This window comes from Oncorhynchus tshawytscha, linkage group LG03 (assembly GCF_018296145.1).
Source record: "Oncorhynchus tshawytscha isolate Ot180627B linkage group LG03, Otsh_v2.0, whole genome shotgun sequence".
In the NCBI taxonomy this organism is placed as follows: domain Eukaryota; kingdom Metazoa; phylum Chordata; class Actinopteri; order Salmoniformes; family Salmonidae; genus Oncorhynchus; species Oncorhynchus tshawytscha.
The window spans coordinates 42510206-42582294 of record NC_056431.1 but is presented as its reverse complement, the minus strand read 5'-3'; the positions used below and the strand labels follow the sequence as shown (position 1 = coordinate 42582294).

Sequence of the window (72089 nt, the reverse complement as noted above, 5' to 3'; positions counted from 1 at the left end):
ATTCAATTGATGAAGTTGTTTTGTTTTAGAGCTCCTGGTTCTTCGTGACAACAAAGATCTTGAAGAAATGCTAAAAGAATTCCAAATGCCAACCATGCAGCGCGGGACCCTGAGGGTAGCAGGATTTGGTGAGTGATAGTTTTAGAGACTGGTGGATCCAATCAAATCATGCCATGTAAAATCAAATGTACAGATGTAGGATCTTAATTTAAGCCAGTTTGCTACAGTACATCTGAAAAATAATCCTGTAGCAACAGGAAATTTGAAATATTATGTGGATTATAATTAATGGACATTTGTGTAGGCGTTGATACATTTTTTGTAAGGGAATATCAAGTCTGAAATTTCAAAGTGTAAATTGCAAACTTCAGAAGCCTTTTTAAACCTCAAATACACTACACGTTTGAAATGTATTACAGTGGAGGAATGTTCTCCTGCAACAAATTAAGATCCTACATCTATATTTCTAATGGCCTCATGTTTCACTACCTTTTGCAAACAGATCTATGGTATCAGATGATGTTACCCCCCAATTTCCAAAAGAACAAAAAGTACCCTCTTCTAATTGATGTGTAAGTATACAGGCCTAAGTATCTTTAAAGAGGATTTGCAGAGAATTAATTAGCCCAGCTGTGATGGTGTCAAGTTAAATACTTATTTCCCTTACAGATATGGAGGCCCCTGTAGTCAGAAGGCAGATTATCGCTACAGACTAAACTGGGGTTCGTACCTCTCCAGTACAGAGGGGATCATAGTGGCCAGTTTCGATGGAAGGGGAAGTGGTTACCAAGGTGACGAAATAATGCACTCTATCTACCAACGTCTTGGAACGTTTGAAGTGGAAGATCAAATAACAGCCACAAGGTAAATTGCCATTGAAGTACAGAGACCTCAGTGTGTAAAGTCTAACATCTGTTTTAACAATATGTGAAATAAATAAATAATAATAATAAATACAAGAGGTAATGTATTCATATCTAATCATTAATGTGAATTGGGAGTATGCTATCTGTTGCTCTTGAAAAATGTCTCATCAATTAAATCTGCTCAACACTTTTAATGACATATAGCTAGAGCAGATCAAATAAAGATCTATATTTTTTTGTCACTAGAAAATTTATTGACATGGGCTTTATAGACAAAGAACGAATAGCCATATGGGGTTGGGTAAGTTGGACATTCTCTTTGATTTTGACAATATTTCTTATAAATCTGTTGTTGTAAATACACAGTATTTGTTGAATTAAACTTGAATTGATTTGGTTTGAAATAATCTTTTTTTCAGTCATATGGTGGCTATGTCACGTCGATGGCTTTGGGTGCTGGAAGTGGAGTTTTCAAGTGTGGAATTGCAGTTGCCCCAGTAGCTAAGTGGGAATATTATGGTATGTATCAGTGCATATAAATCGTAGAAAGGGTCAAATAGTGAGAACACAGATTTAGTCATGCATAAACTTCAAAAGCCAGTGTTTCTTTCATCCTATATGAGTTCAGTCTCTATCTGGATATTCCTTTTCCAGACTCGGTGTATACTGAACGCTATATGAGTAAACCTGAGGAGAATGCTGACTCTTACAAGGTAAAGACCATAGAAATAGAATGAATAGAACATCCATCCCCATTCAAGTCAGTGATGACATAATGGGTGGACTGGCAGCCATTTTGAGTGTACCCATGCCTAGGTCAAAAATATACAGGTTAAGACAATGTTGTTACAAATTTGGGACCATCTTTGTTGCTAACTACCAACGCCGTTACTGATTAGCATAGCAACCCATTGTTGCAAAGAGTTATGAGACATTAGGATCCCGTTGTCTTAACCTTTGTCATCTTAAACCTTGACGAATGCTAAGTTAAACACATACAGTTTAAGACAAGAGATTTCGAATATCCCATAACTCTTTGTGCCACTAGTCAACAAGGGACCAGCTTCCACATTCAGAATGACTGGGAGTGAATGGTAGCAGCACAGAAAGTTCACCATCAAAAAAAAGAAAAATTAACACAATCGTAGTGAATTTCAGCTAACTACTCAGCGAACACAAGCATAACTGCCTTTCTGTCATTCTAGTAGTTTAGACATAAAAAAATTATCTACAGCCACTTTATTACTAGATTTTCCAACCACTGGTCAGATGTTCGATGCTAATCCTGTAGAATCCAGCAATGGCACTGGTCCTATTAATTTGTTTATTTTCAAACGCTTCCGCCTGAAATTATTATGCTGTTTTAACCTTCCCGTCTTCAACCTAGACCCATGCAGGAAGTGTAACCTTCAATTTGTGCTGTGATTTGTTGAGTCACAACAATTAGCATCATTTGAATGAACATTGTGCTTTACCATGGCAATCCAGCATAGTCCCAGTCCATATTAAATAGAACGTCGCGGCCCCGCCCGCCTGTGGGGAAAATAACCTGTGGTTACCTAGATTACCACATTGACTCACAGCAAAAACGTTGACTTTTTCCAAGTGCAATTTTCTTGTCTGTTTGTTTTAGTCAAATTACAAAACTACATTTAAGAAAAGTAAAACATGTCTAAAGCTGACTTTTCAACATTGCCAATGCTCCCTAACGTTCTCACGACTTATATAAACGTAATATTTTAGGGCTTCCCTCATGCCCCTTTTCATGAGGATGCTAGCAGCCACTTGAGTGAGTGCTAGCTAGCTACCGACCAGAACATTAAGCTAGCCAAGACCAACAACACAAACGGACAATACAGATACAAGTATTGAGTGGCGTTACAAACAAACTATACTAAACAAGTTAAAAGTCTCACCTGTGATTAAATGTTTTCCACACATAGCTATGTGTAGCCTACTTGGACACCTGGTCCCCACTCTCCCATGCCGAATAGCCTGAAGGCACAGTGCTCTTCTCGCAGTCTCTATTTCCCTACGTGGGAGCATTGCGAACTGTAGGTCAGTATTATTTTACACTTGGGGTCAATGGGAAAGAATGTTTGTTTTCCCCAATTTGTGGGCGTCGTCGAGGGGAATTCCTTTTTTAACTATGTGAATATCAGTTGATAGAACATTCCAAATTACCATGGAGATGATTAGCTCACAATAATAGGCAGCCATTGCAAGTGTACCCATGAGTTTACCAGTCAAATTGCCAGGTTAGAGCTTCCAAGCCCGTTCTATTCATTCTATATCTATGGTAAAGACATCAGACACATCAAAAAGCATGGTCCCTCTTTCATTGGAAAGTCGTCACATAATCTGTTGTACTGTATGTCAGCCGTAACTGTGTCCACACACAAACAACTTTCTATTCCACAGAATTCCACAGTAACAAGTCGAGCAAAGAATTTCAAATCAGCGGACTATCTCCTGGTTCATGGGACAGCTGATGGTATGTGTTTCTGTTTCAGTGAAATACTGTGTTCTACATTCTAAACAACCACACACTCATACGCGATGTTGTATTCCCAATGTGTAATGTATAGAATACAGTATTCAGTATAGCCATTAAGAGAGGCTCCTGATCTTGTGCAAAATCATTGATCGTATTTTCACAGATGCATATGCTTCCTTGTTCAATCAGGTATTACAAACAGTTTGTTTTTCCTGTAGACAATGTTCACTTCCAGCAATCTGCACAGATCTCCAAAGCCCTGGTTGTCCAGCAAGTTGACTTTGAGGCGATGGTAAATGTTGGTTTTGGGGAGGACGACCTGAGAGGGGTAGTGGGGGTAATGTGTTGCAATTGGAGTCTGACAGAGGAGTGTCTTATACTCTTCATCGGTTCTGATCTACTGTATGCCTATTTTTGATAAAGCCCTTATTTGATAGTCCCAGGGGTAAGTACAGTACGTGCAATAATATTTTGGAGAGTAAGTACTGTTACAACTTTAATTACACAAATTGTACAGTCTATAAGACATTTTAGATGTCCTTCACTAGTTTATTGGCATCTATAATATAATTATATGATATATGACCTCTATGTGACCTGTTTATAATCTATATCTAGCCTCTGCTACAGACTTTCACCTGTGAGCGAGGCCTGGAGTCTAACCTATGTCGATCACCTTATCTAGAATAATAGTAAATGTGTGTTTTTGGATTATTTTCAGTGGTACACTGACAGGGATCACGGACTTGGAGGACCTGCCTACCATCACCTCCACACCCACATGAGTCAATTCTTACAGAAATGTCTGGTCAAACCCAAGTCGATCTAATAACCCCTTACTAAGTTTGATGCCTTTTCATTCTATCAGTATGACAGCATTTATATAGTACATTGCTACAATAAAAATGTTGACCGCTTTTCTTTATTGATGATATTCTGGACAGAGGATTCCATGCTATTGAAGTCTGTATTTTTAAAAATAAGTTATGTAATTAATATGCTTGTAATGACTATTTGTGTTTGATATGAAATGATTGTGCTGATCATAGAACAAAAATGTGACCATTGAATTCACCACTATGTACTTAAAGCCATTGCATGTAGGTATAATGGTATTTTATATCAATGACTTCAGTGATATTGGTTAAAATTGTTACTGCACTGAATGTGTTGTGTAATGTTCAAATCTTGTTTGTATTTGACGTTGTCTGTGAGATGTAATTGTATGTGGAATTTAAATATGGTTATAACCATTTTCTCGTTTGAAAATGTTGACAAAGACTGTTCATTGTCCTTACATGTGTTCAAAAGGAACAAATCTTACTGAGAGATATGAAGCTAAACCATATATTGACAGACATTTTGGAATTGATTATTCTCTTTCTAGCATGTTTGATACACTTCTGTATCCTGTTTATTCTGTAGAAAAAAGGGAAATGATGTATATGTATGATTATTAGACATTGGTGAAAATATCTTATGGTATATTATTGTTCAGTCTGGACATCTTATTGATACAGACTGTGTGTTTTGCATATTATCACAAGAGTATTGAACAAATAAACAACTGAATATAAAACTGGAGAACATTGTATTTGTGCCTTAGTCACCTAAGAAGCAGATAATTCACTAAATTCTACTTAGGGATAATATGCTGGAGAGACATGTTTTACAGTTTAGCTCCATATTCTCTTCATATTCAGAAATATTCCATAAACACTGAACCTGCAGTGCAAACCAGGTTATCTGAATACAGATGGTGGATGTTTATGTAAGTATTTGGATTTGTTGGACAGGATGAAATCATGTTTGATTTCGACACCTAAGTGACAGCTTTTAACTCTGGACATTTCCACGTCTCCTTTTAAACAAATATGGACTGCAAATCTATCCAGTGCATTGAGTCGAGTTCTGACTAATGGATTGAGAGTAACAAACGGGCTAGTGCGTCTGTGAGGAAGGTGCCACCTGAGTAAACAGTCATTCATCTCAACTATATAAAGGCTGGCCAGACCTAGAAGGGACCATGAAGCAACTCCAGGGAACCAGAGAGAGAGAAGCCAGAAGACATCAACCAACATTTCTCACACACTCAACAGAGGGAATACAGGTGAGCAGCACCAAACCCCCTAATACTCCTTTTCAACCTCTGAAATATTTCTCATCTGGAATTTTCTCTGATATATATTATATTATCTCCTATTGTGATGCTGTTTGGCTGAAATTGCTGACATTTGAAACAGCTTGTCCTCTCTTCTCTGCTAATATCTAGGAGGTCAAAAGATGAAAAGCACCCACTCTTTCGCTGGACTTCTGCTCTTGATCATTGTTCAGAGCAGCTGGCAGATCCCGCAGGAGAGCACAGAGGACAACTCTAGGTAAGAGCCTCGAACTCGGAGCAACTTCTAAACTCTGCACCATTCAGGTTGAGGCTTTCTCTCTCTCTCTGTGAATCATCATCCTATAACTGCTGACTTGTCTGTTTTTTCAGCCTGTTGACAGAGGACTCCATGTTCAGTGAGCCAAGGGAGCTTTCAAACATGAAGAGACATTCAGAGGGAACCTTCTCTAACGACTACAGTAAATATCTTGAGTCGAGACGAGCACAAGACTTTGTCCAGTGGCTAATGAACTCCAAGAGAAGTGGGTGAGTGTCTTTTTCTTCTTCCTCTGCTGTGTGTCGGTCTTCCTCATTCCATTTCACAATGTAGTGGATCATCTTCCAGTATGAGACTTAAACTGAAACTGTATGAATGCAGTAGTTATAATAAGAGATATGGCTTGTGAAATGTCAAACGCTTTTTGCTGCGCTATAACCAAAGATAAGCTTCTGCTACACTTTATGACATAATGCAGATATTTACTGCATGTTGGTGATTATCTTAGTTGTATATGGTTTTAAGTTACAGTTCAGTAAAACCTTACTACATCAGCTTAACAATGCACCATGAATCAATTTGCTTATTATCCTCATATTATCAATTCTAAATAGTTATTATCAACACTGTAAAATCTCTCCATGTGTTTCCAGTGGTCCCATCAAACGGCATGCAGAGGGTACCTACACCAGCGACGTGAGCTCCTACCTGCAGGACCAGGCAGCCAAGGAGTTTGTGTCCTGGCTGAAGAATGGCCGAGGCAGACGAGAATAGGGCTGCTCTGCTCAGCCACAGAGTCCCCAGTGTCTTATGTCCCTGCAGTCACAAGAGAATGCAACTCATCCAGAATGACCCCCTTGTTCCATTTCATGTTTTATAACCTGCATCGTCCTCTGGTCATGCTAATAAATCCCCCGACAAGAAATGCTGTTGTCTGTCAATTGCTAATGGTTTGGGTGTTAACAGTGAACGGTGACAATGTATTATCTAAATGCCTCACTCTGTACTTAAACATCAGTGGTAAGATTTTCGAAGTGATACAAAAGGAGAGGAATAAGATATTATGGTTAAAGGGTAGCCTAAGAGTGAGATGTTCTTTCACTCTCCTAAAAATAACAGGTGCAAAATGTTGGTAAAACTGGCCCAAAATCTGTCATCTGTACCTTGCTCATTTTTGGTGGAAACATTTTAAAGGTCCAATGCAACCATTTCTAGCTCAATACCAAATCTTTTCTGGCTAACAATTAAGTGCCTTACTGTGAGTGTTTTCATTTAAAATTGTCAAAAAGAAACAAAAATAGCTTTTTAGCAAAGAGCAAGAATTTTGATAGGATTGTCTGGTAGTGGTCTGAGTGAGGGGGAAACTGTAAACCAGCTGTTATTGACAGAGAGGTTTATATCTATCTTTCTTACTGGTATATTAACAAATTTACCACCTGGTGACATGTCACCAGGCAGGCCAAGACTCAGGCTGAAATTTCAGGCGGTCTTTTCAAACAACTTCTAACACAAAAAGGGGAAGCTGGTAGCCTGGTGGTTAGAGCGCTGGGCCAGTAACCGAAAGGTTGCTGGATCGAATTCCCGAGCTGACAAGGTAAAAATCTGTCATTTTGCCCCTGAACAAGGCAGTTAACCCACTGTTCCCCAGTAGGCTGTCATTGTAAATAAGAATTTGTTCTTAACTGACTTGCCTAGTTAAATAAAGTTTAAAATGGACAATTTCACAATATTATTCCAACATCATAGTGTGGATATTTTTTTACCTTTTTATATATACACTGAGTGCACAAAACATTAAGAATACCTGCTCTTTCCATGATATAGACTGACCAGGTGAATCCAGTTGAAATCTATGATCCCTTATTGATGTCACTTGTTAAATCCTCTTCAATCAGTGTAGATGAAGGGGAGGAGACAGGTTAAAGAAAAGATTTTTAAGATTTGAGACAATTGAGACATGGATTGTGTATGTGTGTCATTCAGAAAGTGAATGGGCAAGACAAAATATTTAGGTGCCATTGAACAGGGTATGGTAGTAGGTGCCAGGCGCACCGGTTTGTGTCAAGAACTGCAATGCTGCTGGGATTTTCACGCTCAACATTTCCTGTGTTAATCATTAATGGTCCACCACCCAAAGGACATCCAGCCAACTTGACACAACTGTGGGAAGCATTGGAGTCAACATGGGCCAGCATTCCCGTTGATCGCTTTCGACACCTTGTCGAGAGATGGATTATAAAATGAACCCATAAACAAAAATTAAGTGGAAACATAATCCTTACTTTTATAATAGATTTAATTGTATTATTTATAAGTAACACTTCAAGGACATCATGTTCAAGTAGAGACCCTGTGTTCACGGAGGTGGAACCGAAATCAATCAGCCTTGAGGCCAGCCGTATCACCAAGAGGAAAACACACCCAGGGATTTCAATCAGGTAATGGAAAGACGTGCTGTCACATCTGCTAATTTAGCGTCATAACACATTTTACCGATGTTGCACCGACAGCAAGGACACTTGAGGAAACCAATAGACAATACTATGTCAATGACAGCCTGGCAGAGATCAGTGGTCAATCAGGCGTCACTTCCTGGGTGTTCCTGGCATGGAAACAAACTAGTCACATGAGCCAGATATATGTCATGCTTTGGGATGCTATACCTTTCTAAGCTGTCAGCTAGTGCATCAAAAAGCATCTGTTAAATTTTTTTTTAAAAGCCTGCCCGCTCAATTCTATTTATATTCCAAATCTCTAAGGGTCATACTGGGCATTTGTCGTAATCAAAATTTGCGGGTTCTTTTGTTGTTGAATTTAGAATAGCTAAGTAAGTCACTTCTGTAGATGAGGATAACATTGTGTTCTGTATAAGTATGTTCAAGTGAAGTCATATTGTATTACCTCCAGGCAAATTGAGTTCCTGCACTGAATGGCTTCAGCATGTGCACTTCATTATCCAACCTCGTTATCCAACCTCGTGCTCACAAGGCAGATGTGGCTGTGAGTGTAGCGGAAGACTCAGTTGAGCGGATTACTGTCAAACACTCTCACCTACAGTGTAAGTGACCTGACCTCGTGTATACGGTTGACTGGTCAACTCATAGTAGACCCTCACTGCCTCACGCCTTGGCTTTCTCATAAGTCAAAGTTTACAAAGTGAATCTAGAAACTCTCTCAAAATGAGAATTAAGGTTATTTTTGGGCGCCATTGTTGAAGTGTCAAGCCCATATCAGACACGCCAAACAGCATGCAGTAGTATTGATGGGGAAAATAAACATGTTCAAATAAATGTATTACATTTGAGGTTTATAGTTTCATAGTAAATGTACATATACAAGATACATCATAAACAGTAATACATCAGCTCTAAAGACCAATAACAACTTAGAAGCAGAAACAACATCATGTTTTCCAGTGCCATGTTTCCTTACAATGATTTAGGTCACAAACAAAACTGATTGAGTGACTATTTAAACAAATTCATTCCCAAGCTACAGTAAGTAAAAATGAGTAACGAGTAGTACTAGAAATGTTCAACAAGAGCTTTTAAAATATTTTGCAGATACTGATACTTTAAAATGAAGCAACGGGTATGTATTATAGACAAATAGGCATGGCGAATTATATGTGAACAAATACATTTTTTTGTTATTGTAAAAAGGAAATAGTTTCAAAAATGTTATAACAATAAATATACTATACATTTTCCCCTTCTAGAAAAAGTGCTATTGCAATTGTTTCTATAGCTATGTATGTCGCCCTTTGGCAGACGCCTTCATGTATTAGCTGAGCTTCATCTTTAGTTATTGAATGGACAATCATTCCTGGGCACACACAATGGCCCATGACAAACAACAAACGTAAGATGAAACACAAGCATGTACTTTGCAGCTTGAAAAATATTGATATAATGCAATAACTGCAACTATTTCAACTTTGGCAGTAGGACTATGAAAACCAATATTTTGATTTCAACTAAAGCCAGGATTTTATTTTCTTCTTTGTTTCAATACTATCTATTGATATGCATAACAGTATTCTACAACTTAAGTCAGGCTTTTTACTATTCAAACGCTCAATGCAATGCTTGCTCTTTGTACAAGAACATGTTGCCAACCATAAATAAAATAAATAAAAAGCTATTTTCAACTAATCTCCTTGCTGGTAGTAATACATTTTATTGGTAGTAATACAATATTCAAAGCTTAAAGACAATTTGCAAAAAGCTGAAATCATAATGCGAATGCTCAAACACAGATACTGTAGATTTTCCTTCGCATTTTGAAATTCAAGCAGATGCAGTATATTTTATAATACTTCGTTAAATAAAACATCATGCATAAAGTACATTTTGACTTTGCCTAGATGAATTCATCAATGATGTATATACACATACAGTGGGGCAAAAAAGTATTTAGTCAGCCACCAATTGTGCAAGTTCTCCTACTAAAAAAAAAGATGAGAGAGGCCTGTAATTTTCATCATAGGTACACTTCAACTATGACAGACAAAATGAGAAAAAAAATCCAGAAAATCACATTGTAGGATTTTTTATGAATTTATTTGCAAATTATGGTGGAAAATAAGTATTTGGTCACCTACAAACAAGCAAGATTTCTGGCTCTCACAGACCTGTAACTCCTTCTTTAAGAGGCTCCTTTGTCCTCCACTTGTTACCTGTATTAATGGCACCTGTTTGAACTTGTTATCAGTATAAAAGACACCTGTCCACAACCTCAAACAGTCGCACTCCAAACTCCACTATGGCCAAGACCAAAGAGCTGTCAAAGGACATAAGAAACAAAATTGTAGACCTGCACCAGGCTGGGAAGACTGAATCTGCAATAGGTAAGCAGCTTGGTTTGAAGAAATCAACTGTGGGAGCAATTATTAGGAAATGGAAGACATACAAGACCACTGATAATCTCCCTCGATCCGGGGCTCCATGCAAGATCTCACCCCGTGGTGTCAAAATTATCACAAGAACGGTGAGCAAAAATCCCAGAACCTCACGGGGGGACCTAGTGAATGACCTGCAGAGAGCTGGGACCAAAGTAACAAAGCCTACCATCAGTAACACACTACGCCGCCAGGGACTCAAATCCTGCAGTGCCAGACGTGTCCCCCTGCTTAAGCCAGTACATGTCCAGGCCCGTCTGAAGTTTGCTAGAGAGCATTTGGATGATCCAGAAGAAGATTGGGAGAATGTCATATGGTCAGATGAAACCAAAATATAACTTTTTGGTAAAAACTCAACTCGTCGTGTTTGGAGGACAAAGAATGCTGAGTTGCATCCAAAGAACACCATGCCTACTGTGAAGCATGGGGGTGGAAACATCATGCTTTGGGGCTGTTTTTCTGCAAAGGGACCAGGACGACTGATCCGTGTAAAGGAAAGAATGAATGGGGCCATGTATCGTGAGATTTTGAGTGAAAACCTCCTTCCACCAGCAAGGGCATTGAAGATGAAACGTGGCTGGGTCTTTCAGCATGACAATGATCCCAAACACACCGCCCGGGCAATGAAGGAATGGCTTCGTAAGAAGCATTTCAAGGTTCTGGAGTGGCCTAGCCAGTCTCCAGATCTCAACCCCATAGAAAGTCTTTGGAGGGAGTTGAAAGTCCATGTTGCCCAACAACAGCCCCAAAACATCACTGCTCTAGAGGAAATCTGCATGGAGGAATGGGCCAAAATACCAGCAACAGTGTGTGAAAACCTTGTGAATACTTACAGAAAACGTTTGAGCTCTGTCATTACCAACAAAGGGTATATAACAAAGTATTGAGATAAACTTTTGTTATTGACCAAATACTTATTTTCCACCATAATTTGCAAATAAATTCATTAAAAATCCTACAATGTGATTTTCTGGATTTTTTTCCCTCATTTTGTCTGTCATATTTGAAGTGTCCCTATGATGAAAATTACAGGCCTCTCTCATCTTTTTAAGTGGGAGAACTTGCACAATTGGTGGCTGACTAAATACTTTTTTGCCCCACTGTATATATATATACTTGCTTTCATAGTCTTTAACTGCAGTATTGCACAAACTTTTAAATGGAGTGTTTATCTAGTTGGATAATTTATCAACTTCCAAACAGCTGTAATATTATGATACTGGAAAAAATACAAAAACATACAAAATACATACAATAAATAAATGTCTTTAGGTTGCCTCACAAAGAACAGTTTTGGAGACGTCAACTAAAAAAAGAGACTGTTTTAAGCTTTTGAACACACAAAGATTTACAAGACAAAACATAAAGGAATGGTAAACTGTGGCACACAATATTGATTTGCTTAGAACACAGTGAAGGGGGAAACGTCATAAACGTGACTCCCTGTCGAAGCAGCCCTTCCTCATCTTTCTTCTCTTCTTTTCTTTCCTACCACTGTTCTTGGATAAGCTGTGGGTATAAACACTGGCTGTTAGTGCTTTCCAAGTATACAGCTTCAGAACGTAAGCTTTATACCGATCAGCTGTCCAGCTGCAACAATGAAGATTCTCCATGGAGCATGCTTTTTAGTCCAGGACTAGGCTTAATCGGTGTCCGGGAAACTGCCCCCAAATGTATCATCAACTGATGTCTCAGTTGGGAGGGGCTTTACATTAACATTAGGTTCCTATTTGACATGCTTTAGTAACCTCATGCTAATCCACTCACATGTATAGTATTGTACTGTATGTTCCAGGCAGCTGAGCGGTATGGGGTCTGATGGGCAAGACCTCAGACAATGTTCATGAAAGAGCAGTTCTCGGGAGAGATGTACTAGTAATAAGTCACTCTCTAGTTGTTGCATATCGGAGCCTACAGCTAGCATGCTGTACTGTAGTGCTCCTTGTCAAACTGCCCTGCACAGCCATTGGCTGAGGCATACAGTCAAAGGATGAATGGCATGCTAGCAGAGACTGATTGATACAGTTAGCATCTTTCATGCACTTTACATCCTTGCTGTCTCAGTCATGTCACTTTAAACTGAGCGCATGTTTACTCTCCACTGCCTGTCATATGCATGGGTTTATATTCCAAGCAGTGGAAAGTTAATGGACTTAGCATCCATAATGTTTACCTTTGCCTAACACCGGCAGTTCCTAAGAGCTGCGCACTCTCAGTGTTGATGAACTAAAAGAATTATAATGTAACTTGACAATTTGTTAGAATGCAAAATAAGCAGCATATAGTTTCAACCAAATGATCAATTTAAAAAAATTGACATTTTCCTGTCCTGCATCATATCATGCAACGATAAAAATATTTTTTTTCATTTTTTTTCTTCAAAAAACTGACCAAACAGACTAAGGATGAGCAAGCAAGGGCACGGGGATCAGACTCTTACCTTTGGGGGATTCAGCATCTATGAGGATATAAGGGAACTTATGATAGAGATGGAATGGGAAAATACAGTCAAGAAATGGAACAACTCGTCAGCTCTAAAATGTACCGTCAACCCATTTTGTTTACAGTATTGACTCACAGTATCAATTTCCTAAAAATCCTTTATATGAACATTACACTTGGTAAATATGAGGCATTCTATGGATTCAATGTACATAGATGTTATTTGTTTCTTTAATGGGTTATAACACAAATACACTCGAGGAGGAATCCTAAATTGAGATATTCTAAATGAACTGATGCCGCAGGGAAATTAGCAAGAAGGTTTGAGTTACATGTATGCATCTTAAATTCGGATTCATATTCATACATTTTTATACAGACGGACAGAAAAACAAAAAAACAAAGAGATGTTTTCAACATCAATGTGTTGATTTCGGATGAACACGACTGAGGCAATTCAATACCTTTTTGAGTCTAGCTCTTTTTTAGAGTTGTCAGAGTTGACATTCCACGTGTTTCCAAAAGAGCCTCTGGACATTTCATCAGTGATGTTGAGTGCGGATTCACTCCTAAAAAACAAGACATAATCATGCATAATAATTCACAACAATCAGTAAACTATTTGACTACTAATGAAGCATGAAGTGTGATTCTATTAATATTTTTTCCACTCACAGTGGCTGATAACTTACTTTTGATATCCTTCTAACGGCACCTGCACTACTCCATCTTCCTCTCCCAAAATGCTTTGCTCCTCCTCCTTAGGAATAAGAAAATCAACAGAAACTTATTATACTAGTGATATCTAGTACTGTAAGTAATACATTTGTTAAAACACACGCAGAGATGAACTATTACAACGGAAGTTACATATCTCAAGTAAAAATGATCTACTGATATTGTCACACCCTGATCTGTTTCACCTGTCTTTTTGCTTGGCTCCACCCTCCTCCAGGTGTCGCCCATCTTCCCAATTATTAGTGAAACCTTTGTTCTCCAACTCCTCTGGGAGAACCAGCTTTTTGTAAAAGCAGAGAAGTGCGAATTCCATCGCTCCACCATCCCCTTTCTGGTTTACATCATCGCTGCATGGAGTGTACATATGGATCCCAGGAAGGTGAGAGTGGTGGTGGATTGGCCCCAGCCTCTGTCCAGAGTACAGCTGCAACGTTTGCTGGGATTCGGCAACTTTTATCGCTGCTTTATCCGGGGGCTGCAGCACCCTGGCTTCCCCTGGACCTCAAGTTACATCCCTGCGCCGCCTTCTCCCACCGCCTCAACGCCACAGAGAGGAACTACGATGTGGGGAATCGGTTGCTTCTCCATGTGAAGATGGCGTTGGAGGAGTGGAGGCACTTTCTAGAGGGAGCTGAAGATCCATTCATTGTGTGGACCGACCACAAGAACCTGGAATATCTCCACATCGCCAAGCGCCTCAATTCCAAGCAGGCTAGGTGGGCCCTACTGTTCACCCGGTTCAACTTCTCCTTCTCCTCCCGGCTGGGATCCAAGAATGCCAAGACGGACGTCATGCCGCTATAGCCCCACGACTACTACCCCGGAACCTGAGACCATCCTTCCCACCTCGTGCCTGGCAATGGCAGTCAGCAGGGGATTAGGGAAGCAGGTTCGGGAGGAGCAGTGTTCCCAGCCGAACCCCGGGAGGACCCAGATAACTGGATGTTCGTGCCTGACGCGGTCCACTCCGCGGCCCTGAAGTGACCCACTCCTCCAGGCTTGCCTGCCATCCGGGCTCCCGTAGGACCCTGGCTTTTGTGTGACGACGCTTTTGGTGGCCTACCATATGGTCCCTGACGTTTCCTCATTCATCGCCGCTTGCACTGTCTGTGCACAGAACATGACTCTTTGGCAAGCTCGGTCTGGTCTCCTCCAACCTCTGCCTGTCCCTCACCGTCCCTGGTCTCACATCTCCCTGGACTTTGTCACGGGTCTCCCCCCCGTCTCATGGCAACACCCCCATCCTGACCGTGGTGGATCGGTTTTCCAAAGCCATGAACTTCATTCCTCTCCCCAAGCTACCCTCTGCCAAAGAGACGGCCCAGCTCATAGTGCAGCACGTCTTCCGGATCCATGGACTATTAGTAGACATGATCTCCGACTGGGGTCCTCAATTCTCATCAAGGTTGTGGAAGGCGTTCTGCACCCTCATTGGGTCGTCGGCCAGCCTGTTCTCCGGGGTTTCAGTCCAGTGGCCAGTCGCAGTGAGCCAACCAAGACCTAGAGACTACTCTGCGCTGCCTGGTCTCTGCCAACCCCACCACCTGGAGCCAGCAGCTTGTGTGGGTCAAATAGGCCCGCAATACCCTTCTCTGCTCTGCCATGGGCCTATCACCCGTTTGAGTGTTCCCTAGGGTATCAGCCACTGCTCTTCCCTGAGCAGGAAGACGAGGTCGGCATACATTCTGCCTGGATGTTTGTCCGCCGCAGTCACCGTACCTGGAGGAGTGCCCGGTCGGCCACCGGACTCCCCGGACTCCACCGGACTCCCCGGTATCGTCTAGGGCAGAAGGTAAGGCTGTCCACCTGGGATCTGCCCCTCTGGGTGGGATCCCGCAAACTCTCCCCCCGGTTTCTCGGGCCCGTTTCCCATCTCCAAAGTCATTAGCCCCTCTGCTGTTTGTCTTCTTTTGTCCCATATGCTTCGTATACATCCCACCTTTCATGTGTCCAGAGTTAAACCCATATCTTACAGCCATTTGTCTCCCGTTTCCTGGCCCACCCCACTCCCCCGTCTCATCAACGGCCAACCGGCGTACACAGTGAAGCGTCTCCTGAAGGTTCGACCTAGGGGCAGGGGGATCCAGTACCTGATTTACTGGGAGGGTTATAGCCCGAAGGAGAGGTGCTGGGGGTGCCCCCCAGACCCTGCCTGCCCTGACCCTGCCTGCCCTGGCCCTGCCAGACCCTGCCTGACCCTGCCTGTCCTGCCCCTGCCTGCCCTGGCCCCCCTGCCTGCCCCTGCCTGCCCTGACCCTGCCTGCCCTGCCTGTGCCCTGCCCCCCCTGCCTGCCCTGGCCCTGCCTGCCCCCCTGCCCTGACCCTGCCCCTGCCCCTGCCTGCCCTGCCCCCCTGCCCCATGCCTGCCCCTGACCCCCTGCCCCTGACCCCCTGCCCCTGCCTGCCCTGACCCTGCCTGCCCTGCCCCTGACCCTGCCTGCCCTGACCCTGCTTGCCGTTTTGGACCATTTGCACCCTCTCTGGATTTCTGATCCCTGGTTTGCCGGCCCCTGTATTATAAATAAACGTTTGTTTCTTCGACACTGTCTGTATCTGGGTCCTCCTTGAAACGTGATAGATATATGGCATATTAGTGTCATGTGTTGATTTTTAGGGTTTATTTTAGCCCAAAGGGCTAATCTTCCTTGATGCTATTTTTATACCACAGGAGATTGATGCCACCTTAATTGGGGAGGATGGGCTCGTGGTAATGGCTGGAGCAGAATGAGTGGAATGGTATCAAATCAATCAAACACATTATTTCTGTTTGATGCCTTTCCATTGGCTCCGTTCCAGCCATTATTATGAGCCATCCTCCCCTCATCAGCCTCCACTGTTTCATACCTCTTCTTCAGCATCCTCCAGTTTCTTCTTCTTACTCTCTGGCATTAGATCATCCAGCCAGCTCATCTCTCTCTTGGTGAAGAAGCAATCCATCAATTTCCGAATGAACACCAGCGCCAACACCTGCAAGGAACACAAACCCTACATTACTATACAGACAGAATCCTCTGCAGAAGTCATTTTTGTCCCAGCCATAGGGCAGGAGCCTATCTCCTGTTTCTGTAGAGCATCAAGACATCTAGGTTTCACAATGTATAACTTAAGACATTGTCTTACTTCAATCTACAATATGGCCAAATAAAGCTAAGTACCCAGATTGCCTTCGCATATTTGGCATTTACTGTAACTCCATCCAGATGAATCTACTGTATAAGGCAGAAAGATGTTTGCTAACCATCATGGGGAAGACGATGGCATAATTGGAGGTCTTGATGACCCAGAGCATGACCAGGCAGCTGAGCTGGATGATGGTGAAGAGATGGACCTTCCGCAGGGGAACGTGTCTCAGGTAGATGAAGTCAGGCTGGTGCTTGGCTGGCATGCCAAACAGCTTCAGACGGTCAAATAACTGATAAGCAATAGAACAATGGATTACATTACAACCTCAGGACCATTGTATTCCGGTTTATGTGTTTCTGTACTGTGTTTTAATGTCCTCAGATGGTCTTTGTGAAATTAGCTTTAGATGTAGGTCAAGTGTGCTGGGACTTAGCCTTACAGGCCTATGTTTGTTTTTTAAAATAAATGTCATGCTTTATTCAGACATGCACAGAAACAGATGGGGTGAGAATAAGGAGGGAGATGTAGGAGGAAGGGTGGAGATAGGAATTGAACCCTGGTCTCTGGAGGGAAGGCATGTACACCCCCCCCCTTCCCGCAGTTGTGTCAAGTTGGCTGGGCCTGATCACCGACAACGACGAAACTGCCTATAGGGAGGAGGTCAGAGACCTCGGAGATGATCGTGGACTACAGGACGGGGCTGTAGTGGAGCAGGTTCAGAGCTTCAAGTTTCTTGGTGTCCACATCACTAACAAACTATCATGGTCCAAACATATCAAGACAGTCGTGAAGAGGGCATGACAATGCCTATTCCCCCTCAGGAGACTGAAAAGATTTGGCCTGGGTCCTCAAATCCTCAAAAAGTTCTGCAGTTGCACCATCGAGAGCATCCTGGCTGGTTATATCACCGCCTGGTTGGCAACTTCTCGTCATCCGACTGCAAGGTGCTATAGAGGGTAGTGAGTACCGCACAGTACATCACTGGGGCCAAGCTTCCTGCAATCCAGGATATTTATACCAGGCGGTGTCAGAGGAAGGTCCTAAAAATTGCCAAAGACTCCAGCCACCCTAGTCAAAGACTGTTCTCTCTGCTACCGCATGGCAATCAAATGGCTACCCGGACTATTTGCATTGATGATTGCTTTGCACACTTTTGGCATTCTCTCACCCAGCTTCATGAGGTAGTCACCTGGAATGCATTTCAATTCAACCGGTTTGCCTTGTTAAAAGTTCATTTGAGGAATTTTTTCCCTTCTTAATGCGTTAGAGCCAATCAGTTGTGTTGTGACAAGGTAGGTGGGGATAGCCCTATTTGGTAAAAGACCAAGTCCATATTATGGCAAGAACAGCTCAAATAAGCAAAGAGAAACAACAGTCCATGATTACTTTAAAACTGGGCTCTCCAACCCTGTTTCTGGAGAGCTACCCTTCTGTAGGTTTTCACTCCATCCCCAGTTGTAACTAACCTGATTTCAGCTCATCAACTAGCTAATGAGTAGAATCATGTGTGCTAGAATAGGGTTGGAGCAAAAACCTACAGGAAGGTAGCTCTCCAGGAACAGGGTTGGAAAGCCCTGCTTTAAAACATGAAAGTCAGTCATCCGGAAATATATTTTGATTTGTTGAACCCTTTTTTGGTTACTACATTATTCCATATCTATTATTTCATAGTTTTGATGTCACTATTATTCTACAATGTAGAAAACAATAAAAAATAAAGAAAAACCCTTTAATATGTAGGTGTCCAAACTTTTGACTGGTACTGTACATATTACCTCAATTACCTTGACTAACCTGTACCCCCACACATTGACTCAGTACCGGTACCTCCTTCCTCGTTATTGTTATATTATTGTTCCCCTTTTATTTTTTTAACTTATATTATATTCCCCCTATATTTTGTATTTTAGCCCCCTTTTCTACCCAATGTTGACCTTGTCTCATCACTGCAACTCCCCAACGGGCTCGGGAGGCAACCTGAGTCATGCGTCCTCTGAAACATGACCCAACCACGCTTCTTAACACCCGCCCGCTTAACCTGGAAGCCAGCAGGCGCCAGCCCCGCCACAAGGAGTCGCTAGAGTGTGATGAGCCAAGTAAAGCCCTCCCCTAACCCGGACGACACTGGGCCAATTGTTCACCGCCCGATCATGGCTGGTTGTGACACAGCCCGGGAATGAACCTGAGTCTGTGTTTTGAAGCCTCTAGCACTGCGATGCAGTGCCTTAGACCGCTGCACCACTCGGGAGGCCCCAGACTCTTAAGCATTTCACTGTAAGGTCTACCTGGCACCTGTTGTATTCGGGCACATGTGACAAATAACATTTGATTTGATTTAATGTCCTTTGGGTGGTGGACCATTCTTTATACACACTGGAAACTGTTGAGAGTGAAAAATCAAGCGGCATTGGGATCATCAATAAGGGATCATAGCTTTCACCTGGAGTCACCTGGTCAGTCTATGTCATGGAAAGAGCAGGTGTCCTTAATGTTTTGTACACTCAGTGTATGTCGCTTGTGCCTGGCTTGTTACCCACTCGACCGCGGCCCTGCACCTTACAACAAGTCAATGTCGACTGAATGTCATGTACTGTACAGAAACTGCAGTGTGTTTAGTGATCTCCTACCTGTATTCCTCTGAGCGAAGATGCTCCCATGTACAGGAATACTCCATACAACACAGGCATGGGAATGTACTAAAGGGACAAGAGACATTCTTTTATGATTCAGTCATACAAGCATCAACAAAGAAATGGTTGAAAAGTGAGATTCAACTATACAAAACGTAGCGTAAAATATCGGTCCGCTTTGTGACACTGCAGACTAATACACTGGGTGCAAAATAAATACAGCGACACTTTTATCACACTGCGACAGGAACGGATTTTCGACAGTCCAGAAGCTAGAGCCAACACAATATTCCTCAGAGAAGCTATCTGACCTTGAGCACAGAGGTCATGAACACCGAGCAGCCCATGAGTAGGAAGATCATGAGGCCAGTGAAGCGCTGCTCGCGGATGCCCAGGAACTTGGGTTGTTCCCCGGGGGCCGAGCACTCCGACTCCAGCTTCAGACTGTTGACGTGGGAGATGGAGAGAACGGTGGCAGCCACGAACCAGGGCAAACCCATGATGGAACATACCCCCAGCATGACACCCACCACAAACAAGTCCAAATGGTACCCGCAGCCTTTCTGTGGGGAGGGAAACACAATACAGTACAACTGAGAATACACTACTCAATATTCCGCGGCGGAAACATTTCATAATAGTTCAGAAAAATATTGTCAAAATGTTAACTAATTCCCCAAGTAGAAAGAGATTTCTGAAAGGGACTTTTTTAGTCCATATCAACCAGTACTGGAATCTATTTGACAATCAACTACACATGCACCAAATCAAAGCCAACTAAAAAGTGTACATTCAGGTTATGGTGAACAAAGCCTCCCGTATGAGCTGAGCTGAGCCATTACAGTATCCTACAGTACCTTTAATTTGTGCTCTTTCCTGTTGATGATGACCGCGGTGATCTGCTGGTCCATGAAGATGAGGATGGTGCAGAGCAGAGCAGGGATCACTGTCACGATGGTGGTCCACCAAGGGTTGCCGCCTAACGGGCTGATCAACCAACCACGGTCATCTCTGGTCGGCTGCAAGGATTTGGATTGCTGTCAGATATTGCCTCTACATAGCATGGCACATGTATTTTGAGTCAAAATGTATAATCACCTTGTAATACTTTGTTACATAGCTCACCTTGAACACACTGGGGACTTTTAGTTTTGGAGATGGGACCCCTAAGGCATAGTCCACCAGGACCATGGTAAAGATGGTGATGAACACAGCAAAGTCACTGATGACAGCTCTCAACTGTGCAAGAGAGGGGTGCATGTCAACCGCCTGGTCTTAGTGCAGGGACCATCTATATCATTGTTCAATATCAATCACAGATTGCACAGGGCACTCAAACACTGAGCACCACGGTTATGGATTCAATTCTCCAAAAAAAAAAGGGGGGCTTCCGTGGCCAAACAACGTGATAAGTGGTGCTCCCTTAAATCATAATAGAATCCAACGAAAGTGGGGGAGGCGTGACACTTTTCTTAATTAAAAACCTGTATTTTTTTACTAATTTGCTTTGAACTACCATAATCACACAGTACTCCCATATGACCACTAGAGTGCTCCACTGCACCATAAACCTCAGCAGAAGGACAGAAACCTTGTCTGCAGTCTACAAACGCATAATAGATACAAACCAGTGGGATTACAGTAGGATCTGGGTCTGCTGCCTTACCTTGGTGGGGAAGTAACGGCTGAACTTGAACTCCTTTAGGAAAGCTGACATGAAGACAGTGGAGAAGAAGAGAACCACGGACCAGAAGAGAACATCTGGAATATAGGGTCCGTGAGGGCCACAGGCACTGCCCACAAACTCTCCTCTTTTCTCCATGCAGTCCTGCAACAATAGGTAGAGGAGGGTGATTGGTCTGCCCTACTACAAGTGGAATTAATAGTGCATGACAATGCAGTCAATTACAAAATCCTTTGGTTAAGAGGGCCTTGGATTAAGAGTACAGAAAGCAACATTAATACAAAAAATGTGCTTTTATGGTGATTTGGCATGGGGTAATCCAGAATAATCCAGCCCACCACATGTCCTTAATCTTCTGCACAGGACCAGCTCCATCTGGGAGAGTATGCCACTTTGTGAGGAACACCTGTTTTTGCTCTCTAATTCAGTTTATTAAACCACAAATTGTACTATAAGGCTAGGGTTTTTTTTTCTCAGAACACGAGACCTGTCCCAGATGAACTTCTCTGAATTTGTCTTAATCCTTCCCATAGACTGCACAGATTTCACTAGACACTCTTATACGGTACCTTAACCTCGAGTGCCTCCCAGTAGACCTCAGAAGCAGTGATGTTGTTCTGCTCCCAGTACTGTATGGTGGCATTGCTTGGATCCGGAGGTTCAACACATGAACACCTTATAGAAACAATAGAACACGTCACCGTCAAATCCCTCCTTCACAATCATCTCAAATGAAGATGTTACCTTCGTTCAGAACTCGAAGGAATGTTTTCCCGGACACAGATTTATGCCTAGCTCTGGATTAAAAAAGGCAACGAGTGCAAACGTACGAGTACTGTGTGAGTTTGTCCAGGTTGTTGTTCATGTTGATGGGGTAGTGTTCCCCCAGGTGGATGAGCTTCTCCAATGCCTCGTAGATGAAGATGATGCAGATGAGCGAGGCGAAGGCCTCCTCTGTGAAGCGGGTGATGTAACAGACCAGGGAGCTGGCATCTGTGGCCACTAGGACCAGGCAGAGGAACGCTGTCCACAGCCCTATACAGGTTCTCAGTGAGAGGTAGGATAATCCATACTCCCTGGGGAGAGAGTTAAAACATCACCGATACCTTACACTTTTCATCTAACTAGGCAGGTCAGTTAAGAAGAAACTCTTATCTACAATGACGGCCTGTGAACAGTGCCTGGTTCAGGGGCAGAACGACATATGTTTTTACATCGTCAGCTCGGGGATTTGATCAAGCAACCTTTCAGTTACTGGCCCAACACTCTAACCACTAGGCTACCTGCCACCGCATATATGACCACATCTGTGGGATATGTTATGCACTATCTACAGATATCGGGCAGAATAATGGAAACACTTGAGAAAATGAGGGATGCAAAGTATATTGAAAGCAGGTGCTTCCACACAGGTGTGGTTCCTGAGTTAATTAAGCATTTAACATCCCATCATGCTTAGGGTCATGTATAAAACCGCTGGCAGGCCATTATTCTGTCTACCATGGCTATGCCCCCATGGGATGACAATGCCCCCATCCACAGGGCACGAGTGGTCACTGAATGGTTTTATGAGCATGAAAACTCAGTCACCAGATCTCAACCAATTGAACACTTATGGGAGATTCTGGAGCGGTGCCTGAGACAGCGTTTTCCACCACCGTCTACAAAACACCAAATGATGGAATTTCTCGTGGTGGAATGATGTCGCATCCCTCCAGTAGAGTTCCAGACACTCTTAGAGTCTATGCCCAGGTGCATTGAAGCTGTTCTGGCTTATGGTGGCCCAATGCCCTACTAAGACACTTTATGTTGGTGTTTCCTTTATGTTGGCAGTTACCTGTATATCTATCTATCTGCAGAATATAGTGCATCTGAGGTCGTCATTATGTTATTTCAATACTTTAAAGAAGTATAGATCATTAAATGATCCATGTATTTTGGCAGTACACTCTTCGGAAAAAAAGGTTCCAAAGGTGTTCTTCGGCTCTTCCCATAGGAGAACCCTTTTTGGTTTCAGGTAGATTGAAAGGAACACAAAGGGGTTTTACCTGGAAACAATAAGGTTTCTTCATAGGGTTCTCTTATGGGGACAGGCGAAGAACCATCTAAGGTTATAGATAGCACCTTTTTTTCTAAGAGTGTATAGTGCACACGGTCATCCTATATTGCTATTGTTATAAGGACAGAGGATCATACTACAATCTAATCACAGATTATCTGAGATGTGGGCACAGATACAGAAATGGCCTGAGAGCAGTGGGCTATAGACGATTCATCACATGGGTGTTATAGAATTACGACAGTGTTTTACTCAAACTTACTTGCAGAATTTGTACAATATCTTCTCAAACACCAGTACAGGCCCTGTGCTGCCCAAAATGGTGAGTGGCTGGCCAGCAAACAGGGAATAGGCTATTCCTGTCATTGAGGCGCCAAAAAGCGATTCGATTGCACTCTGCGGGAAACAAATGCAGAGAAATTCTATTAGTAAGAAAAGCTGAACTTCAATCAATCTCAATCGTCATTCTAGCACTGTGTATTCGAAAGGGATGCATACAAATGGCTCCCTATTCCCTATACAGTGCACTACTTTTGAACATGGCCCAAAAGTAGTGCACTAGGTAGGGAATGGGGAGCCATTTGGGATGACAACCAGGGTGTCTTACTATGCGTCCTTCTGTTGCCTCTCCTAGTAGGCCCCCGAACGTGATGACAGGCGACATGCATGCACAGTACAGGAAGAGGAAGGAGGCCAAGCACTGCAGGCTGACAGCGTCTGTGTAGTCAGACAGGTAGTGCGGCGCCTTGCGTTTGATGTCCAACAGGAGACCACCACAGAATCTGGAAATATTATAATGCCATGGAGAAAATAGTGGATTGCATTGATACGGTTATGTATTGCATTTTGCTCTCTCTCTCGAATGATTGAATGAGACTACAACCACATGGGTAACCTGCTGTCTCTACAACCACGTGGGTAACCTGCTGTCTCTACAACCACGTGGGTAACCTGCTGTCTCTACAACCACATGGGTAACCTGCTGTTTCAACAACCACATGGGTAACCTGCTGTCTCTACAACCACATGGGTAACCTGCTGTTTCAACAACCACATGGGTAACCTGCTGTTTCAACAACCACATGGGTAACCTGCTGTTTCAACAACCACATGGGTAACCTGCTGTCTCTACAACCACATGGGTAACCTGCTGTCTCTACAACCACGTGGGTAACCTGCTGTCTCTACAACCACGTGGGTAACCTGCTGTCTCTACAACCACGTGGGTAACCTGCTGTCTCTACAACCACGTGGGTAACCTGCTGTCTCTACAACCACGTGGGTAACCTGCTGTCTCTACAACCACATGGGTAACCTGCTGTCTCGTGCTGAGGTGTGCATTCAGCTTGCAGCTGGAGACTTTTTCTTTCTTTTTCCCCCCCTCCACACCAGGACTTAATGTGTTACTCTCCTCACACCACTTAAAGTGCATAAAATAGACACAGTCATGAGGATGACTTAGCATGAGCTAATGTCCCTGTTGCAGAATATAGCCAAAGGCAATTGGGAGCTCACTGCAGTAGGTTGCTATGGAAACCTTTGCATGAACTGCACACAGTCACCTGGGAGGGAGTTCAGTGGCAATGGCAAACCTGGCCTCTGTCCAATGTTCCGTAGATAGATGTTTCAAAAAGCAGGAGAGAAACCTGTTATTTCTTTGATCCGTCTTTCTTTCTTAATACACAACCACAACCACATAATACCCAACCACATAATACCCAACCACAACAACATAATACACAACCACATAATACCCAACCACATAATACACAACCACATAATACACAACCACATAATACACAACCACAACAACATACACATCCAGGCTCCCATAGCACACACTCTCTAAGTCCCCCCCGCACCAACCCACCCACCTACCGTCCTGTCCGCTGCAGCTCCGGACCCCCATGTCCCTCGTCCTCCTCCTCTTCATCCCCTGGGTCTGTGCCGCACTGCGCTGCACTCCTCCTCTTCTCCTGTTTTTCAAAAACCACATCTGTTATTTCTTTCCTTTTTCAAATGAAAGACATTGCTGTGATTTTGTATGTCCACTGATAAAAGACTTGTTTTTAAAGAAGAGGCTAAACTCACTTGAGACGGTACGTTTTTTGGTGGCTCTATTCTTATAGAGGGATCCCACTCCCCCGGTGGCAGGACAGTCACTTGGTCAAGGAACTCATCGATTCCAGCAATCAGATCAGTGCGGTCCTTCGCTTTGTAGGCGACATCATGGAAAACCTTGGAATGAAGAAGAATGGAAATTCAGCCATTAATTGACTGGTTCGTTCAGTCATGCCCAACAACTATGTTCACCATTGGAGAGGCCGTCTTACCTCGTCTGTCATGAGAGTTGCAATGGATCGGCCAATCTCATGGTACTGTGGCCCTTTCCCAAGAGGCCCCAGCAGAATGAACAAGAACCTAACGGAGGAAGATAAAACGAGGGCCACAATAAGAGTCAGACAGAGCGGTGAAGAGACAGTTGGGGTCAGCCCAAAAAGGATTAAGAAGGTCATAACGTTAGTCATAGACAGGAGACCCTAATGACAGACTAATTGGAAGTAGGGTTGCAAAACTCCAGTAACTTTCCCAAAAATCCCAGGTTTCCCAGAAATCTAGGTTGGAGGATACCTCGGATTTCCTACTTATTCCTGATTCCAGGGAATCTTCTAACCCTGATTTCTGGAAAACCTGGGGTTTTTTGAGAAAGTTACTGCAATTTTGCCACAGTCTTTCTAACCTGGTGACGATGGGGACCTCAGCCAGCCCGTTGAGCATGACCGCAGGTGAGAGACGTACGAACGCCACCACAGGTTTGTCTAGGAACTCCGCCTCGCCCACCAACACGTTGGACGCTTCCGCTCCCGGGGGAATCTTCTTCATGAAATGGAGGTCTATCTGCACGGACGCAGGACACAATACGCAGTCATTAGTGGAGCGTTTTTAGACTGAAGTCTAAATGGTGCATTTTACGGTATGAATATCGCAACTTCTCAATCCAAAAACAAGAGCATAGGAAAAGGAATTCAGAGATATGAAATGCATTCGCTAAACAAATATAACTGAATCCCTACTGTTGATCCCTGCTGTGACTAGGGTTGTAAAATTCTGGTTTCTATCACCAAATTCCCAGGATTTCCATTTGCTTGCTTATTCCCTCCTGATTCGGGGAATTGTCCAACCAGGATTACCAGTACTGGAAAACCTGAGAATTTTGGGATAGTAACCAGTATTTTGGAACCTTATGTGTTTTTGTAATTAATATCCTGTTTATGGCTTAAGATAGATAATAGATTTGCCAACTGGACCCTATTTCATATATTTAATAACATTACCATCATAACATACATTTAACCATGTGTTATGATGAAATATTACAGCAGATTGCCATCATCAGCCTAAAGTGGTATTATCAGTTACATAACATTTCCGGAGGTTATCATCTCCTTGATACCCTGTCTGCCTCCGCAGTGACACGTCCATCCAGATCTGAGCCTGCCTGACTGCCTGCTGACTGATCCTCCTATCACTATTCTGCTGCGATCCTGTCTGTCTGCCTGCTGACTGACCCTCCTATCACTATTCTGCTGCGATCCTGTCTGTCTGCCTGCTGACTGACCCTCCTATCACTATTCTGCTGCGATCCTGTCTGTCTGCCTGCTGACTGACCCTCCTATCACTATTCTGCTGCGATCCTGTCTGTCTGCCTGCTGACTGATCCTCCTATCACTATTCTGCTGCGATCCTGTCTGTCTGCCTGCTGACTGATCCACCTATGACTATTCTGCTGCGATCCTGTCTGTCTGCCTGCTGACTGACCCTCCTATCACTATTCTGCTGCGATCCTGTCTGTCTGCCTGCTGACTGAACCTCCTATCACTATTCTGCTGCGATCCTGTCTGTCTGCCTGCTGACTGATCCTCCTATCACTATTCTGCTGCGATCCTGTCTGTCTGCCTGCTGACTGATCCACCTATCACTATTCTGCTGCGATCCTGTCTGTCTGCCTGCTGACTGAACCTCCTATCACTATTCTGCTGCGATCCTGTCTGTCTGCCTGCTGACTGATCCTCCTATCACTATTCTGCTGCGATCCTGTCTGTCTGCCTGCTTTGGAGCTGCACTGCGTCAAATGGAAGTGCTGTAACACAAAGTGGAAGCAGTAGGGGCATCAGAGTCCCAGTTATAAACACCACGCTCATTGCTAACGTAATAGGAATATCATGTGTTGATGGTATTCAGCAAAACTCATCCCATGCCATGTCTAACAGATTGATGCACTTAGCAAATGTAATTTGAATAGTAACATGGGCCAATAAATACATAGTATTGGCTTCTGCCTCCTGACTGAAGAGGATAATGGATAATGACATGCAGCAGATACTGAGGTTAAATACATTATTCATGTCATTTGTATTGATAGATAGTGAAGAAGTGATTGGGATGGGGACATAGACTGGAAAGCAGCAAGGTCAGGGGTTGAACCCATGCCTCCAGGGGCAATGTGTGGTCTGAGGGTACCAGCACTACCACTAGACCAGCCCTTGGCACGACACTGAGGTTAATGGTGGTGTTATCATTATAGTGTACAGTTCAAATACAGGCCTAAGTATGTTAAATAGGCATTTCAAACATCCAGAATATCCGGGACAAACATTACTCTCCATTAAGCTTTGTCTAAAAATATCCGGTTGTATTCTAATTATGGTTCGATTTTGAGCACACTGTCTTTTCTAAAAATGCTTTTGGGGCGAGTTCAACCACATTAGACAGCTCAAATAAAGTATCAGAACAAGAACACAAAAGGCTCTGAACAAAAGGATAGGATTGTCGGATTCAGAGGTGAGACAGACTTTTGCTGTCCTACTATAATCTACAGTAACTAATGGCAGTGTGAGTGAGATGACTGGCCTGCTATGTTTATAGCACGGCTATAATAATAGTTTATGGTTGAAACCATTTTTTCAAGCAATACATGCAAGCAATCAATGAAAATGGAACAGGTTACTGTGTTCATACACACTTGAACTGCCAGAACTGGTATGTTGAGTGTGTCGTACTGTAGTATAGTAATACGTCAAAGCCCGTATTCATAAATCATCTCCGACTTGGGAGTGCTGATCTAGGATTGGTTTAGCCTTTAAAGCATAATGAACAAGAGGGGGGCTGATAGTGAGAATGTCTTACTGTACCTTACTGAAGTCCACAGCGCTGTTCTCTCTGCTCACTTCAGCTTTGCCATCATTGGGGACGGGCAGAGAGGTCTGGGGAGAAATCACCTGACCTGGATCAAACAGAGATGTCCAATAAGTCAACTGCTGAAACCTCTATATCAGACCAACACCAAGGTTTCATGGCAGTGCAGGCGCCAATGGTAATAAATCACAGGGAGAGAGAGCTCTTGGCCTACCGAAATGACCAAAAATGCTTTGGTAATCTATAGATTTGCACTCTAAGGTTGAAGTAATCTGGGATTTATCAGACATTGGCAAAGTACCCTTATTTAGTGCAGATCCCAAGAGAGGACAGAAGATAAAAGCCTAAGTGGGGAGGGATGGAAGTCGTGGATGACCTTGGTGAGGATGGGTGGATGAAGCTTGCCCATTAGGATTTCAGCATTATCATTGTGTCAAGGAGACTGGCCGATGCAAACACGAAATTAGCCCACAGCTGCCAGAGTCGAGCAAGAAGGATTTAAATCCAAAGGATTCATTTTCATTTGTGAGAGGGCACAGATAAATACTCATTTCAGTGTTTGATCCGTTCACGAGCCAGTGGAAACTACCAGTGACTAACGGTTGCATTAGGAATCGAGAGAATCAGAAGTAAAAGCATGCCTTGCAAAGATTCATTTCGACTCATATTTCCACATGAAGTCAATGAGAGGGCTAAGTCTTAAAGCAATTTACAGAGTCGGCTGCTGCTGCCCATGAAGAAGCACCAAAGCGACAAACCCTTTAGATTTAAATGTTAGTACTTGCAATGAGCACGAGGGTGGCGTCACTAACATGGCACTGGTTTTGTTTATTGGTCACGCACTCACTGTTGCCGCTCTTTCAATGAGCTTTTGCATTACTCTACTAGAATGAATGTGCCTGTGACAAACCACTCTGAATTAAAATTACAGCAGAGAATGATTAGCTTAAAGGGTTTTGGGTGTTCTTCATGTTTCAAAAAATTGGCATGTGGAACACTGGCAAAACTTGCTTCCGAAACATAATTCCTGTAAAAGGTGATGGACATTCTCAATGAGGTATCATTCGCTAGAGGACGTAAAGGTTCCTTGTTATTTCACATTGACATTTCAGTCATTTAGCAGACGCTCTTTTCCAGAGCGACTTACGGTAATGAGCGCACACATTTTTTGTGCTTTTGTTCCGTACGGGTCCCCCTGTGGGAAACGAACCCACAACCCTATTATCAGTGAACACCGTTGCTCGGGGCCTTTTCTCTTCTGAATATTGTCCTGTTAACATCTTCTACACTTGTTAGGCCTACACCCTGTCGCCATACTTTAATATAATCTGAAATTAATATATAGTCAATGTTAAGGTCAAGGATAAGTTTAGCAACTCTTTCAAGCAGCACCTTCAACTTTATCCCCGTTGATAGCTACATCTAGACTCTTCCACCGATTTCTCATTGTGCTCGATAAAATACAATGTACGGCTCATATGATATGAGTTATTGTATATATACTATACACTTTCTCGCTTGATGGAATACTACTGACTTCATTAAAGTATCTGAAGTACAGAAAACACAACCTCTAACTATTACTGACGGAAACAACTTTGAGATTACCACCTTTACAAGTTATGTTTTAGGAAGTGCTAGCAGGAGAGAAAGGTTCTGTCAAGGTGTAAGAGTTGCCTGGGTCCGGGTCATCCTCTTTGTCCACGGGCTGGATATAAGTCTGGGTTCTGGGACCCTGTTTCTGTGGTCTGGGGCCTGGTTTTTGAGTGGCTGGAGGAAGGCGGGTGGTGGATGAGGTCGGGAGTGGAGAGGAGATGGAGGAGGAGACACACTGGGGACAACAGAGCGGCCATGGGGTGCAGGGTGTGACCTGCCTGTCACTCCTAGACCCCGCTGCCATAAACGAGCCCCAGAAGGAGGACTTAAAGGTAGAACAGAGTGATGGACCGCCTGCCAGACACACACACACACACATCCACCCACATATACACACAAACAAACGCGCACGCACACACACACAAGGAAACAAGAGAAGAGAGTCACACTGAGACACTGAAAAGAAGGTCATACATGGACAATGTAATGTAGAATGAGAAAAGCATCCACATGGGATGACTGAGAGGACTACTTACAACAAGATTACTTCCAGTTTCAATGTTTCTATGACCAGCAGTACAAAGTGAGGAGAACTGAAGAACGTGCAGTCATCTTGAACCATTAATGTAGCAGCAGTAGGGTTGCTGAATTCTAGGTAACTTTCCCAGAATCCCCAGGTTTTCCAGAAATCCTGGTTGGAGGATTCACGGATTCCCTGCTTATTCCCTCCTGATGCCAGGAATCTTCCAAACAAGATTTCTGGAAAACCTGGGAATTTTGGGAAGGTTAGAGGAATTCTCCAACCCTAAACAGAGGGATGCCTGTTACTGACCGTTCTTGTCCATGGAGTGGGGCTCGGACTGCTTCTTGCCAATGTCAGCGAAGGAGCGGACAATGGGGATGCGGTTGGCCAACTTCTTCTGGTTCTGGTGATGGTGCGTTTTGAGGAGGGTCTCTCTCACCTTCCTCCTCACCTCGTCCCCCAGTGGACCTGTGGTCTCCTGCTGGTCCAACACCATGTCTGACAAACAGGACCACACAGTCAACAGCTCAACAGCAACTAGGAAACCGTCCATTACATTCCGATTGCAATGTTCACAATTGTACATTGAAGATCATAGAACAGGGTCGTATTCACTAGGAACAGAACAGAAGCAAACGAGCCAAAACGGTGAGGGACCTAGCTGCAACTGTCCAATAAGAAATGCTGATTTTTGTTTCACGCAAATCCTTTTGCTACGGTATGCACTAAGGAATACGACAAAGGTGTACGGGGTAATTCCAGATGCCACTCTGTGCTCTACCGTACCTGCTACCTCCTCCACGGAGTTGGCCCTCATGTCGAGCAGCACGACGCCATTGAGGATGCAGCTGCGCAGCTCGAACAGGCTGTGCAGGGACAGCGTGGCCACGTAGGGCTTACTCCAGCGCTCCCCTCCATCCTCCACATCCTCCTCAAACTTCAGCCACCTGCATAAGGCACAAGTGTCCGCACTCTTAGAAAAGAACGTGTGGTCTAGAACTGTAGAAAAGGGCTCTTGTTTTTTCTCACACTTTTTCGCTAATTGTTCCTCTAATGGCACTTTTTTGTTAAACGTCTCTAAAATTGCAGGAGCCATAGAGATGTGTAGTGATCGCTACATTTCAGTCCTCAAATGGCGCCTCCCGTGTTATACAGGCTTTTGGGCACTAGAGATCTCTATACATCTCTATGATCTGAGCGCACCTGCAACCAATTTCCCTTGGTAAATACCTGAGATCCTTTGCAAAAGGGTTCTTTGGCTGTCCCCATAGGAGAAGCCTTTGAAGAACCATTTTTGGTTCCAGAGAGAACCCTTTCGACAGAGGGTTCTAAATGGAACCCAAAAGGGTTCTACCTGGAACCAAAAAGGGTTCTCCTATGGTGACAGCTGAAGAACCCTTTTGGAACCCTTTTTTTTAAGAGTGCAGACCAGTAACACTGAGCCAAGGGACCAGGGGATAGATGACAGCCAGCTGTCTAGCCATCTGGAAGCCATGTGCTGATAGATCTCAGCTTACACTGATGGGGACACCAAGGACACATCAGACATTACCCAAAAGCCTACCCAAATGCATTTCAGCCCAGCTTGAACAAAAAAGGGAATCAGGTGCTCGACTGAGGGACTTGGTTATCCAAAAAAGCATTATTTTATTTTTTTACCATTGGACACTTCAACAGGTGACTTTCCCAAGACAATACAGAATAAGTGTCACTCTGTGTCTGCATAATCCTTTTTTTATTCACAGGACAACTGAACGCCGTACACCGTGGCAGGGACAGACTAACTGAGTGACCAGCTGACTGACTAACTGACAAGCTATGGCAAGTAAAAGCTCTGTCAGTCAATATGTGACGTGACATTTGTGTCTAGATGCACTGTAAGCACAGATAGCACTGCACAACAGGATATTTCTCCAGTCCAGACATTATGCTTGTGTACTACAAGCATAATACTACATTTCCTTTCGAGCTGGGCTCCCATGCATTGCTCATACAGCAGTCTTATAATTAGAGCTTTATATAGCCCATCTCCAAGGTTACACAACAATCTCTCTTTATGTAACGTTAACTCTTTCAGGTAACAGTTGTTTAATGTTTCTGACATTAAGATATTGCAATAAGGAATAAATTATAGATCATAAATCATATTATATATAACAATGTCATCACTTAGCATGATTAAAAAGCAACAGGTTAAAAAACAACCTATGGATTACGTTGGAGTTGACTAAAAGCGTTCAGTAATAACATGGACTTGTCCGTGATTGGCTGATGGGCCAGGGGTGTGTCATGTGACTCCCTACCTGGCGGTTTCCCTCCACTCTGCTTCCTCTCCGTCTTTCAGGCAGATCTCGTCCAGCTCAGTGAAGAGGTCATGGGGGATGTGCTCCTCGTCATCATCCTCTGTGCCCAGGAGGAACTGCACTCTCTGGGATGGCGTGTCTGAAGCACAGGGTCCAGTAAGGTCATCACTTATAGTACTGTCTGCCATACACACCCCCTGACTACGGACCTCTGCAGGACGTTATGCACATGCACTTTCGGGAACTTTGCACATTTGCACTTTTTCACTTTTGTAAAAATAAATATAGCTACTATTTTCATGGGTATATTTCATGAGTATATTTGATGAGTATACGTTGAGTTTTGAATTCAAATGTATATATTTCTTGCGATGTGTAGACAGAATCCCCTCTTTTGAAATGCATTATGCAGCCATACATGTGATTACAGAATCCTATCACTTATAAGATGATAGAAATATGATTGATATACTGTAAGAACAGATGATGAGGAGGAAAATTGCATTATTCTACCCCAAGGTACCAGACACTTTGAATGCTGCTTTGAAATGTGCCAGCCAGCTAGAGTGGCAAGACTCACTGTATGTGGGAGACTCTCTTCCATCCTCCACTCCAGAGTCCCGCTCCCTGCTCCTCTTCCTGTGTCTATGTCCATGATGCCGATGCCTGCGATGGCTCTTCCTTCCCAGGGGGACATGTACCCCGATGTAGAGTGTCCTGTGACCTGGAGGCAGCCATCACAGAGAGAGAAATAAGATTTAGACAAAATAATGGAGGATAAGGTAAGAAGTACACAAGAAGATACATGATTACATTCAGAGAAGTTACTGACTCAGCCTGCTCCTTCTGTTTGTTACTGACTCCTTCTGAGTTACTGACTCCTTCTCTCCTTCTGACTCTGCCTGCTCCTTCTGTTTGTATATATCGGTCAACTTCCAACAGCAATATGCCCACAAAAAAATAAATGATGGGTTACAATTTACTCTACTTAGTTTGTTACTCAATACAGTACATACCGAGTAAAATACCAGCTTACACAGGGCTGTAAAAAATAAAGCATTACCAAATTGAATTAATATACTGTGTCTTCTAATAATCTGGATTCATGCTTCTAAGGTCATGTCACTGGTATTTCATTGAGCGATACCTACAACTCATCTATTTGACATTAAAGAACTGGCATGTATGCAACCCCTTTTACTGATATCATTACTTTGTATCAGTCTAAGTCTAAAAATACATCTCTGGGAATGTTCTTAGCTTCAACATCTGCCACAGAAGTAACATACCGGATTGGGTTCCCTTAAAACCCCTTTAGAGCATCATCTGGTAGGATGAATAAATAATTTAATAAAAACTCACCTAAAAATAGTGAACAGATTTGACATGTAAGCTAATATTTGATATCAAACCGTTTTGATACTTATTTATATTCGATGTCATATTACTGTTAAACTGAGTTACATAAATGGCACAGTTGTCAAAGTAATACAGGAAAAGCAAACTATTGAGTGAAGTACACCAATTGCAAAGTATATTTTACCATCTATAAATGGTAAATATTTGACCGTGTGTGCATGAATATTGTATAGGTAGTTATATAAATATGTCTAATATTCTGTAATTGATGAGTCATTCACACTGGTCTCATCTAGAAACTCAAAACAAACCGTATGGTGTACACAACCAGAGCTGCAGATTGGGGAGGATGAGCAGGCAGAAGGGGTGGACTGTCACCCTGCTGATATCAGTGAGGCTGAATAGATGTGGTGCTGTGACAGTGTGAGGGTAATCCACCCTGACTCCAGCCTGCTCTCTCCTCAGGGAGAAACACAGCTTTGTGAGTGCTCCTTCAGGCCTGGGGCTACGGTGAGGCAGCTAGCAGCCTCTGCTGTTCAAACCAATCCCAGTTATCCCAGCCACGAACACTAGGGTATCAGGACTAATCACTGCCTTCAGTGCTATGATGAATGCATGGCTGGAAATGTAGATGAAATGAATTGTAAGTAACGTCCTTGAAAGCTCCGCATAAATGGTTCTCCAGACTCTTGATACTGTTACTGGAGCTCTGTGCTTTTGTGTGCTCAAGCAGCTCTTTCGTTGCCACCATCTGTAGTCTCATGGGTACGGAGTCCATATTAGGACAGCCTCTGTCTCAGCAGGAGATGCCTCAGTCTAGAAAACAACCTATTCTCTGGATGCCATGTAGGTGGCCTTCGAGTCTTCCTTCCTCAAAACTGAATTAAGGCCTCAAGGCATTGTACTTCATAAAGTTGGTGTACCTTCGAGTTCCTCCTTTTCAAAGTTGGTTTTCAGCATGGACCGGGTTCCACCTCTGTCCACCACAGCCTCTTCATCATTTCTCTGTGAAGGACAGACAGAGTTCTGTCAGTATCTGTTGTTAGAGGATGATTGAAATGGTCAGAAATGGTCTGTCTTTGTTACTTTTCTAATCTTCACACGTCATTATTCTAACGTTTTGTAAAATTTGCATGTGACTTTAGGCTACTGAATATCACTTAAAAAATCTTATCAAAGGTATATCTCTAGTCTAAACCATGGTATTAAGATAGCATGTCCTTGTGTTGATATTTACAGCAGAGAGCATTTTAATAGCGGTTGACCTTTTTTAAAATGTGTTTTTATTATTTAACCTTTACGTAACCAGGAAGAAACCCATAGAGACAAACAATCTCTTCTGTGTGCTTCCTCACTGAGCTCAGTGAATAAACACACTAACCACTTTAATAAGGCAGTTTCCATGGCAACTAATAGCAAGTCTGCTCAACTAATCGAGAAAATACTGTAGTCATAATCGCCAAACACATTGTTGGACAGGCCTCTAAACCAGCCAAGCAGCCAATCAACAACTGAAACCTAAAGTGGTGTAGTAGTGAATATGTGCATTGCTTGACGGCAATTTTGTTCCATAATGGGAACAATTGCAATGTTGAATCCATATAGTGATTACATAGTCATTATCTTCCCCAGGAGAATATATTTTCTTTAAAACAGACTCCATCCATAATACCCAGGAGTCTCGTTAGGCACGGTTGCTTTGAGGTGCAGTGAATCAGACTGATCACAATGCGGTTCATCAGAACGGCACACTGCGCTTGTTGTCTCGGTGCTGCATCAGGCACATAGTAGCCAGGTCACCTAGGCATTTCAATGTGGCCAACTCAATATCTACTAGAAAGTAAACAACAAAGCACTCAAGAGTTTGTTACATGACCAAATGTCGATGACGTACTTCCAGAGTAACAAGAAACATAAACTAGTACGTATGCTGCCCAAGTATTGGGCCAAGAGAAGGTTAAAACAGGGCAACATAACAGAGGGGCTACAGTATATAAGACATTTGTAAGATGGAGGTTAACCTCAGAATACTTCATTAAAGACAGCTGGATAGTAAGGATTTGTGTATGTTTAGCAAAGCCCCAGTCTGAGAGAGCCTCTTCTAAAAACACTTACCACTCAGTCCCATTGTGAATTAACTGTGATGCAGTTACTAAACACAATTTTAACACATTTGGCACCTCACACACAATCCTGCACGGCAAGATGCCTCTGCTAGCCAAAATAATAGATGGAGGAAAGAGAGAGAGAGAGAGAGAGAGAGAGAGAGAGAGAGAGAGAGAGAGAGAGAGAGAGAGAGAGAGAGAGAAAGAGAGAGAGAGAGAGCACGTTGTTGTCGTTTTGGGTACTGGGTGTCACGACATGACAATGTGTTCACAAATCGAATTTCAAAAGATTTCCCCTCGAAACCCTAGGAATTACAATCTCCAACTGAGCAGTCTTCATGCTGAACAGACTTTGTCCAGATGTGGTGTATTATTAATGTCTATTACAGACTCACATTGACAAATCTTCCACTCCCAAACATGACAGTGATAATAATTCTCAAGGTTGTGAGCAGGTGCAACAGCAATAAATAAGTGACTTATGCTTTGTCATTGTTATGACTTGGGTTATGGTCTCAGGATGGCTGTTGTAGTCCAAATGTTATGTTGCTATTAGCAAACCATAAGAACCTATGAATAGCTGAGATGGCCAGGAAATCCAACAACCCAAGAACTTCAAGCTGTCTCACCCCTGCTTGAGTGGAACACAAACCCTATAGTGTTCCATCTAAATTAGAGGTCGACCGATTAATCGTAATGGCCGATTAATTAGGGCCGTTTCAAGTTTTCATAACAATCGGAAATCTGTATTTTTGGACACCGATTTTGCCCCAAAAATATATAGATATTTTTTTTTACACCTTTATATAATCTTTATTTAACTAGGCAAGTCAGTTAAGAACACATTCTTATTTTCAATGACGGCCTAGGAACGGTGGGTTAACTGCCTCATTCAGTGCAGAAAGACGGATTTTCACCTTGTCAGCTCGGGAGATCCAATCTTGCAACCTTACAGTTAACTAGTCCTTGTGCACTCCGCAAGGAGACTGCCTGTTACGCGAATGCAGTAAGCCAAGGTAAGTTGCTAGCTAGCATTAAACTTATCTTATAAAATCAATCAATCATAATCACTAATTAACTACACATGGTTGATGATATTACTAGATATTATCTAGCGTGTCCTGCGTTGCATATAATCTGACTGAGCATACAAGCATACAAGTATCTGACTGAGCGGTGGTAGGCAGAAGCAGGCGCGTAAACATTCATTCAAACAGCACTTTTGTGCGTTTTGCCAGCAGCTCTTCATTGTGCGTCAAGCATTGCGCTGTTTATGACTTCAAGCCTATCAACTCCCGAGATGAGGCTGGTGTAACCGAAGTGAAATGGCTAGATAGTTAGCGCGCGCTAATAGCGTTTCAAACGTCACTCGCTCTGAGCCTGTGATTGTTTCCCTTGCTCTTCATGGGTAACGCTGCTTCGAGGGGGGCTGTTGTCGTTGTGTTCCTGGGTCGAGCCCAGGGAAGAGTGAGGAGAGGGATGGAAGCTATACGGTTACACTGGCAATACTAAAGTGCCTATAAGAACATCCAATAGTCAAAGGTTAATGAAATACAAATGGTATAGAGGGAAATAGTCCTATAATTTCTATAATAACTCCAACCTAAAACTTCTTAACTGGGAATATTGAAGATGTTCTCATATGTTCTCATGTTCTGAGCTAGGAACATATTGCACTTTTACTTTCTTCTCCAAAACTTTGTTTTTGCATTATTTAAACCAAATTGAACATGTTTCATTATTTATTTGAGGCTAAATTGATTTTATTTATGTATTATATTAAGTTAAAATAAGTGTTCATTCAGTATTGTTGTAATTATCATTATTACAAATACATTTTAAAAATCGTCCGATTAATCGGTATCGGCTTTTTTCGTCCTCCAATAATCGTTATCGGCGCTGAAAAATCATAATCGGTCGACCTCTAATCTAAATGCAAGTACTTCTGCTAGTACTGTTGCTCTATCACGACCTGCTGTATCCCCAGACACACAGCTGGCCTGACAAGGCCACTAAATCATCAGAGCTTTGCTCAAGCCTTCACAGTAGTTCACAGCTCTCCGTTTTAACAAGCCTTATTTAGTGCCTTCCAGTCACTTACTACGCTACTAAGTGCAATTGCTAATGTGTGCATGTGGCAGCTTGGAGGACATATGACCAGAACTCCTAGGAAATGGGGGAGGGTGGTACTGCAGGAAGAGGCAGGAGCGTGCACGTCACCAGCCCACTCAGTGACGTCCGCAAGAGATACATACACTGCCTGTCTGTCGGGCCTCAAGGGCACCTTTGAAGAGACAGCTGAGACAGCTGAGAGAGAGAGAGAGAAAGAGAGAGGACATATGAAGATATATTTCTTTAAACAGCTAGCAGGTGGAGCGAGTGAACTGTGGGAAGGCTAGTAAATGCAGCACTTCAATGATACTGCCCCCTACAAAGTGCCATTGGATGCTGTGTTTTTGTCCGTCTTGCTTGACGGGTCTACACTTTGATTGGTTTATCAGTATTGACTGTCAGCAACACACTGTAGCATTGGATAGGCCTGCATACGTTTGAAGGATCCGGTAGTTTGTTGTGCCATATGCTCTACATTTGAGTCACCTCTCACACAGACACACAGACACAGTCACAGACACACACACACACACACACACACACACACACACACACACACACACAGGCTCACAGACATGAGAGCACGTCTTTCAAAAGAAAAGCATTTTATGCCATAAAAATAAATGACTTTTAATCTGTATAAAACATAATCCAGGTCCTGCTTCTCTTGACATAAATACTATTATTCCAATCTCACCCTGTCCATGTGACCCCAAAAGCTGTCTTCTTATATTTAGTGGGGAAATGGGCAGAATCGAAAGCAACAGGACTACTATCCATGTCTCTGACCATAGGACCAGTAACAATCCCCGGATAATGTTACATGGCGACGGAAGTGGAGCTGATATTGGGTGAAGGTTGTGCAATGTAACAGCAATATTTAGACTTAGGGATGCCACCCATTCGATAAAATACGGAACGGTTCCGTATTTCACTGAAAGAATACACGTTTTGTTTTCAAAATTATAGTTTCCAGGTTTGACCATGTTAATGGCCTAAGACTCGTATTTCGGTGTGTTTATTATATTATAATTAAGTCTATGATTTGATATTCGATAGCGCAGTCTGACTGAGCGGTGGTAGTCAGCAGCAGGCCCGTAAGCATTGATTCAAAAAGCACTTTACTGCATTTGCCAGCAGCGCTAAGCAATGCTTGAAGCACAGGGCTATTGACTTCAAACCTATCAACTCCCGAGATTAGCCTGGCAATACTATAGTTGTCAGCGTCGTGTGTATAGGTGGCAGGGAAGTCAGGCGCAGGAGTGAAAATGGAGTGAAAATGGAGTCTTTTAATAATTGACCACGTAACATGCTTCATAACACTAAAATGTACAGACATAAACAAACATGGGTACGAGGACCCGACGCGCACCTATACAACATAAAACTACACTGACAATAAAACCATCTCTGACAAAGACATCATGGGAGCAGAGGGTTAAACAGAGGGTTAAATACACAACAGGTAATGAGTGGGATTGGAAACAGGTGTGTGGGAAGACAAGACAAAACCAATGGAAAATGAGAAATGGATCAAAGATGGCTAGAAGACCGGTGACGTCGACCGCCGAGCACCGCCCGAACAAGGAGAGGCAACGACTTCGGCAGAAGTCGTGACAATAGTGCCTATAAGAATATCCAATAGTCAAAGGTATATGAAATACAAATGGTATAGAGATAAATTGTTGGTTGACTTAAACGTTAGCTTTTTTACATGGCACATATTGCACTTTTACTTTCTTCTCCAACACTGTGTTTTTGCATTATTTAAACCAAATTGAACATGTTTCATTATTTATTTGAGACTAAATAGATTTTATTTATGTTTAAATTAAGATCAAATAAAAGTGTTCATTGTTCATTCAGTATTGTTGTAATTGTCATTATTACAAATATATATAAAAATAGTCCGATTAATAGGCTTTTTCTGGTCCTCCAATAATCAGTATCGGCATTGAAAAATCATAATCGGTCGACCTCTACCTCCCAGACTCAGGAAAACCCTAGGGGTTTTTCAATCTCGTGAGATACTTTATTCCGTCTTATTCTGAAATAGCTTTATAGGATTGACGAAAGGGAGGAGGGGTCACAAAAAAATAGAGTGGAGTTAATAGTGTGAGGAAGCGTTTGTCAAGCTAAAGAAGCAATTGTGTCAGGCACCAGCATCGGGGTTGCCAAACCTAAAAGTACCTTTTACATTTTATACAAAAAACGATGAATGAGTGGGTGGGGGGACAGTGGCCTACCTGTGAACAGAAGTTATCATGTTTTGTTTTGTCTATAATTTAAAACCTTTCATTCACCTGGTAAAGTAACGTTAGACAGAAAGAGAAAGAGTATAGTAGAGATTGTAGAGGGAAACAAGTGTTAAAGTGGAAGAGAAATGTACTGGGTGATGGTGATTGAGAGGGCTTCTGAGTTAAAGGAAACAGAGATGTAGATTAATTGGAAAGTAAAATGGTTTAAGATTTAGCAAAGTGAAAACTAATGAAATGTTTATTTTCTATTTTAGGAGAGGATGGGGACAGCCGTCCCTATCTCTCTCTTTGAAATGTTTCCCAATTGGGAGAACAGTTAGTGAAATTCTGCAGTTTTATAAAGTATAAACATACCTGATCCGGCCGTAGAGGGAGCTCCCAAATAAGTAAGGCCTGACCATTGGTTTGTTTGTTTTTGCCCTATGTTTTAAAAAACACACCAGCACACAACCCACCGGTTATGAAAATTTGTTATTGGTGTTAATACCGCGTTTGATTTATTGTGTGGGGTCTTTTTAATTTGGTTGTAAACTGGGTACGCAGAATGATAGAACTATTTGAAATGGTTTTAAATGGTTTCGGAAGTACAGGGAAAGAAAATACTTAATAGGGCTGACTGACCTCTGACCTCTGTTCTGACTTCCTGGTGAGACCTAATCACCCTAACTAGAAAGACTAAAGACATTGGGTGAGTTTAAAATGGGCTATGTAAACACTATATTTAGGAAGAAGTTTATAATCTAGCAATAGTCCTATGTGTGATTCAGAACACAAAGAAGAGAGAGAGAGCGCTGCCCCTGAATGAGGGACACCTGTCTCTAGTCTATTTTACCATTACCTCATGGTATATCATTATTTCCTTAATGGAGTTATCAAGAGTTGTAATTCTAATTCGATGTTTTATTCTAATTTATTTATTTTTGATTTAACAGGAAGTGTTGTTTTTTAAATTACCGGTCCCCTGGGGCCCTTTGGTAAATGTGCAAATTTGTTTCTTCACATGTCTGCCTATATAAAGGACAAAATATATTTTGGTTATGGTTGACAGTTACTACAAAAAGTTTTTCCCACCTCAAGTGATATATGTGTAGTTTTTTCCACACCTCTAGTTTTATATGAAGAAGTGTATTGCTATTGTTGTTTGTTTGTTTTTGTCTTGCTTAAATAGCAAATCTCACCAGATTGGGTCTGCTGGATTGTTGTGATTTCTTCCTAAAGGTTAGCTCTCTAACTCCCTGAGCCGGCGAAATTGCAGCGAGATCACCAAGATGATAGCGGAGTATAAGCCAATTTGGAGAAACATTGTTTAAACTGTGTATTGTTATTCTCTTCGACATTTGTTTTAGAAATCTGTATTAAGAATATTGGTAGTAGTCATAAATTTGTCACACAGTAAATCATTTGTCTGGATTTCCTGAATCAGAAATGCCCTAAACTAAACTGTTCTTCTATGCTAGCTAGTAGCTGAAGTAACACCTGCCAGGTCAGCTCTAGCCTCTAGTTATCTGTCAGATAGTAATAATAGCCACCTCATACCGCTAACGAACAGCCTTTTTTTTGTCCTGTTTCAGAAGTAAATACATTTGGCTACCTTTGATGTCCTGTTAGAGGAAGAGCTGGCCAAAGGTTGGCTAACGTTAGCTATTATTTTTGCCTCAATCTCACTAGACCTGAATCAAACGATGAAACCGTCAGTCAAACAATTTAATGTGAGTTTTATTAGTCAGTATGGCAATGTAACGTTATTGATCTGTCAGTTTCCCTAGCTAATTCCCTACTTTTCACACTGACATAGTAATAAACAGCTCTAACATTACAGGCTTCACTGACATGGTGCACAGCAGAGGTCTGCGTGGACCGATTTCTTCATCCCGCTCCTGCCCGCCCCCGCTGGCTTTCTGTCTGCCTCACCTGTTACCACAAAAACTGGTCCCAAACCCAACCGCAATCCCACAATGTTATTTTAGGCATATGTGACGCAGCTCACTTGCCAGCCAAGGTCCTAGCAATTTTGCGGCCTATAGGCAATATCAAAAGCAAATAAATAACTTAAGAAATAAGTTAAATTACCAGAGATTCTCACATCGGCCTTATATTGTATTACTGGGCTATATCAGCCAATATGCTAGATGTAGTTTGAAGAGAGCAGAGTACTTACATTTCCTTGGAAAGATAACTTCCCTGTGCTTCTCTGCCCTTGCATAGGCTATAGCCTACTCTATTTAATTGACACGCACACCTGATCTCGCAGGTATGGCTACTGAACTGGAAGCAGCAAGAATGATGACAGCAACACTTGCTACATGTTGCATAGGACTACAGAATAAAGCCTACCTTTCAGGAGGAAGATTTGCAAGCAGAGACAAATAAATGGGTAATCAATACTTACTGAAAATGAAAAGGCGCAACGCTCACTTTTCATTACACGTGGTAACACCATATAATGAGTCCATTGGTTTAATCGCCCAAACACAACATAATGATATCTTTTCAATTTAGTTATTTCAACAACGAGTTAATCCAATAGTAAAAAATCTAAGATACATGTTTCAAAATTGAGCTTTGAATGTAGTATGCTATAGTACTGTAAATTGCGGGTCGTATGCTCATGGGGATGGCAATCATACATCATCCACCTGTAATGTAATCTTGTATTGTATTTTATAGTATTGTCTTATGCTTATGTATTGTAGTGGTACTGTACGTGGCTCAGTTCACAAGAGCATGGCACTAGCAACACCAGATTTGTGGGTTTTATTCCCACTGGGGTCACATACCAAAATGTGTGGACTGTTGTCACTTTGGATAAAGGTGTCTGCTACGTAGATGGCATATATTACATTATTACAGTACTGTATTGTCCAATGCAATTTTAGTAAAGCAGTGTGTATAGGTTTACCAAACATTTAAGTGATCATCAATTAAGTGCAATCGGATTAACTAAAAGTAAGATGTATTTTAACAAAAGAGAAGAGAATCATAGCAAAAGTAATGAGAGCATTGCGTGGTGAAAGGCAATTACTTTATATGAACATATATTGCAATGTCAAACATGTATATTCTAGATGAAAAAGTGACTATGATTTTGTGTGTTGTACGTAGTCTATTGAACATGTGCTTAGAGTTTTGAAACAAGCCTTTTTGACTTGCTGTTTTGAGTTTTGTATTAAGAGTTGTGAAAATGTACCACATACTTGTGAACATTGGACCCAGTGACTGAAAAAAACTGCACTCAATAAACTGACGCCAATTTAACAGGTTATACTACATACACTTGAAATACATTCATAGAAATTGCTTAACATTTTTAAATAGAAGAGTTTGACATAAAGCACCATGTACGCGGTACAAATATTTAGAGACATTGCCAAGAATTAGCCTCTTGTACAGAACGTGTACACTAAGAATGATGAAATCAGCTTTATTTTGATGCTGTTCACTAAGACGGTCGGAAACTCAGATGAAACCTACTTTTTTAGTGACAAAAATAAGTCGATTTTTGTCTAGAGTATAAAGCCAAACAAGTGGGGGAAAAACTTGCTGGCATCAAAAAGCTAAATTTAGCTTAGAATACAGCAGTACTGTACTGATTCTTCAGTCAGGACTATGCCCTCTCACACAAAACATACACTTGTGGGATGATGTCACGTGTGTGAATGGGTGGAGGGACAGTGTAATGACAAAAAAAAAACACAAACCAAGTACTTTAGACCAGGGCCCAGTATTTCTTTTACTTTATGGTTTGTCTTGCCACATGCTTAACTGAAACCTGTTTCGGACATCAGAAACTCTGATCCAGGACGTCTACGCTCAGCTTACTGATGCTGAACCTTCTTGTAGAAGAAGGCGGCTCAGCGTCAGCAAGCTGCACGTCAACACCCTGGACCAGAGCTAGGACACCAGGGCCAATTTGGATGCTGAAGGACACTGCTGTCCATCCACAGCTGTAGTGGCACACGGGTCAGACTCCATGGCCAAGGCCCAGGGTGATAATCTGAATGCTAATACACAGGAGGGATCAAAGTCTGTGCAGTGCTACAGGATTAAAGTACAACACTGCACATTTTGTTTTGCGATACATTACATTAGCCTACATTAAAATGAGCCGTTACTGTATTCTGTTACTGCTTCCCGAAGTGTGTTTAAGTTTTGCCGTGTATAGCCTTCTTTGCTGTCTGTAGGCCAATGCATATGTTGTGGTGCGTGTAGAGAGTTAAAGTAGTGTACAACTGTTTTAGGGTTCATCTAACTGTTCTCCAGAAGCAATGGCTTGTGACCTACTTTCACACTCTAGAACACCTCTCAATGTGCGGGGTTTCGGACTAACCTGGTGGGCTATATCCAAAACTCCTAATGAGAATGACATAAGTGCATAGAAGCATGACATACTGTAGGAATGAGGAACGAGAGTAAAAAGACGACCAAAGGTCGGTAGGCTACAATACATGTCCTGAACAACAGTGGTGAAAATAGGGAGTGTGATGATGATAATGAATAGGGTTGGCCTAACTCACACTGTTTGAGTGGCGTGCGCTCAAAGCAAAGCCATCTTTTAAGGGCAGAGGACTGGAGGATTGCTGGGGGCAGCCAAAGTGATTTCATTGGACGAGGGGTCTGATCCCTGCATATGGCAATGGTCACTCTGGCAGCATCAGCACCAGGCCAGCAGCGTCATAATAATGACAACAACACTGTGCTCAGATGAGCTCAGCTTGGCATAGAACACAACTTACATAGTACAGTGAATACAGTCTTGTTCAACTTCCAATCACTTTTCCCCAACAAAGTTGGCACATCTCAAAGACTCAAGAAAGACATCCAAGGGACAGAGACCGAATAGGCTTTGTATACAAAATTGCCGTTGCTGGTGCAGAGTAAACATGAGTGCACTTATCTCCTTTCCTGCATCCCAGGAATCAATGGCTGACACAGCAGGATAGGCTCTCTACTCTCTCTGTTCCCCTCTCTCCTCTCTCTTCTCTCTCCACTTTCCACTCTCCTCTCTCCATTCTCCGCTCTTTCCTCTATCTCTCTCCTCTCTCCACTCTCATCTCTCTTCTCTATTCTCTCCCATCTCCTCTCTCTCCTCTCCTCTCTCTTCTTTCCTTATTCCTCGCTCTTCTCTCCTCTCTCTTCTCTCCTTTCTCCTCTCTGCTCTCTCCTCATTCCTTTCTCTCTTCTCTGCCACCTGTCCTCTACTGTATCGCTCTCCTATCTCCTCCTATCTCTCAGAGTTAACATTGTACACTTACATACAACGTTAACTCTGCCATTAAACTAAAGCCATTCAAATAGTGCGTCCTTGTGTTAAATTTGCCCTTTGACAGGTCATTAAAGAACAGGATACTGCATGCATGATGAAGTCAAGCTGTTTGACATTGAGGTGCACAGATATTTCCAGAAAGGCTATCAGCAGCACCAACAAACACCAGCATCAAACACACATCCTTTAACCTTAGATAACCTTAAGAACACCCGGAGATGAAAGAAACTCCCAAACACAGAGCAGAGAACAGAGCATACCTTTACAGAGTAAACAGAGCACAGGCATACCTTTACAGAGTAAACAGAGCACAGGCATACCTTTAAAGAATAAAAGCGACTGTTGGGATCCAAGCCTCCAGCAGAATGCATGACCTTTCCCTTTCCTCTTGTAGTTAAGAGTGCTGCTGTGCCGAAGAGAGGAGGCTGAGCCGAGCTGAGCTCCGTAGCACCAGCGTGCCTCTGCTGCCGGGACAGGCACACACGCGGCTAAGCAATCTACCCTCTCAACATGCCAGGAACCGACTTACAAACGCACCACTCGCTGCCTCTGTTGATTCAGCCATTTATCCACCAATCCAGCATGAGATTACAGCAGTGACATCACTGGTGTCCAGCCTCTTATCTAAGAGGGAGCTAGCTGGTGCTAAGCCACTGTGTTTCCCTCTTTTGTATGGCTTTCAGTGTATAGCCCCTGTAGCAGCAGCTTGCCATCGCTGCACTGCTCCATACCGCACCGCAGAGCACAGAGCATCGCCTTGCGCCTCCCCTGGGGCTGCTGGGAGAGTTCCCAGTATCTGCAGCATGACCTGTCAGCTCAGCCACTCTGGCCTGACCTTGATCTCTCTCTCTCTCTCCCCCTCTCTCTCTCTCTTTCTCCGTGCTGATTGGAGCTCAGGTAAGCCAAGGGGCAATACAAAAGATGGAAAGCCATCTCACCAATGTAGCCAACTAAAACCCTTCTGTGCAGTGTAGGGGCCTAACTTCATTATTGTAAATGCTGCATTGACTCCCAGTACCAGAACAATATTTGTCTGTGTATAACTGCCAGGATGGAACAAGGACAACACTGACACTGACAATGAAGGAATTCAATTGTTAAGGATTGATTCTATGAATCTATTGTAGTCACACTGGGATGTGCTTCGACAGAGAGACCAGTGAACATTTTCAAGCACTTTAAAAATAAATCAGAGGGTTAACTTACCACGCTTCTGCGTCCAGGAGTTGACACCTGAAAAGACAATATTGTCATTATCAGCATTTTTTAGGCAAGCAAGAACATGGTATGAAACCTAACAACTTCAAACAGGGATCTTGATCCAGGAGGGGGTTGAACATCTCTGCTGTAACCAAGAATCTTGATCTTTGACATGTAACCACTTAGCTAGCAAGTTAGCCAACCAAATGCATAGCTGGAGCCCTGAGCTGGATATAATTTACTTGACACATCTTAGATTTCTTATAGTTATACTTCATTTGTGGTTATAGGTAGTGGTGTAGCACGATACCCCCCGCAGCCCCCGCGGTACTGAAAATCATACCGTCGCTATTTCAAAATACCCCGGTATGAACAGTATATCGCCCCTGCCTAATAGGGTGTAATGTGGGATGCGGCCTGGTATTCAAAGAGGCTTTTGGAGGCAAAGATGTCCACAAATGCTTTACCTGTGGTTCATCAATCAAATCCGTTTGAGCCACCGGGTCTTCTCAGCAGGGTTGAGGACAGCGAGTGAATTACTTTAGGCCAAATATCTGCCAAGGGGGAGCCCGGCATATAGATAGCTTTGAGCAACTACCGGACTAGAACATAATGAAAGAATATCCAGTATATATGATGATGATGCCTCTGAATATGAGTTTTATATATATGAATGCAGCGAAGCCATGTGTGCATATTTCTTTACACTCCACTAACATGTTATGTAGAAAAGGAGGATGCTCTCATTACAGGTAACCGATGAAGACGCAGGCCCAGTGCAGTCAAAATGCTGTCTTTCCTGTGTTTTGTATCATATTGTAGAGCTGATGAACAGCTGATGAAACTAACACTGTAAAAGTGTGAAGGGATTTGACCAGTGTTAGCTGCTGGTTGGTTGAAAATACAATCTACACAGGACTTTCTGATTGGCTGAGGTGCGTTCAGTTCACTTGAACGCTCGCTACTTTGCGGTACGGTTTGTACTGAACAACACGTTTCCCCAAAACGTTCTTGTACATTCTTAAAGTGGAAAGTCTATTTCATAGACTTTGAGGTACGTTGGCTCCTGATTGTTGGGTATGGCGAAGGTGTGGCTTGAAGCAATGAGTGACGTATTTAAAGGGAAATGGCCATGCTGACAGTGTTCCCCAACCCCCAACCCCTTGCTGTTTTTCAACTGGTTTTTCAACTAAAAACATACTGAACACAGCCCAGGTTTTGCATGGGTTGAGTTTTGGCTTGCCTGGTGACATCACCAGGCGGTATACTGTAAGTTAATATAGAACAATAACAAAGATAGTTCAAAATCTTTCTGCCAATAACAGCTACTTTCAGATTACAAATCCCTCCCCACTCAGACCAGGCAGTCCTAGTTTTTGAGAGAATTTTTTTTTTTTGCTAGAAGGCTATTTTTGTTTATTTTTGACCATTTTAATGGAAAACTACTAAAGTACGGTATTTAATAGTAACCCAGAAATGATTCGATTTTGAGATGTTTTTTTTTAAAGGCTGCATTGGACCTTGAAGCTGTCGTTTCCATAAATTGTTTGTATGTTCCTTATAACTCTCTCTTTTTGTTGTGGATTTTTCTGAATGCAAAGTAAATGTATGTGAGCAACAGACAATCAAGTATACATAATCTAATCTAAATCAAATGACTGATGATTGAAGTGTGTGATAAGTGTGTGAGGTGATTGAAAATTAGCTCGTCAAATCACATTTTTGGGCACAGAGATTAGTCAGGAAAATAGTGCTGTAGGCAGAAGCGATAACTCATCATTGCACATGGCTCTCGACAACCCAGATAGCTTTCTGATTCACAACCATTCTAATTAATTGGGTATAACATAGGTACAAGACAGTGTTAAGCACAGGATCAGAACAGGCTCATCCACCTGTCAGTCACCACACCAGTCAATGCAGACAGAGGATTGTATTTTGGGGGTTATATAAAAAGCTGCTTTACTGTCAACAGCAAATGGATAATGAAAACAAATCTCTTCGGAAGTGATTATAGCAGCACAGATGCCGGTAGTGCATAAACATGTTTTGTTTTTAATTTAATCTGGACTAGTTTGCAAAATGTTCATTGCATCCTTCCTTCCAAATCAAGTCAAACATGACTTGTCACATGCTTTGTAAACAACAGGTGGAGACTACCAGCGAAATGCTTTCTTATGGGCCCTTCCCAACAATGCAGAGAGAAAGAAAATAGAGCAACAATATCGAAGTAAAACACGTAATAATAAAAGTAATAATAAATACACAATGAGTAGCGATAACTTGGCTTATATACCAGTACCGAGTCGATGTGTAGGGATATGAGGTAATTGAGGTAGATATGTAGATATAACTAGGAATAAAGTGACTAGTCAACAGGACAGATATTATACAGAAGCAGCAGTGTATGCGATGAATCAAAAAAAGTTCGTACAAAAAAGGGTCCATGCAGATAGTCCGGGTAGCTATTTGGTTAACTAATTAACTAACTACATAGCAGTCTAATGTTGGTTCCGGACTTGGTGCATCAGTACCGTTTGCCGTGCGGTAGCAGAGCGGACAGTCTATGAAAAGGGTGGCTGGAGTCATTGACAATTTTTTAGGTCCGTCCTCTGACACAGCCTGGTATAGAGGTCCTGAATGGCAGGGGTCCTGAATGGCAGGGCAGGGAGCTCGGGCCTGTCCTCAGCCGTGTGTACTGCCCTCTGTAGCACTTTGCGGTCGGATGCTCAGCAATTCCACAAGCACTCACAGACATGCTAAACTGAGGCTGACATCAGAGTCCCGTGCAGTTGCTGGATATTCCCTTAGGAAGCCCATCACCCCCCAATGCAGCCAACCCAAATACTGTCCCAGTTCTATGCAGTGCAAGATATAAGCAATAAACTATGCTACAAGTTATAACTATATACAAGTTGTAACTTTGCCCACAAACAATTATTGAATACAATTTTCTGCCTGGTTACAGACACCCATGGTCCTGTGATCCCTGGTCACAATTAGTGCACTGTGAAGGGAATAGACTGCCATTTGGGATGTATGCAACTTGTCTGATCACTTAACTCAAGGCTCTCTGATCGTTAGCAGGGCACTTGGCAGGCACCCTGAGACTATCCCCTAGGATATGATTAAGCAACCTCATAGATCAATCAGGCTTATGAGTTCATAGGTTGCACTAATGTGTCTGTGAATCGGTGGATGTCCGTGTAAACATACTGTACAATCTATTTCCCTGGGTTCATATACAGTACTACATGACCTTGGTGCATGGGGTCACCACTGGTTTTACCAAATTAAAATCAAATGTCATCTGCCAGAGAAGGAGCACTTACTAACTATAATTAGGAAATTAATGAACTGTGTGTATGCCTGCAATGGTGAGCTACACTCTTCAGTCACAGAAAGACCGCTTTTTTATACAGATTCACTCATTTATTTATGAGCAATATGTTTATATTCATATTTTATAACCCAGTGGTATAATTTGTCCTGTTTGACTCACCAAATCCTTGTGCAAGGAATTTCCTCCTAGAAGAAAACGAAGAATTCTGTTCTATTATATTCTACATGACACGAGTCTATAGACTATTGACGGGAAAGAGAACTATATCTAAATGCACTGATTTTATAATGAAAAAAGGTGGAAGCCTATAATAGAATGTCTTCATAACATCACATCAAAGCTGTCCAAAATATTTCCTTGACCAGAATTGCATTTCACATTTATGCATAGGTTAGAACGCTTGGTGTGTGAAAAGAATATGGCATATTTTATGCTGCTGCAGGTGGTTGATATAACCACGGTAGCAGATTTTCTATATATTTTTTTATATACCGGCTTTCCTGTTTATCTAATGGTGTCAATATCGCTGGTGATATCGGCTGTGACACTGTAGTACATTCCACATGCTACTTGTCATCATCTAAATCACTTTCACAGCCAAAATATCTGGATCATAACGATGCACGCGGGATGTAGTCAATGTGCGCCACAAAGAAAATAACGTCCGCTGAGAGCAGTACAATGGGGGCTGAGTGGCTCCTTACCGTTGGCAGCAGCGGTTCCATTTGAGCTCCTTGGTCCTTGATGTCCATGTTCTGTTGCGTGAACAATAATGGATCCGTGTGTATGGAATGGTGGTAGTCAACTGTTCTTTTCACTATTTCTGTCAGGTCTGAAAAGTGCGGTGCAAAGAAACCACGAATTGACACGCTATGGTCACATGTTTAGCAGTCGTGAAGCCCTGCCAGATAATTATTCCTCACAGGGGCGCAGTTTATATTATATCCATGCTAACAAACCACGAGCATCCTATTTGCTTTGTCGTGACGCGGCAGAATAGATTACCGGGGCCCTTCTCTTGCCCATGATGTTGGTAGGCTACCTTTTGAACGGATGATGCTGGTAGACTATCGTATCTCATTGAAGTGTTTGTGATGACAAAATTACAATTCTAAAGAACAAAACAGATTCAACACAGGAGACAAATTTACACAACTCTGACTCAAACTACAGTACTAGGCTAGAAACCAGAGCATATAATGTCATTTTAAATGTCCATGTCTTTTAAAAGACAAGTTTATTTTAAGTGCATTCATTTTATTTATTCAAATGTGTAATGGGTAGTGTATTAAGGATAGATGTGAATGCATGGCAGTAAATATGTGGCAGAGAAAAAAGTCCATCTACACTTAACATGTTCTGCCCCCTCTTGGCTGGTCAAATGCAATGCTCAGGTCATAGGTCATGATAATGTCTCACTTTCCCTAGTCCCCTCCTCTAGACAGCAGCATGCCCTATTCCCACAACAACTGTTGCTTCTCCAAGCCCTGACAGACCATATTACAGTCCAACTCTGAACATTTCTCCATCTCATAACCAGCAGCTCCCCCTGTGCACTCGCTCACTCACCACAGAGATCAGGGTCCATCCTCATAAACTGTCTCAGATTAGGAGTGGATCTAAATGGATTAGGATCTCATGGACAGGCCTTGGAGGTTACCAAGATAGGACATCACACTACACAGACTGGTCACACCTGACCATTACTAGGCCCTGCTCCCGTCATCCAAATTCAGAGTCCGACTTGGCCTTGGTTCGAAAGCATGGCAGCAGCTCTCCTTTGACTCTCAGCATCAAAGGGAGAGCCCACGTTGCCCTCCATTAGGTTTCAGCTGTGCTCCAGTCCCACTCTAAACAACACATCTCTTACACCCGGTACCAGTCCCATGTCCTCAGAAAGCTCTCACCATCCACCTCAAACATCATCCCTCCTTTCCTCTGGGCACAATACCTGCTGTTAGGCATCATATAAAATATATCAAGTCATAGAATCGTTCAGTCAACTGGCAGAATTGATGCTGTTTTGACTGATTCATCTGAACTATTGTTCATTCTCATAAAGCATAGTTTTGGGAAAGTATTTGATGCCCTCTGGTGTATACAAATGGAACGGCATCAATGAGATACACAGATATTGTAGTAGTATTTGCCTTTAGACCAGAATATTGGTCAATAATGATTGTGGAAAGTAGTACTGCATTTGCGAATGCCTTGCATAGCTAAATAGTCTTCATATATCTAAATCATCATGACGTGCAGTACCAGTCATGTTTGGACACACCTACTCATTCCAGGGTTTTTCTTTATTTTTACTATTTTCTACATTGTAGAATAATAGTGAAGACATCAAAACTGTGAAATAACACATATGGAATCATGTAGTAACCAAAGAAGTGTTAAACAAATGAAAATATATTTTATATTTGCGATTCTTCAAAGTAGCCATCCTTTACCTTGATGACAGCTTTGCACACTCTTGGCATTCTCTCAACCAGCTTCATGAGGTAGTCACCTGGAATGCATTTCAATGAACAGGTGTACCTTGTTAAAAGTTAATTTGTGGAATTTCTCTACTTCTTAATGCGTTTCAGCCAATCAATGTGTTGTGACAAGTAGGGGTGGTATAAAGAAGATAGCCCTATTTGCTAAAAGACTAAGTCAATTTTATGGAAAGAACAGCTTAAATAAGCAAAGAGAAATGACAGTCCATCATTACTTTGAGACATGAAGGTCAGTCAATCCGGAAATGTCAAGAACTTTGAACGTTTCTTCAAGTGCCGTCGCAAAAACCATCAAGCGCTATGATGAAACTGTCTCTCTTGAGGACTGCCACAGGAAAGGAAGACCCAGAGTTACCTCTGCTGCAGAGGATAAGTTCATTAGAGTTACCAGCCTCAGAAATTGCAGCTAAAATAAATGCATCAAAATCTCAACATCAACTGTTCAGAGGAGACTGAGTGAATCAGGCCTTCATGGACGAATTGCTGCAAAGAAACAACTACTAAAGGACACCAATAATAAGAAAAGACTTGCTTAGGCCAAGAAACACGAGCAATGGACATTAGACCGGTGGAAATCTGTCCTTTGGTCTGATGAGTCCAAATTTGAGATTTTTGGTTCCAACCACTGTGTCTTTGTGAGATGCAGAGTAGGTGAACGGATGATCTCCGCATATGTGGTTCCCACCGTGAAGCATAGAGGATGAGGTGTGATGGTGTGGGGGTGCTTTGCTGCTGACACTGTCTGTGATTTATTTATAATTCAAGGCACACTTAACCAGCATGGCTATCACAACATTCTGCAGGGATACACCATCCAATCTGGTTTGTGCTTAGTTGGACTAGAATTTGTTTTTCAACAGAACAATGACCCAACACACCTCCAGGCTGTGTAAGGGCTATTTGACCAATAAGGAGAGTGATGGAGTGCTGCATCAGATGACCTGGCCTCCACAATCACCTGACTTCAACACAATTGAGATGGTTTGGGATGAGTTGGACCGCAGAGTGAAGGAAAAGCACCCAACAAGTGCTCAGCTCATCTGGGAACTCCTTCAAGAATGTTGGAAAAGCCTTCCAGTTGAAGCTGGTTGAGAGAATGCCAAGAGTGTACAAAGCTGTCATCAGGTCAAAAGGTGGCTACTTTGAAGAATCTCAAATATAAAATATATTTTGATTTTGATTTGTTTAACACTTTTTTGGTTACTACATGATTCCATATGTGTTATTGTATAGTGTTGATGTCTTCACTATTATTCTACAATGTAGAAAATAGTAAAAATAAAGAAAAACCATTGAATGAGTAGGTGTGTCCAAACTTTTGACTGGTACTGCACGTCCTGATGATTTATATATATGAAGACTATTTAGCTATGCAAGGCATTCACAAATGCAGTATTACTTTCCACAATGTTGACTGGTAGTGAATGTTTGTATTGTCTACCTAAAAGACAATGAACAATAAAATACACAATGTAACATGTAATGCATCATGTTAGCCACAAGATGTCAGTGGTGCAGATACTGTATAGGCCTACAGGTCCTGAGTAACGGGGGGGGCTCAGAACCCCCCAATGAGACATGAGCACCCCTAAATGCAACAAAAGTCCAACTTTAGGGGGGTCTCTAATTTAATCATTCTCCAATTTGTTTAAAAGGCAATGTTGCACTGATACAGTGGTAAATATGAAAATTAAACCTTATTTCAAATTAAACGAACACCCCCAGCTCTATGTCATGGTTTAAACCAGTGACGGTTGGTTCAGGTTATTTCAATTGCATTCATCTCTCTGCCCCGCCTGTCTGCCTCTCTCTCTGTCTTGAGTTTTCGCTAGCAAACTTGCAACATTGTATCAATTGGGTGGGTGGGGGAGTGGTTGGGAGGGGAGGGGGGGTCTTGCCATAGATCCGGCATTAACAAAATTACACTGATTGGCCCGAGGTGGGAGCTATAGTAATTAACTGAAATGTGTTAGTCACATGCAATATGTAAATTGCCCGGGGGGTGGGGCTCTGCATGGGGGTGACATGTTTACTGTTGTTGCCTTGTTTCAACTGGTCCCTCACAGTTTCCAGCTCAGGACAGACACAGCTACATTTTCGTCCCCTATTTCAGCCCCCTTTCAGGTGTCCCGAATTTTCTTTGTGCAAAAAAATTATCTATTTGTCAGCAAGAAGCATTCATTAATTCAGGCTACAAGACTGTAGTTCTAATGACAATCACTGAATGTCATTACAAGTTTCGGTGTTTTGTAACAGATGTCTCTTTCCATTCATCTAATGGCTGATGAATTATTTTGGAGTAGACAAATGTATGCAGGTAGCATACTTGTTGACGTGATTTTGTTAGACAATCAGATGAAAACATCATGACTGGTTGTGTTCATACCACATTAAAAGGTAATACATGTTTACCATTCAAATACATGTCTTAACTATTAGGCCCAGAAAATGATGTGATATGAACTCCCGTGGAAAAAAAATGTGACCACTGAATGTCACAGTATAATTCGCACTTGGGCCCGTCCCTGAATGGGGCCTTTTGCCTAACTGTTGAACAGGCAGAGTTGACCCCTCTGTTCAAAAGTACCCCCCCCCCCTCTCTCTCTCCCCCTGTGTATACATTTGAGTTGAAAAAACAATGAATAAAAAAACATCGAGTTCACTGAGATGCGCTCATATCTCGCATTTTCGCATAATTTCGCACCTTTTCGGTAATGTGGTCCGGAATCTCGACTCCCTTCTGTGCGAACTTGGTTTTATGGTCCCTGCTGTTTTAAGCCCGTGACTTCCAGGCCTACCTATATTAACTTGTAATTAGCCACAAAATCCAAGAATTTTGCCATTCTATGAAAAATTGGTAACTTATGTTGGAAATGTTTTGGGTACGTCACGTTTGGTCCATGCATAGGCTACTGTGGATTTAGAAGGATGAAAGCATCTTGGTCCAACGTTTCTATAATTTATTGCAATGAAGCACATTACAGCAGATACAGAAGCTTCCACATACACTAGTACACAATCTGTAAAAAATAATGGAAGGTCCGAAAAAGACGTAAAAATTACAACATTGTTTTTTCCCCTTATTAATGTAGCCTAGTAAAAAGTACATTATATCAACATTTAAAACGTTTATTACCACACCTATAATGAATTTCCATCTTATTTTGCGTAAGATAAAATGGCCGCGTCCTCAAATGTCTAACATCTGGATATTTTGTACTGACACTGTGATTGAACATGATGGGCAAAGTGTAGCCTACTACAATGAGTTCCGAAATAATTAGGCTACATATCCTCAGATCTCGCTCCTACCAGTAAAAGTATGTTACACAACGACATAGCCATCATAGACTCGCAATAGTTATTTTTCTGTTATCTAACACATTGTATGAGATCACTTGTTTATAGTATAGGCCTACGATATGCGTTTTAAAACACAACCAACGAGTATGTCTACACTTAGAAATATTACAAATGAATTCAATAGTTTACATTAATTTCACAGTATCACTAAAGGGTTAAATATTATGTACATTATTTTCATAATTACAATAGACAATTGCTGTTGGTGAAAAATCTTCAAATTAAATAAATAGCCTATTGTATTAAGGCCTATCAGATAGCAAACTAATACTGTTAAATGGAAGAATCTCGCCTAAATTTGCCTAGTATGCCTATGCACTACGACGCAACATCTTTAAATCGTTCGTCAATGTTGGCCCAAGACAGGGTGTGCATTGCAACTGATAGGCCTGTCCGTTGGATATTATCAGTTGGATATGGGCTACAGATAGATGGATCTAAAAATAACACATGGGTCATGCGTTTTTTTCCCCCAGATGTATGGATGTTTAACTGTGTGGATAGAAACTATAGTAACCAATGTCCTTGGCGCAATTTTTCTCACACTCTCTTGGCCCCAACATCTCAGATTTCAACTGGGTTTCCGAAACCGGTGTGGCAGACGGTGAAATTCTTCTCCGTTTGGCTTGCTCAAAAATACCAGAATCACTTGAATCAATCGACTTGATTGAAGACGGCGTCTCTATCCAGCTGGATTCGGATAAGTCTTTTGGTTTTGCCTCATCGGACCCTCCGATGGGTGACCTTTCTGTTGGGATGGTGTCGGCGTCATCAACCAGGTAGTTAGAGGTGCCTGATCTGCCGCCAACAGAATTTGTGGGCCAGCAGGATAGAACAGGGCTAGACTTACTGCAGTACTGGGGTGGTGTGCGTGTGCCCCAACCGGATGGGTCGGCATAGTAACCGAGAGGTCTGCTTGAGCACCCTGCAGTGGGCAGAGGAAGGGCCTTTACTCCAGCGGCTGCATATGACAGCAGGGTGGCCGCGTTACCCGCAAAATCAGCAGCCGCGGCGGCATCGTATGCCGAGGCGGCAAAGTCCAGTCGGTTATTGGCAGGGGTGACAAACCATCGCTGCGGGGATGCAACTGTGGGTTCTTCGGTTTGTTGCGGGGATAGCAAGCTGTTACTAAGTGGGACGCTGCGGTCCGTGCCAGGACCAGTCCCTACGCCAGGGTGAAAGCGAGATTTGGCATAACTGCTGACAAATTGGTCCTGTAGGAAAGAACCAGCCATGGCATATCTCGCACCAGGCATGATCTGAGAGCGAGGCGAGTCACCCGGTGATGGCGTTAACCGGTCAATGTCGCAACCTGTGTAGACACTGAAAAGATGAGAGAGAAACATACAAACAAACTATGAATCATGAGAAATATCCGTCACTGCCAATGTGCAAGAATGGAAGAAACTTTCACAAATGCTAATTTGATACAAATGCAGAAGGAACTAGGCCTAGGACTACCTACATTTTTTGGGGACATCATCAAATAATTATTATCATCTAACCAGTGGCCTGATAAAAAGTCACCATAATGTAGTTATAGTGGACTGAGGCCTACTGCAAATTATAATTAGGCATATGCTTATTAATGTGTCCCCATTAAAATTAAACGGAAACTTGAACCTTGATAGGCTAATTCGTAATCGATGCTGATCACATTTTAAGATTATTGATATTGAAGAGCCAACGTGGACACAACATAGACTATATACCGATCCTCGCACCCAATGAACGCACGTCCCAAGAATTTGATAGGCCTATATCATATATGATACGGCTGTATATATGGCTTCTCATGAATAGCCTATTTTGTTCATTTGCAATAGCCTAACGAAAAGCCTAACAATCTCACAATATAACGAAAAATTTGCTGTATTAGAAATGTTGGTTAAAAGTTTTCCTGCGATTGAAATTTCTTTAGATTAAAATGTAGCATGAGCAAAAAATAATGAGGCATGATTAGGCCACACTTAATTTACATTAAAAGGATCTCTATCATTTGAATTTCCTCAAATGGGTTCTCCAATTAATTTACCTGTATCATTTAATTGAATTTCTAATCGGAGAGAGGCAGAACCAAGCAAAACAAACGGGATTAAACACAAACAATAAAAGCACAAAAAGTAATTGACAAATAGTCTTACGTGTCATAGTTGTCCCGAAATCCTTTAGCAAATGGATTGTGGTCGATTTTTAGCTGCGTAATCTGCACAGAAAAAAATTAGGCAGATTTGAACGAATAACAGGTGCTTGTTGTTTTCTACTGTTCCAAATCCTAATATACCGAAGGAAATGTGCTTTTGGATATAGGCAACAATACTAGAATACGTAACGAATGGAATTATCGTCAATAACATTTTTCAAAATTATTTTCTTACGTCTGTATTCTGGTATGCTGTGACTGCGATAAACTGTGTTTCTGGGAAAGTGAACGTTTGTACTCTTCCAGGTTGGCTGGAGTCCTCGGTTCCATCTTCGTTGACTTCCACTACATGGAGCCTGGGTTGGTACTTGTGAAGGGATTGTAGAACTACCATCTGGGGGTACAAGGAAGATATTCCATAAAATACCTTCGTTTTGAAGAAAAATAACACCTTTTATAAAAATTGTTATTTAGAATTTAGATTATGATAAATTATTGAGGGGGAACATAATAAGCGAACTATTATGTAACTGCAGGTGTGAGCACAACAAACTCTCCTTACTCAATAGTTGAGGGTCTTTGAACGTTTCTGGTCATACTATTTAACGTTTTGTTTTATAGCCTGTATATAAAATTAAAATGTCGTAGCTGACCTGTCCCGTGTTGTTTGAACCTCCTTTATTGTTCGTTAACTTCAGCTTTCCAAATGAGATTTCTTGGCGCATCCAGTGCGCCCCGGTGTTTGGAGAGTCAGGGTGCATATACACCCTGTTTCCTGTGGAAAATAAAGGCATTAAATACATTGAAATGCACTGCTATTAGAAAATATCATACAAATATTGATTTTTCAATTATATTAATTAGATCATATATTTGTGTGGGTTGTATTAGTTCAATGTTGCGTGTTAGCTTGCCATTGCAGAATCAAGGCCTACGTTTATCTTACTTATCAACCATTATCTTCACTGTACACTTCACGGAGATGTAGGCTACAGGAACGTACCTGTCACATTTGTATCCGCTTTGCCACATGGTACCCACTTGCCACCTTGGAATCGCCAGTGATTTGGATCAGCAAGAATAACATCCACAAATATATTGTAGTGCGCCGTCGGGTCGAGACCAGAAATGTTGAAACTCAAAAAGGGGAACATCCGTCTGTAATAATGCAAAGAATAATCATATAAATGTTGTGCGCTGATGTGATATCAGGCGATGTGTCATGCGTAACAGACCAGCACTTTTGTTGATCTATCACATTGTGAAATCATTTGTGAAACAATCTAAGAAAATATATAGTCAGTCAAACATGTTCAATTATATTGAGAATAACGACAATATTTTGAACGAATTATAATTGCAATTACCTTCCATACCCCCCCAGATAAAAAAAAAAAAATAATCGTATTAGGCTATTATCACAATATTTGCCTCCAGACTTGTGGTGAAAAGGATGTAACTGGAGAGGGATACCTACCGTCCTTGTTTAGTGATTATCATCTCTGTTTGATGTCTGTGGAACTTCAGCCACAGGGCCCTGTTGCACAGATATACCTGCGCTTTTCCAGGCACCAGCCCAGCTTGCGCGGAGGAAAACTGGTAGAATGCCGCTCCTTGATAAGTGTGTCCATACTGTTGCGCGTATGGGTAACCCGCGGTTGGGTAGCCTTGCGGGGAGCTGTTGGTCAGAAGACTGTTGTACGCTCCATTAGTGATGACTGGATGGTGGGCCATATAACGACTCGGACTCCCAATAGAAAAAGCCGGGTGCGCTGGTCCATGTTGACTCGGATAGGGGAACATAGCACTTGGAGTTGCTGCGACTGACTGTGGTTGGTTAGATTGAGAAAGGATATACCTTTCTCCTGAAGATCCATCGAAATTATGACGAATTTCAGAGACTCCGTGGAGATCAGGAGAGAGTTTGCCTCTCTGGACGTCCCCTGATGCGTCCTTGGAGTCGGAAAAATTGTCTGCCTCTGACTGATTCGTCATCCCCATGGAATTTTTTTTCAGAGGTGAACTTCTTTCCAGGTTGTCACTAGCAGATATAATAGTATGGTCCTGCGAGCTCAGATCCATCGGAGCATGGGTAGCCACTGCCCACATTCAGACATTTCTTGGATAGTACACTAACTGGCAAGATGCAATTCTGGAGCTGCATAGCTCTCAATGACAAACCGCTATTAAGGCAAACTATATGTAAGCTTTTGTCCACGCCTAATAACTCTAATCTAGCAAACGAAACAACGCCTTCCTATGGTTTGAGGCACTTTGAGTAAGAGAGCAAATAAGCCAATTGACACCATCCTGCAATCAGGAAGGATTTGCTTTTCAATACGCTTCCTTGCTAATGAAACAACTATTGCTATTGGTTAGCTCAAGACAGTAATTTAATAAGACAGCTCTTAATTGGGATAATCATCATGGCTTTTGTGCATAAACCCCATTTGCGTGTAGAGACAATCAATCAGCATCATGTCCTAATTTGATCAAATTAGAACTTTATGTGATGTGTATCACATCTATATGTTAACTATTTCATATCTTTGTGGTGCATTTCCACATGCTCATGTTGGTTGTAAAACCCAATAACAATACAAATAGTCGTGCCGGAAACATACAATTATGTTTCCCCCTGTAGATTTTGACATTATTAAGGAAAACGTGCGTTATTTACCTATTAATGTGGTAAGAGTGGTAAAGTATGTTTACCGGAGAAACAAAAATATATTATTAACACAGTAAAAATGACAGGCAATGACAGGCAGTGCACTTCATGCTTTAAAATGTTTGTGATATAGCGTGAAATCATGCCGTTCATCTGAAGATGTGTTTATGAGTCCCAAGGCAGGTAAATATTTTATTACCCTGGTCTAAAGTTTTGAATCAGAGCACTCCACACGAGTGCCCTGACAAATAAAACAACATAATCAAAATCAGCAAGAATGAAAAAACAAAATCACCAATCAAATAACATTCTGAAAATAATTTTAAAATTCGATGGACTTGAGACAAAGGAAGTTATTTCACCCAATTTGTATTTCAGAATTCTAACAAATGTGTTTAAATCTTAAGAATTCGTGCGATTTTGTTTAATGATAGGATAAGATATCACTGTAATTATTAAACGAGTGGACTCTTTTGAGTTGTATTGTTTGATTAGCAGTTCTAGAACTAATTCATTATGCACAGGGGGAAAAAACTGATATTCCTCTCAAGTATATAGACTAACTATAGAGGGAACTATTCTGCAGAAAAAGGTCGATCTCATCTTGTCATCTTGACTATTTTTCAGTATAAGAGCTTCATTGATGTGTGGCAGTGTGACAGGGTCATTGGACAAAATCCAACATGAATGTTGTAGTCCAGAATGAGCCAAGTCGATGCTGTGTGTTGCTTTACAAGGTTGGCAAAACTCCACATTTTACTTAAGTCTACTTATCGATTGAAATACGTGAGACTAATCCAAATATGCATACATGGGCATTTTGTTTTGATAAATATCACAAGGCCAGCCCCAAATTCTATAAACATTTCGCAAAAATCAAATCAACTATTATTTATCACATACACGTATTTAGCAGATGTTATTGCGGGTGTATCAAAATAATTGTGTTCCTAGCTCCAATCTTTTCTTGAAGTGCATAAATTGCATTGTGTTTTTATGCTCCACATCAACACAATGTAGCTGTCGTTGATATAACTTTTTTTTTTCCGTAAAATAGCATGTTCCTCAACATGTGGGCATTGCAAAGCTCATTGGTAGAGGTCATGATAAGACAACATATCGTTGTTCTAACTTCAGAGCCCGCTATTTGGCTGCCATTGTCCTCCTCCCCAACCCTTAACAGCTTGAAATAGAGAACTCAACTCAGTAAACCATGTGTAGTGTTCACAGATGTGTGTTGACTCAGAGGGATCGGCACAGCTGATTACATTATTGTATGCCCTTACCATACACTTCTGGTAGACCCTTGCAAGTTCTAGCAAGTTCAGAAAATGCATTTATCAAGAAAGGTGTGAAAACACAATGCGAACAATCAGAAGAAGTGCTGTGTAGCTGCATGGTTAAATACCATTCTTACAGGTCAAGACAATTGACTAGTGAACGTGTGGAGGATAAGCTGCTAATAACTTAAGTAGCCAGCATAGCCTGTCGGCAGAAATCAGGCAGGTTTGAACCGGAGTAAAATATACGGAATACTTTTGATGTATAAAAAGTTCCTGTGTTTTCTTGAGTCATCAACATTATATTTCCCGAGGGAAAACAGCCAGGCTTGAAATGAAGTATCAAGTATCAGCATACTGAACATCACTTTGAATAAATGTTGCATTCTGTTTCAATAAAGTTGCAAGAAGTCTGTGTTAGAACCATAAACAAGCCAAATTGAACGGTGCAAAACCACCCCCCATCTATGGTAGTGGGGTATCCAGAGGGGTGAAAGGCTTTGCATTCTAATGAAAAGCCATGCATCTGAGGCTAACAAGAGAGGTCATTACAGCAGGGCAATAGGCTCCAGTCATCTATTCCTGTAAAACGTACAAGCATGGGCTTGCCTGTGCCTCCAACCAGGAGCTGGTGCAGGCCTTCCCATCCTCATTACAGCATTATGGTTCACTTCCATCACTGATCTTTAATAAGCAAACTGGGCTTGCTTTTTTTTCTCTCGAACCAACCAAAGGTTGAATCATCCATGCAGCAGCACCATAGTTTGTTTTCTCCCCACGCTCTATTCCCATTTGTTTGTTATTAGCCCCAGTACTTTGTTCTTATTAGCCCAGCTAGTGGCCATAACCACAGAGGGAGCAGGCTGATTATCCACGTCACGGCCAGTCAGTCCCTCAGGAGGTCATTGTGCAGGTTAAGGAGGGACCTCAGGCTTGGCACACACCTTCCTCTGACCAGACAATATGAAGACAATATGAAAGAATGAAAGTTGAATCTGTTATAGCCATAAGCATTATTTAAATGCATGGTTATAATGGGAGATTTAATGAACAATACTGCCTGCCAATTTCTTCAGTTCAACCCATTTGATATCTCTTTTCTAAAATATATTTTGTAAGAAACCTTACTGTATGTCTATGGACAGCTCGTTCAACTAAAGTTAATGTCCCCAAAACGTCCTGCTACACAGCAAATTGGCCAGTGTAACATTTCTAGAGTTGATACACGAGTTAAATTCATTCTGCAAGAGTGATGGTGTTAATATCCAGAGTTCATGTTTTACACCGTGGAGAGTAAAACAGTCCCATCAAAACCACACCCATCATTATCATATTTCCCAGCATGCTCTGCATGTAGATTTTTTGGGATTGTTTTTAATATCTGTATTTTTGCACATACATTGATTGATTCCTCTTATGCTACACAAAGATAAATAACAATTGTTTTCTAGGCCTCCCGAGTGGCGCAGTGGTGTGCCACTAGAGATCCTGGTTCGAGTCCAGGCTCTGTCCCATTGTGCACTAGCGACTCCTGTGGCGGGCAGTGCACACTGACATGGTCACCAGGTGTACTGTGTTTCCTCCAACACATTGGTGCAGCTGGCTTCCGAGTAAAGTGGGCATTGTGTCAAGAAGCAGTGCAGTTCGGCTGGGTTGTTTCAGAGGACGCATGGCTCTCAAACTTCGCCTCCCCCGAGTCCGTATGGGACTGTGATGGGACAAGACTGTAACTACCAGTTGGATATCACGAAATTGGGGAGAAAAACATGTGTGTGTGTGTGTGTATATATAATTATTTTCTAAACTAACCCAATCAGGTAGTTAGATTTATAGCACCAGTTACTAAAATGGTTGTTCTGGTTCGAAAGGTTTATATGGTCTTTTTTATCAAGTTTCCCAACCCTGACAGTCATTCTGAATGCAGGTTGCAGGGGAATAAAAATTCCAACTGTTGGATATCCTAACTCTGTTCTGGATTCCAATAGGAATTACACATCACTTTGTAAGCCAGAATATTGTGACTTGCAGGCTTGATGTGGCCTGCAAACCAGGAGTTTCCTAACACCAATGTGTTAGGGTAAACTAGGCCATCAAAGTAACACCTTATGATATATGTAATGTGTTGTCATAAAGTAAAATGTTTATGATAACATTCGCCTTAGATACTAATTTGGTGAAATCCACATGCCTTTAATAGGAAAGAATTCAACAACCATATCTCTGTCACTAACAAATACAGTCATGGGTGGTAACTCTACAATTTACTTTAACAGAAAAGGCATCATGGGAAATGTGCAAATTTAGCTTTACACCAAACAGTGTTAAAACAACACCCGAAATGACTTACTGTCACAGTATTTTTGTTTAACACTAATATGAGTTAACTCTAGGTCAGCCGTGGTGTCAAATATAAATAACACTGGCAAGTGTAATGCAGTTTTAATTTTGACGCTATGGAGATGTATATATAACCATAATCAGAGTACTTTTTACACTCTGTAGAGTGGGACCATATGTTGTCTGAGAAAGTGTTCAAATTAAGTCTTTAAGTGTTGATTTAACACTGCAAAATGTACTGTGTACCATCAATGAAAGCATAAACGTGAGTTACAGTAAGGGGAGCTGTCCACCGCATCAACAAATCTGCCTATGGTTGCTAGCCAGGTTTCTTTATAAGGTATTAAGGTATCTCCTTTTAACAATTATTGTAAATAATAAAATACATAATAAGACATATGAATAATCTTTTAATATTTTAACTCTGAATTTTCAGTCATGAACAGTATCATCCTTTTCCTTGATGTCGCAAAGAACTATGTTTGCCACCTGGGTCTAATCTAATCAATGTGGATGACAAGGAGAGAAAAAGCCTGAAAGTGAGCACCAGCTCAGGGACTTTACCTAATGCCCGGCACTGTCACATCAATGATGTGATCACAGCACACAAAATGACAACAAAATTATAGCCAGCAAGGATATGGGGACAGAGTGTGCTGCCCCAGTCAGATGCAATTCCTTTTTGTGACTATGAAATGGCATCTCTCTTGTCGGATGGGTAAACATTTCCCTGTCAGGCCAGTAATAAGGAATGAAGCACACTGAGCTGAACTAAGAGGATAGAGCCAAGGTTATTTGTGATTCGTGACAGGTAGTGGCTTATATTACAGTGGCACTAAAAATTTCATGGGAATGCATTTAAGATGCCCTTTAAGTTATTTATATGTTGTTTGCCAGACATCACATTGGAATTTTCATCAATAAATCAAGTTAGTAAGTAAGTATTTCTCTTTTTCTCTGCCGTTTGAATAAAAAAGAGAGGAAACAAATAAATTCCCCCTAAACTTAATTAGTCCAACAAATGTCTCTTTAGCCTTTGATTGTTTGACGCTAACATAAATGTTGGCCCCTGTGGTATCCTGCAACCACAGATCTCCCACTGTCAGAAGGAATCAGGGTGCACTTTGGGTAAAAGACAGCTGGTGGTCTGCTAAGGGGCCAGGTGGACAGTTGTGGCTTTTAAAGCCTTATTAGCCATCCTCCCGGCCATGTCATCCCAAGAAGTGCACTCCTATAGCCCTCATTATTGATGTCCTTTTGGGTCCTCAAGTCAGAGATCCCGCCGATTCTTGACCACAACCCTTTACTTAGCTGTCAGTGAGTTACATAAAAGGGCAGATGACATAAGGTGTCTCTTCGAACCCTCTTGACTCCAAACTAAAATGAAACTCTGGTCACCAAGCTGTAATAACAAGCCTACAAAACCTTGCACTTGGAATCTTGAAACTAATAAGAGACCTAACCTTTTCAGTGCATTGTCAACGATAAAGTTAGTATGAGATCATCATATTAAACTTTCTTATGCACACTGAGTGTACAAAAGATTAGGAACACCTTCATAATAACAGTGTGTGGGTAAAATCACTGGGGAACCAAGCCAGGGGAAAATGCCGTATTACAATTTGTTGTGATAATTGCATTGTTTGCTCTATAACCTGTTAGTTCGTATGCTTTGCCATCGTGATACAGTTGAAGTCGGAAGTTTACATACACTTAGGTTGGAGTCACGAAAACTCGTTTTTCAACCACTACACAAATTTCTTGTTAACAAACTATAGTTGTGGCAAGTCGGTTAGGACATCTACTTTGTGCATGACACAAGTCATTTTTCCAACAATTGTTTACAGACAGATTATTTCACTTGTAATTCACTGTATCACAATACCAGTGGGTCAGAAGTTTACATACACTAAGTTGACTGTGCCTTTAAACAGCTTGGAAAATTCCAGAAAATGATGTCATGGCTTTAGAAGCTTCTGATAGGCTAATTGACATCATTTGAGTCAATTGGAGGTGTACCTGTGGATGTATTTCAAGGCCTACCTTCAAACTCAGTGCCTCTTTGCTTGACATCATGGGAAAATCAAAAGAAATCAGCCAAGACCTCAGAAAAAGAATTGTAGACCTCCACAAGTCTGGTTTATCCTTGGGAGCAATTTCCAAATGCCTGAAGGTACCACGTTCATCTGTACAAACAATAGTACGCAAGTATAAACACCATGGGACCACACAGCCGAAATACCGCTCAGGAAGGAGACGCGTTCTGTCTCCTAGAGATGAACGTACTTTGGTGCGAAAAGTGCAAATCAATCCCAGAACAACAGCAAAGGACCTTGTGAAGATGCTGGAGGAAACAGGTACACATGTATCTATATCCACAGTAAAACGAGTCCAATATTGACATAACCCGAAAGGCCGCTCAGGAAGGTAGAAGCCACTGCTCCAAAACCGCCATAAAAAAGCCAGACTACGGTTTGCAACTGCACATGGGGACAAAGACAGTACTTTTTGGAGAAATGTCATCTGGTCTGATGAAACTAAAATGGAACTGTTTGACCATAATGATCATCATTATGTTTGGAGGAAAACGTGGGAGGTGTCACATCGGAGGACGCTGGAGAGACGAAGCAGGTACGGGGAGTAAAACATTTAATATAGAACGGACATGGAACGAGACAGGAACAGCGTCAGCAATCAGGTAACACAGACAAAAAACAATTAATGCATCAGCAGGGAACAGAGCAGAGAACTGACAAATACAGGGGAGGAAATAAACAGATGAGTGAGTGAGTTCAGGTGAGGGAAGGCAGGTGTGCGTAATTGATGACAGGAGTGCATGATGCAGGGCAGCCTGGTGCCCTCAAGCGTCAGGGGAGGGAAGAGTGGGAGCAGACGTGACAGTACCCCGCCCCTCTTGGGGCGCCACCCGGCGTCCCACCTGGGCGAACCGGCCAAGACATGGGTGCTGGGCATGCCGGTTGGGGCGTGGGAGCCTAACGAACCGGCAGGAGCATGAGAGCCTGGCGAGCCGGCTGAGGCATGGGAGCCTAACATCCGGCTGAGGCAAGACGCCTGTCGATCCCGCTGCAAAGAGGGAGCCCGATGATCCGGTGGGGAGTGACGTGGGATGGGAAGCCGCCGAGCCAACCGAGGCAAGGAAACTTCTTGAGCCAGCCAGGCCGTGAAAGCCCGATGGGCTGGCTTAGGCACCCCCAGTTCCATCGGTGGCAGAATCCACCCCGACATCACAAAAAAAAAATCCTGGATCGGCTGGGCGAACAAGAACTGACGATTCGGCTGAGGCACAATGTGGGATGGGCGCCATCTGAGCCAACCGGGGCAAGGAAACCTCTCGAGCCAGGTAGGGTGTGGAAGCCCAACGAACTGGCTAGGCATCCATTGGTGGCGACCCAGAGCCGATGTCACCATACCAACCGGAACGCCATTACTCCTCGATGCTTTGTGTGTGGACTGATGCATTCTGTCACATGGGATGACGCTGGAGAGACGAAGCAGGTACAGGGAGTAAAACATTTAATATAGAACGGACATGGAACGAGACAGTAACAGCGTCAGTAAACAGGTAACACAAACAATTAATGCATCAGCAGGGAACAGAGCAGAGAACTGACAAATACAGGGGAGGAAATAAACAGATGAGTGAGTGAATCCAGGTGAGTCCAATATCGCTGATGAGCGTGATGAGGGAAGGCAGGTGTGCGTAATTGATGACAGGAGTGCCTGATGCAGGGCAGCCTGACGCCCTCAAGCGCCAGGGGAGGGAAGAGCGGGAGCAGACGTGACAGGAGGCTTGCAAGCCGAGGAAAACACCATCCCAACCGTGAAGCACGGAGGTGGCAGCATCATGTTATGGGGGTGCTTTGCTGCAGGAGGGACTGGTGCACTTCACAAAATAGATGGCATCATGAGGCAGGAAAAGTATGCGGATATATTTAAGCAACATCTCAAGACATCAGTCAGGAAGTTAAAGCTTGGTTGCAAATGGGTCTTCCAAATGAACAATGACCCCAAGCATACTTCCAAAGTTGTGGCAAAATGGATCAGGACAACAAAGTCAAGGTATTGGAGTGGCCATTGCAAAGCCCTGACCTCAATCCCATAGAAGATTTGTGGGCAGAACTGAAAAAGCGTGTGCGAGCAAGGAGGCCCACAAACCTGACAATTTAAACGCAATGCTACCAAATACTAATTGTGTCATGTATTGTCATATTATGTCTTGTTCCTGTTCTTTCTCTTCACTCCGTTTCCCTCTGCTGGTCGTATTAGGTTACCTTCTCTTCCTCTCCTTCCCCCAGCTGTTCCTCATCTTCTCTAACTACCTCGTTCACTCTTTTCCCACCTGTTCCCTTTTTCCCTCTGATTAGGTCTCTATTTCTCTCTCTGTTCCTGCTTCTTTCTTTGTCAGATTCTCGTTTGAGTTTCTCATGCCAGAACCAAACTATCGTCTTGTTTGCTTCACCCTTGTCCCATCCTGTCGGAATCTGCCTGTTCTTCTGATGCTACGTGTGATCAGGTACCTCTGTCCGCTACGACCCGCGCCTACCCAGAGAGACCAGCAGTCTGTCGCCGCAACCCAGCTATTCTCCTCTGCTGCTAAGAAGGGGACTCTTTTGTAAATATCAGAAGGACTTTCTGTTTCATTTGTCGCCCTCTCTGAGGGTTGTCTATTTTGCCATTTTTCTACATCTGAAGAGGATCTATGTCTTCCCTGTGTTTTTACATTAAAGGACTCTGTTTTTGTTAAACCGCTTTTGGGTCCTCACTCAAGTTCACAACAGAAGAATCTGACCAAGAATGGACCCAGCGATTTCAGATCCTTTCCACTCAGCCGTCGAGATCCAGGGAGCGATGCTAGGCAGACACGAGCAGGAATTGTCTGTTGCTCGACATGCCGTTGAGACCCTGACCGCCCAAGTCTCCGACCTCACAAGACAGGTTCACCATCTCCGCCTCGATCCACCGGCCACTTCCAGGGCTTCCGAATCTCCGGAGCCCAGAATCAATAACCCGCCGTGTTACTCTGGGGAGGCCACTGAATGCCGCTCGTTCCTCACCCAGTGTGATATTGTGTTTTCTCTCCAGCCCAACACTTACTCCAGGAGCACAGCTCGTATCGCCTACGTCATATCTCTCCTTACTGGACGGGCTCGTGAGTGGGGCACGGCTATCTGGGAGGCGAGGGCTGAGTGTACTAACCAGTATCAGGACTTTAAGGAGGAGATGATACGGGTTTTTGATCGTTCTGTTTTTGGGGAGGAAGCTTCCAGGGTCCTGGCTTCCCTATGTCAAGGTAATCGATCCATAACAGATTACTCTATTGAGTTTCGCACTCTTGCTGCCTCCAGTGACTGGAACGAGCCAGCTTTGCTCGCTCGTTTTCTGGAGGGTCTCCGCGCGGAGGTAAAGGATGAGATTCTCTCCCGGGAGGTTCCCTCCAGCGTGGATTCCTTGATTGAACTCGCTATTCGCATAGAGCGACGGGTTGATCTTCGTCACCGAGCTCGGGGAAAGGAGCTCGCGTTCTCCGTTGCCCCTCTCTCAGCATCACTACCATCTTCCTCCGCCGGCTCGGGTGCTGAGCCTATGCAGCTGGGGGGTATCCTCATCTCGACTAAAGAGAGGGAACAGAGAATCACCAACCGCCTCTGTCTCTATTGCGGTTCCGCTGGTCATTTTGTCACTTCATGTCCAGTAAAAGCCAGAGCTCATCAGTAAGAGGAGGGCTACTGGTGAGCGCTACTACTCTGGTCTCTCCTTCAAGATCCTGCACTACCTTGTCGGCCCATCTACGCTGGACCGGTTCGTCAGCTTCCTGCAGTGCCTTGATAGACTCTGGGGCGGAGGGCTGCTTTATGGACGAGACCTGGGCTCGGGAACATGACATTCCTCTCAGACAGTTAAAGGAGCCCACGGCCTTGTTCGCTCTGGATGGGAGTCCTCTCCCCGGGATTCAGCGTGAAACGCTACCTTTAACCCTCACTGTCTCTGGTAATCATAGCGAAACCATTTCTTTTTTAAGTTTTCGTTCACCTTTTACACCTGTTGTTTTGGGTCATCCCTGGCTAGTTTGTCATAATCCTTCTATTAATTGGTCTAGTAATTCTATCCTCTCCTGGAACGTCTCTTGTCATGTGAAATGTTTAATGTCTGCTATCCCTCCTGTTTCCTCTGTCTCTTCTTCACAGGAGGAGCCTGGTGATTTGACGAGGGTGCCGGAGGAATATCACGATCTGCGCACGGTGTTCAGTCGGTCCAGGGCCACCTCTCTTCCTCCGCACCGGTCGTATGATTGTAGTATTGATCTCCTTCCAGGAACCACCCCCCGGGGTAGACTATACTCTCTGTCGGCTCCCGAACGTAAGGCTCTCGAAGATTATTTGTCTGTAGCTCTCGACGCCGGTACCATAGTCCCCTCCTCCTCTCCCGCCGGAGCGGGGTTTTTTTTTTGTTAAGAAGAAGGACGGGTCCCTGCGCCCCTGCATAGATTATCGAGGGCTGAATGACATAACAGTTAAGAATCGTTATCCGCTTCCTCTTATGTCTTCAGCCTTCGAGATCCTGCAGGGAGCCAGGTTTTTCACTAAGTTGGACCTTCGTAACGCTTACCATCTCGTGCGCGTCAGGGAGGGGGACGAGTGGAAAACGGCGTTTAACACTCCGTTAGGGCACTTTGAATACCGGGTTCTTCCTTTCGGCCTCGCAAACGCTCCAGCTGTCTTTCAGGCATTAGTAAATGACGTCCTGAGAGACATGCTGAACATCTTTGTTTTCGTCTACCTTGACGATATCCTGATTTTTTCACCGTCACTCCAGATTCATGTTCAGCACGTTCGACGTGTCCTCCAGCGCCTTTTAGAGAATTGTCTTTATGTGAAGGCTGAGAAGTGCACTTTTCATGCCTCCTCCGTCACATTTCTCGGTTCTGTTATTTCCGCTGAAGGCATTAAGATGGATCCCGCTAAGGTCCAAGCTGTCATTGATTGGCCGGTTCCTAAGTCACGCGTCGAGCTGCAGCGCTTTCTCGGCTTCGCGAATTTCTATCGTCGTTTCATCCGTAATTTCGGTCAGGTGGCAGCTCCCCTCACAGCCCTTACTTCTGTCAAGACGTGCTTTAAGTGGTCCGATTCCGCCCAGGGAGCTTTTGATCTTCTCAAGAATCGCTTTACATCCGCACCTATCCTTGTTACACCTGACGTCT

The 72089-nt window shown here is 42.6% G+C and overlaps 4 protein-coding genes across 7 annotated transcripts in view; 2 read left to right on the top strand and 2 right to left on the bottom strand.

Annotated features, from left to right (window-relative positions):
* fap (fibroblast activation protein, alpha) overlaps positions 1-4945 on the top strand; it is a 12816-nt gene extending 7871 nt beyond the window's left edge. The window contains exons 19-27 of the mRNA XM_024404665.2: positions 30-128; positions 503-572; positions 670-864; positions 1113-1167; positions 1286-1385; positions 1521-1579; positions 3288-3360; positions 3582-3655; positions 4085-4945. Of these exons, the coding sequence (XP_024260433.1) occupies positions 30-128; positions 503-572; positions 670-864; positions 1113-1167; positions 1286-1385; positions 1521-1579; positions 3288-3360; positions 3582-3655; positions 4085-4192 (833 nt within the window). The 3' untranslated portion in view covers positions 4193-4945. The remainder of the gene's footprint in view (positions 1-29; positions 129-502; positions 573-669; positions 865-1112; positions 1168-1285; positions 1386-1520; positions 1580-3287; positions 3361-3581; positions 3656-4084) is intronic.
* A 391-nt stretch (positions 4946-5336) lies between these two features.
* Positions 5337-6666, top strand: LOC112236081 (glucagon-1). The gene is made up of 4 exons (XM_024404673.2): positions 5337-5473; positions 5636-5741; positions 5855-6010; positions 6395-6666. Exons 2-4 carry the CDS (start codon positions 5647-5649, stop codon positions 6513-6515), a joined length of 372 nt encoding a protein of 123 aa, XP_024260441.1. The 5' UTR covers positions 5337-5473; positions 5636-5646; the 3' UTR covers positions 6516-6666.
* A 5042-nt stretch (positions 6667-11708) lies between these two features.
* On the bottom strand, positions 11709-51624 carry LOC112236048 (sodium-driven chloride bicarbonate exchanger). Of its 4 annotated transcripts, none has more exons than XM_024404632.2 (27): positions 51280-51624; positions 47239-47265; positions 35218-35299; positions 33516-33659; positions 32936-33074; positions 31419-31579; positions 30942-31130; positions 28510-28601; positions 26058-26215; positions 25651-25738; positions 25409-25555; positions 25196-25293; positions 23925-24099; positions 23580-23713; positions 22089-22334; positions 21828-21933; positions 21241-21402; positions 20700-20813; positions 20432-20593; positions 19886-20137; positions 19572-19640; positions 17060-17233; positions 16666-16788; positions 13776-13843; positions 13548-13652; positions 13082-13118; positions 11709-12150 (listed from the first exon to the last, which is right to left on the bottom strand). In XM_024404632.2, exons 1-26 carry the CDS (start codon positions 51325-51327, stop codon positions 13100-13102), a joined length of 3282 nt encoding a protein of 1093 aa, XP_024260400.1. In that variant the 5' UTR covers positions 51328-51624; the 3' UTR covers positions 11709-12150; positions 13082-13099. The 4 variants fall into 4 exon arrangements, with proteins under 4 accessions (XP_024260400.1, XP_024260417.1, XP_024260408.1 ...); XM_024404649.2 differs by having other exon boundaries at positions 13082-13099; XM_024404640.2 differs by having other exon boundaries at positions 11709-13099.
* Positions 51625-56021: 4397 nt separating this feature from the next.
* Positions 56022-63155, bottom strand: LOC112236043 (T-box brain protein 1-like). Its single transcript, XM_024404623.2, is given in 7 exon segments — positions 56022-57762; positions 58584-58645; positions 58818-58976; positions 59236-59357; positions 59586-59740; positions 60060-60650; positions 60652-63155. Coding segments are annotated over 7 exon segments (2019 nt in total). The 5' UTR covers positions 60747-63155; the 3' UTR covers positions 56022-56927.
* Positions 63156-72089: the final 8934 nt, after the last annotated feature.

What these genes read in the sequence shown, in the direction of transcription:
- LOC112236081 (XM_024404673.2), top strand. Translation starts at nt 5,647, where the DNA reads ATGAAAAGCACCCACTCTTTCGCTGGACTTCTGCTCTTGATCATTGTT. An exon ending in AGCACAGAGGACAACTCTAG is followed by an intron (nt 5,742 to 5,854) that starts GTAAGAGCCTCG and finishes CTGTTTTTTCAG; the next exon opens with CCTGTTGACAGAGGACTCCA. An exon ending in ATGAACTCCAAGAGAAGTGG is followed by an intron (nt 6,011 to 6,394) that starts GTGAGTGTCTTT and finishes ATGTGTTTCCAG; the next exon opens with TGGTCCCATCAAACGGCATG.
- LOC112236048 (XM_024404632.2), bottom strand. Translation starts at nt 51,327, where the DNA reads ATGGACATCAAGGACCAAGGAGCTCAAATGGAACCGCTGCTGCCAACG. An exon ending in CTCCTGGACGCAGAAGCGTG is followed by an intron (nt 35,300 to 47,238) that starts GTAAGTTAACCC and finishes TGTCCTTCACAG; the next exon opens with AGAAATGATGAAGAGGCTGT. An exon ending in CCACTCCATGGACAAGAACG is followed by an intron (nt 28,602 to 30,941) that starts GTCAGTAACAGG and finishes TGTTTGATCCAG; the next exon opens with GTCAGGTGATTTCTCCCCAG.